Source organism: Puma concolor, chromosome B2 (genome assembly GCF_028749965.1).
Source record: "Puma concolor isolate L17-30 chromosome B2, mPumCon1.1.hap2, whole genome shotgun sequence".
Taxonomy (NCBI): Eukaryota; Metazoa; Chordata; class Mammalia; order Carnivora; family Felidae; genus Puma; species Puma concolor.
In genome coordinates, this window is record NC_141671.1 from 129,639,875 (window position 1) to 129,711,963 (window position 72,089).

Here is a 72,089-nt window from a genome sequence, read left to right on the forward strand (position 1 = left end):
TGTATGGGTTATATGTTGTATATTTGGGAGATAACATCTTTAGAAATGCGATATATGTAAGGACCAAAATGGATGGGTACTTTGTATATGTGGATATAATAAATATTAGTGGTAAAAATGAGCTATGGCAAGAAGGACTGAGATAGTCTTTGTGGACTGGAGTTATAGTAATGTGTCCTCTCCTCATTGTAAAACATTATTAATTTAGTGTCAATCAACCATCTCCTCATACATGGGGTTTCAATAATGTTAACAAAACAGGCCAATATAGGATAATAACATGACAATGTGCTATGTTTAACTCTCACCAAAAAAACTGAAAGAACCAGCCTGTAAGAAATTAGATCAAGGTGAAGGATTTCATATTAACATAATACATGAAAAAAGATGCCAATTTAATAATTGTTGTCTTTGATTTGAATCACATAGAAGATATAATCAAGTCTTATATCCTGAGACAAAATCTGCAAAGTCTACCACTCTAAAACATTTTCTTTTTTCTTCTGGGTTTCGTAACATCACTTTAATCCTAGGAAAAGTATTAGAAACAGCATAGAGGTAACAAAAAAAAAAATGAGAATTAAGCTCATGATGTTTATATTTTAAAAATGATATATGTAAATAATACTATTTATCAATACACTGATTTTGAGATCTTTTTTACATTTTTTACATATTCAAAATATTTTAATGTTAAAAATATGGTTTGACATTAAAATGTATGAATTTACCAATGCTTACTAAAATTTATTAATTTGTGATCCATGTTTCACTTGAGATAAGTCATTTACAGAAAGTAAATCTTTTACTTTTCTACCTATGTGATGAGTATACATTTTAGAAATGTATAGAATTTCTAGAATTAAATTAATAGAATAGCATCTAGTAAAGGAATGTTAAATAAATTAACAAGAAAATGTGTTGAATATTATTTTCCACATGAATAAAATTTCCCTGGTATACTTTAAAACATTAAAAACAATATGTAACATTGAAGAGATCAAAAATAAACCATTATGTACACATACACATATTGGTACTGAGCAAACATCTGATTCAAGGATAAGTAAATATTTTTATAAAAATAATGAAAATGTTGCCTTGATGATGTTAGGAACAATGTGGTTTCAGAAAGAATTATGACATACATATTTAAGAAGCGTTTGTTCTAAATCCACAATTCAAGAAAGCAAGAAATTTATAAAACCAAAGGTAAAACACAAGAACACAATAATAAAGCCACTCAAACAAATATAAAAAGAGAACTGGTAAGTAAGGATATGTCATGACTCAAGTAATGAAAATAAAGAAAGAAAAACAATGAGATATTTCAAGTCATATTAGATTCAAACTGTATAATCATCATTTTTAAAATACCATTATTATGTACAAAGGCAAAAATCAGGAAAGCCTTCAGATTACAATGAAATCATCAAAAGATAAAATGAAAGGAAATTATTCAAATGTAGGAAAGGTAATATAAATTCAAATTATGGATTATTGGTATTTTGGAATAAATTCATAGAAGTAATAATAATATTTAATGAAAGCAATCATCTCCTGCATTAAATAAATTCCTAAATTTACTTATTTGCAAGTGTCAAAACAGGGAAGATTAGTGGTTACTCACAAATCTGTTGGCCTTCAATTTATTTATAATAACAAATGACAGAAAAAAAAGTACATATCTCTGAGAGATAGTTTCAGCAGTTCAAGATTTTATGCTATTTTTATTTATGACAAAAATCAAATATGGTATGCAAGAGTCAGAATCCTTTTTAAAAGATCTCAAAGGGCACCTGGGTGGCTCAGTCGGGTGAGCATCCAGTATCCAACTCTTGATTTCAGCTCAGGTCATGACCTCAAGGTTCACAGGATTGAGCCCTGCTTCGGGCTCTGCACTGTCAGAGTTTAGGATTTTCTCTCTCTCTCTCTCTCTCTCTCTCTCTCTCTCTCTCTCCTCCTGCCCACTCATGTGCCCCGTTGTGCACCCTCTCTCACAAAGTAAAATTAAAAAAAAAAAAAAAAAAAAACTAGGGTGCCTAGATGGCTCAGTCAGTTAAGCGTCTGACTTCGGCTCATGTCATGATCTCACGGTTCATGAGTTTGAGCTCCACATTGGGCTCTCTGCTGACAGCTCAGAGCCTGGAGCCTGCTTCGGGTTCTGAGTCTTCCTGTCTCTGTCCCTCCCCCACTCATGCTCTGTCTCTGTCTCTCTCTCAAAAATAAACATTAATATTTTTTAAATAATAAAAAAATATTTAAAAGATAACAAAAATAAAAGACATAACAAAAAATTAACTCTGATTTTAAAAAATCATGGTTGAGGAAACATTAAGTTGCAGGTGATCTAGAGTTTAACACTTTCCAGCAAAAAGAAAAAGGCCTCAAAAGTCTGACTACCTTCAAGCATCTATCAAGCTCAGAATAAGTATAAAAGAGTATATATGAAATAAACACCACCTATGTTATATGGTAAACGAGGGCATATTAGCCAATTAACCATATTGATTCAAAAACACTCTTTGCCTATAAAAATTTTGTAGGATAACAGAGGTGTTGAATTCCTCCAATGGGTGGCCAGGTAAAAATGTATTGTGTCTGTAAAGGTGAAGATAAAATGAGTCTCAGAGGCTGTTGAAATAGATAATGAACAGATTAGGTAAATCCATAATAGAAAATATTGACTGGATGGTAACTAGATGGAGTCAGTAACTTCAATAATTTTGGGTATGGGGGTCATAATGGGTAGGACCACAGCAGAATGGTCATGGTAATTCACTATGAGGCAACAGTCATTGTTTCTAGGTTTAAGACCTGGGCAAATTGGGCTGTTAGGAATAAAAGCAGTGAATTAATGGGGACATTAACCGCTTCAATAATGCTTATATAATATCTCTCAATCCCTAAAGGCCTTATTTTACTTTACATTGGACTGTATTAACTATTTTAATAGAGGGCAGCATGTGGGGAAGGTGAAGGTAGAGAAGCTTCATGGGGTCCCATTTTGTCAAGGCAATTGGTAGGTATCACAGGACTTAATTTCACTTTGTCACTTAATAAATATGTCAGAGTATCCATGACAACTTTGAGGTTGTCTTAAACTTAGGTGCTAAGATTATCAACAAGGCAATACTCTAGATGGTTACGATAAGGCATATATATTTATTTGTCTTTTTTTAAATAATAAGTAACTCCCCTAAGATATAGTGAACACATATAAATTTAATGCAATCCTAGGGTATAATTCTAATTTGAGTTCCAGAAGTGGTTAAGGCCATGAAAATTTGACGGTTGGTACATTTCAACAGATGTTAAAGTTAATCCAGAACCTATAGGGATCCAAAAACCAACCAATACCTTTTTTATCTATTTGTTATATAAATAATTTTAGTAAATTTTAGATTTCCATTTGGGTTAAATTGTGAAGCCTTTTTCAATTTATTGTTTGTTTTGTCTTCTTGTATCCAGATTTCTCTCTTACTTTTATTCATTTTTTTTTCTTCTTTTTGCCCACTGGATAATCTTAGATGAGAGGGATTGTATTCTACTAATATTTATAACTACTTGCTTCAAAGAGCCTCAACTAAGTATCCTAAGGGTTGGGAAACTCCCCAGCTTAATGGTTGTTATATGGTGTTTGAAGACCCCAAAGTTAACTCAGGCTTGAATTAACCCACTGACTGTGCCACAGTGGTGCCATAGTTTCTTGTTTGTTTCTGATAAACCTAAGGATTAGGTTCTTTATTTCAACAGAGGCAAAGACAGGAGACTGGTCCATTAGAAGAGTTCTGGGCCCACAACCCTGAGGTTGGCAGACTGCTGATGGAGGAGTTTTGAAGTCTCCAACTATGAATGTTTCTGTTTCTCCTTTCAGTTACATCAGGTTTTGATCCTTGTGTTTTATTAGGTGTATAGACAATTACAATTGTTATATCTTTTTAAAAAATCAACTCCATCAACATTAGATAATGTCCCCCACTTTCCCTGTTTCTAGTTCTTATTCTGAACTCTACTTGGTATAATATAAATACCACACTAGATTTCTTTTGTCGATGGTTTGTATGCATTTCTTTTTCCATCCTTTAGCTTTTGTCCTCTCAATGTCTTTATATTATGAGAGACTTTTCTATTAATCACATATACCTAAGAATGAATTTCATATTAAATTGCCATTTTTGCCTTTTAATTGATGTTCTTAGACCATTTATATTTAAAATAATCTTATATAGCTAATTTAAAACATACCATCTTGTTAACTGTTCACTTTTAAATTTTTTAATCATTTTTGTTTTCTTCCTACATTTGTACTCATTTGTATTTTTCATGAATCCATGTCATCTCTAAAATTGGCTCTTACTCATAACTATTTTAAAACTTGTAGCAGCTGCCTTAAGATTTATAATGCACAGTTTTCCTTCATCAGTCTACCAATAATAGCATTCAACAACAGTATTCCAATAAGAATATCCCACTTCACACATAGCACAAAAAATAAAAGCAAATAACTAGAAATTTCAAAATATTATTAAAAAGAGGAATATAGTCAAGAGACACACCATATGATTTCAAGTCATTTAAAGCAAAGTCATAGTAATTGAAGGAGTATAACATTGACAAAAAGGTGTATAAAGAAATCAATGAAACAGAACTGAGTCAAAAAATATATATATACAGATGACTCCAAATAATTGTGGATTTGTCTACATGCCTATTAATAAATATGAAATAAAAAACTGTAATAATCATGAATCCATTAAATGAATTGAAATTAAAATTATGTGAACAGGGGCATCTGGGTGGCTCAGTCGGTTGGGCGTCTGACTTCGGCTCAGGTCATGATCTCACCATCCGTAGGTTTGAGCCCCACATCAGGCTCTGTGTAACAGCTCAGAGCCTGGAGCCTGCTTTGGATTCTGTGTCTCCCTCCCTCTCTGCCCCTTCCCCACTCAAGCTCTGTCTCTGTTTCTCTCAAAAATAAATAAACATTAAAAAAGTTGAAAAAATATATATGTCAATAAAAATTTTAGTTTTTTATGTTTCACAGGTAATTGCTGACAAGTACTCAAAGAAGAAAAAATGACAATAAATATTTTCAAAATGTGGAAATGCAGAAATGCTTCATAGATATGTCCGTATACAGTATAACCAAAATCTCACCCCAGTATAAGAAGCATAAGAATCCTACAAAAATAAATGTAAAATCCAGTAACAGGTAACATTATCATTCAGTATAGGTCTCAAAGGAATCTAGCCCTAGTAGAAAGTGAAAAGCAGCTAAAATCTACCCTGGTGTAGCATAAAACATGAATCAGAGGTATCAGATTGACCCACACATGCTTGTCAACACAAAACTGAACACTTTTTAAAGGACATAAAAGTCCAGACATTTTTATTTCAGTATCTACTATCTCCAACATCAAATACAAATCACTAGATATACAAACAAGCAGGAAATTCAATCCAAAAAATGTCAACAGAAAAAGTCACTGAACACATAGATAATGGAACTACAAAAATGTTAAAATAGCTATTATAAATGCATATACTTATTTGAAAGGAAACAGAAATGTAATGCCAAGAAAAAGTAGGAAAAAAAAGAACGAAGTGGAACTTCCATATGAAAAATATAATATCTGAAGTTATTAGATTATTGTAAAATAAAATATCCATAAAACATTACAGAGAATAAACCTGAAAAAAAGTGGTGTAACATACACATCATTAAGGGACAAGAGAAAGTTAAAAGAGAAAGTTAAAAGTTAAAAGGTTTGTTTTGTTTTTCTAAATAGTGGACAAAATTTTCCCAAATTTGAAGAAAATATACATCAACAGAGTCAAAAAAACAAGTAAGTCCTAAACAAGATAAATGTCCACACAAAAATTAGCCTCCTTCTCTGCTGCAACAAAAGCACATCATAACTAAATTGCTGAAAACATGTGAGAAGAAAAATCTTAAAAATAGCTAAAGGAAAAGAAAATATCACCTACAAAGGGACATAAATAAAACTCATTGCAAGCTTTCCATCAGAAACTGTGCAAACCAAAAATACAATGGAATGGCATCTTGAAAGACAATATTATTCAAAGATGAAGATAAAGTAAAAATTGATTTTCAGACAAACAAAAGCATGATAATTCATTGGTGATGTCCATGCACCAAAAGCGCTATTGACAGGCCTTCACCAGAAGGAAACAATAACAGATGGGAACTTGTACTAACAGTAAGGAGTAAAGAGGGTCAGAAAAGATAAATATGGGGTAGATACATGAAATTTTGTTTTCTCGCTTATATTTTCTATAGAAGATAACTGATTTTTAAGCAAAAGTAACAGCATTATATGTTGATGTTTATAAACATGTAGAAGAAAAAGGTAAGACAGCAATAGCATGAAGGAGAGTAGAAAGGAAATGAAACTATACTATTGTAAGGATCTTGTGTTATATAGGTGAGATACTAATAATAATTTGAAGATAAACTTTGAAAAGCTGCAAAATGTATATGGAGATTAACCAATAATAAAAAAAAGTAAATCTAGTTAGATAATGGAGGAAATGAAAATGGAACACAAACAAATGTTCAATTGATATAAATGGAGCATCAAAAAGAACAAAGAGTAAAGAATACAATGGACATTTAGAATATACAAAGCAGTATAATGTATTTAAATCCAACCAATTTAGAAGAGACTATTGTCTCTTCTAATAGATAAGATTGTCAGACTAGTCTAAAACATCCAATTATATACTGTTTACAAGAAATGCACTTTAAATACACCACTGGCTACAATTAAGCCAAATTAAAAAGCTATATGAGCCCTAAGATTTAAAATCCTGAAAAATAAATAAAAATCCAAGAGTGGCTATATTAATAAGAGACATAATAATTTTCAGAACAAGCAACATCATTGGTGATAAAGAGAAATACTTCCTAATAAAAAGGCACCAATTCATCAAGAAGTCACAACAGACCTAGGTATGCCTTAACAGAACCTCATTTATATGAGACAAAGACTGATGGAATATAAAGGAGAAATGCATAAATCCCAACTACAGTGAAATTTTTTGACATTTCAATAGAACTGATAGAACAAGTGGATAGAAAAGGCAATAAAATGAAACTCTGAAAACAAAAATTGCATTATTGGGCCAACTGGTATTTATAAACTACCCCACCCAACAAGAGCAGCACCCAGATTATTTTCAAGTACTTGTGGAACACTAAACAATTTAGACCATGTTCTGTCTAAATCAATACATTGGAAGGGATAAAAGTAATACAAAGTATGTGCTCTGAATATAATAGAACGGTTTGCAGAGAATCAGAAATCCAAAACAGAATTCTATCTGAACTACAAACATATCTCTAAATAACATTTGGATCAAAGAACAAATCACTAGGCAAATTATAAAATATTTTGAATTGAGTAAAAATAAAAACACAACATATCAAAATGGGTAAGATGATGCAAAAGTTATTAAAAAGGAATTTATAGCTTTGAGTTATACAAATTACATTAAGGATGATCTAAAATCAATGATCTAAGCTTCACCATAAAATAAAAACGCCAAAATAGAAAATTAAAACCAAAGTAAAAAAATATAAAAAATAATAAAGACAAAAGTACAAATCAACAACAAAAAAGGAAACAACAGAGAAATCAATGAAAACAAAGTTTTTCTTCTGAAAAATCCATAAAAAGTTGATAACACAAAAAAGAAAAGTTAATAATATCAGTAATTAAAGATGGGTTATAACTACAGATCCCATAGGCAACAAAATATTAACAAGAGAATATTATGAAAATATTTATAACAATATATTTGACTTTATTGAAATGAATAAGAAATAAATTTATAATTGTATTAAATTTATTAAAACAATTCATTAAATGTATAAATCTACTGAAATAAATTCCCAAACAACAATGAAGAAACATCGTCTAAATGGCCCATTTCTATTAGATAACTTGAATTCTTAATTACAAATCTTCCCATAAAAATATCTTCCAGGCCACAATGGCTTATTTGAAAAATTATATCAAACATTTAAGATAGAAATAACGTCAGTCACAGAAAAAAGAATATTCCTATTTCACTGCATATGAAAATACTATAGCATTAAAATTTCAGCATCTGTAATTTAAGTGAAGCTCAGCCACATTTTTTTGCTTATTAATGTATTATCTATGATGATTTTCACACCACAGTGGGAGAATTGAGTAGCTGCAAAGAGACCATACATATGTAGTGCTTACCATTGCTTATCACTGTTGCTAGGTACATACCACCAATCATAGTGATGCAGTAATAACACGATCCCTTTCAAAAAAGTTTTCTATGCTTTGATTTATAAAAAAAATTGAAACTTGACTTCTCTCGCATATAATGGATAAAAACAAATTACAATTGAATATATGTGAAAATTCATACACATACAAACAAAAGCACACACACACAAAGTACTGGCAATTTTTACTATATGAAATTTGAGATATTCTAGTCATCAAAACCCAGTTAACAATATGAAAAAGTAAATGAAAGAATAACACTTGCAACTTGTATCCAGTAAATACATAAAGAACTCTTCAAATAAGACATATTATCCCAAAGAAATAGATATACAAAAATTGAGAATGCAGTTCACAAAAAATATTAAGCAGATAGCCAACAAATTATGAAAGGTATTCAACTTCATTAAAAATGAAAATATCATTAAATAAAATTGAGGGGCACCTGCGTGGCTCAGTTGGTTAAGCATCAGACTTCAGCTCAGGTCATGATCTCACGGTTCGTGGGTTTGAGCCCCATGTCGGGCTCTGTGCTGACAGCTCAGAGCCTGGAGCCTGTTTCAGATTCTGTGTCTCCCTCTCTCTCTGCCCTTTCCCCACTCACACTCTGTCTCTGCCCCTCCCTCAAAAATAAATACACATTTAAAAAAATTTTTAATAAAATAAAATAAAATTGAAACATAAGCTAACACTAGCCTCCTACTAGAACATCTAATATTAAATAGACTGAAAAATGCAAATGGTGATTAGAATGGAAAGAAATACTTTCATATTTTTCTAGTTGCAATGTGTTTTAGTTAAATCACTTTAAAAAAAATTAGTGTTCTCTACCAAATTTGTTGAACAAGCATTTCCACTCCTGAGCCAACAGAAACATGTATGCATGTGCACCAAAAGATGTGTACAAGCATATTCATAGTAACATTATCCATAATACCTCTATATTGGAAGCAACCTACATGTCTACTAGAAAAGATAAACTGGTATATTTTTACTAGGTAACTCTATCTAACAATGAAAATAAATGAACAATTGTAGCATGCCACAGCATGGGAAAGTCTCACAAAAATAATGATTAAGAAATGAATCCAGGCACACAAAAGTACCTTGTAGGATTGCATTAAAATAAGGTTTAATGATAGGCCAAAAATAGTTTGTTAGAATAACTGGAAAACAGACATGCAAGATTAGGGACTGGGAAGCAATGTGAAATGAGCTTCTCAAGTATTCATAAAATTCTGGTTCATGCCTATGTGGAAGTCGCACAAATTACATTGCGATTATTAACCAGCTGTATTGATATTTGTGTACTTTTCTGTATGTGTGTTATATTTCTAAAATATTTTTAATTACAAAAAAGTATAGTGATTTGAAATAATAGGACTCTTGGAGGTATGGTAGATAGCTGTGGGTTGTAAATAATATTAACTATATCACTATTTATACAATTTTACTTCTACCCTTATATTCATAAGTTAGGTCCACATAAATGGTTTCCTCAAAGCATAATGCAGCTAATCATATTTGCTATATTTGATATGGAATACTCTTATTGAACCATATGATAAAGAAATAATTTACATTCCATAGAAGGACAACTACTTAAGAGCAGTAAGCTTTGTAATTTCCTTTCTCTAGAATGAGTAGTTTCCCTCTTCCACCCTCTCAAGAAGAAAATTTGTGTGCCTAATTCACCAGTAAATTTTCTGCTTGTTATACTGGCCAAGTATTTCCTTCCACATCAATACACATCTATGATCCTAAATATGTGAGCACAGAGCCGGCATGGCATTATTATAGACAAGATATCTGGAAATCGCTTTCAGGACTCATAGCTTGTGCAATCCAAAAACACCCATTGACTTTGTTACATAATAGTATACAAACCTACCAATGATAGAAATCCAAACATACTAGAATACTCTCAGGTGTATCCTTTCAAAAACCAGAAAATTCATGCATGTAATGATATTAATATCAAATCATGTAATATATATGTATTCTTTCTTAAATGATACCACATTTACCCTTACCTCAATAAAGCTTACTTTTTGTTTTTAAATGGTCATTATACATTAATCTTTTGGGTTGAAATATTAAAAGTGTTCCTTTTGTAAGTAAAAATATATAAAGCAACTTATTAGCTAAGGGCAAGCATTTATTTTGGTGTTTTTGCAAAGTGAAAATAACAACAACATATTTGTTGTGTTATCCAATAAAGAACCATATGTTAAGTATATGGCAGACTATATATATGAACTTCCTTGTATGAAATGGATTACTGCTGAAAGGCACATGAACTGCTACAATGTAGTTATTGTAAACTAATCCTGATTTCACACTATTCCAATCAGGATCTTTAGCCATCATATTATCACGCCTGAGTCCAAATATGCAATAATAAGCTCTCTAAAATAACTAAAAGACTTAATTTAGTCACAGTAAATCTATATCTACATAATAAGAGAAAATCTAAATCTCAATAGTTAGAGAAAGTCTATTTCCACTAATAACTCAATTATTCAGTAGAAATAGAAAACATATAATTCACATGGACAATATCATAAAAATAGTCATAATTACACCTCTCTCAGAGATTCAATGACATTGCTTCACAGGTAAAGCTGCACCAAAGTTTGCTTGTGAAGACCAAGAGGAACTCTGGTAAGGACCTATATTTTGGGGTTCTCAGTTATAAGCAATCCATCAATAAACTAAGAAACAGCCATCATACTTTGTATAACATGATACTCCTCGTGATAAAATATTTCTTCTCACCAAGACAATCAGATTGACTTTAAGCAAATTGAATTTTTTATAATATTCAGTTTGTTTGGCTTCTATACATATTAATGGAAAGATTTAAAATGATCCAAATTCCATTTTTCATAATATCTCAAAAAGATAGCCCTTAGGTGGTTTGCTCTCTCGTGTATTTTCAATTTTCCCTTCCTTACTCAATTACACATGCCAGTACACTAACATGCTTGTCCTGAAAAAAACTAAATAAATAAAACCGAAAAACAAAACATATCTCCCAAATTCTTTTTTTTTATTTATTTTTTTTACATTTTATTTATTTTTGATAGAGAGAGCCAGAGCACAAGTGGAGGAGGGGCAGAGAAAGACAGAGACACAGAATCTAAAGCGGGCTCCAGGCTCCAAGCTGTCAGCACAGAGCCCTACATAGGGCTCAAACTCACAAACCACGAGATCATGACCTGGGCTGAAGTCAGACACTTAACCAACTGAGCCACCCAGGCGCCCCTCCCCAAATTCTCTTACTTTCACCCTCTTTAATCCTACATCTCTCTCTTGCTTCACTATTAAAACTCTCAAAAATATGGTTAACATACTCATTTTCCACTTCCACCTTGCTTTTCTGGTCTACTTTTACGAAGAAAATGATAGCATCTTCCCCTTTCTTTCCACTTCTCCACACTTTTTCATTTTCAAATTTCTTTTAGTTATTACTTTATATTTTGTGAGATTAATAACATTTACATTTTGTGATCATAATCAATTCTCCTGTACTCTATTGATGGCTTCGATCTAAAAGTTGAAAATAAATAAGTTATATTTACATTATTAGTAAAAAAAATATTGTTCAACACAGAGCTAACTGATTTCATTTGCTAATTTTCCAATCATGTAACATATAGTCTCTCAAAGAAAATGTTCTAGGGACGCTTGGGTGGCTCAGTCCGTTAAGCGTCCAACTTCAGCTCAGGTCATGATCTCGCAGTTCAGGAGTTGGAGCCCCACATCGGGCTCGGTACCTAAAGCCTGCTTCAGATTCTGTGTCTCCCTCTCTTTCTGCCCCTCTCTCATACTCTTTCTCTCTCTCACACACAAATAAGAATTTTTAAAAATGTTCTCTTAGATCTGCCTTTTCTCAAAATTTGTATTTTTGCTTTACATTTGCACCTTGGCTTTTTTCAAGTCCCTGTGCCAAGCTCCAAAGATTGTCTGCTACCTTCCATTTTAATGCTGAAAAAATATTATATACAATGAAACCTTGGTTTGTGAGCATAATTCCTTCTGGAAACATGCTTGTAATCCAAAGCACTTATATATCAAAGCAAATTTCCCCATAAAAAATAATGGAGACTCAGATGATTCATTCTACAACCCAAAAATATTCATAAAAATTATTATAATACTGTAATATAATACAAAATAATAAAGAAAATACAAAATATAAAGAAAAATATTTAAATTAACCTGCACTTGCCTTTGAAACCTTTATGGCTGGTTTGAGGGAGACAAGAGAGAGGAAGGTTATTGTGCAGGATGACTTTCACTATTACTAACAGATATTGACTATACTATAGTACACTATTAGTAAACTCTTGTCATATACTGTATTTAATGTAACCGGCAATAAAGCAGCAGAGGAAAGGGTCTGTATCTTCAGGCAACCTAACCTAGAATGAAGCAAAGCACTCCTAAGCTCACCTGGTATGGAAAAGCAAAGGACTGTCCATAGGTGCTTTGAAGTGACAAAAAATACACTGAGCCAGTTGGGGGCACTTTCTACTGTTCTGAAAAATAACTGATTTCTGCCAAACACCGTGGCCTGAGACCAAGCATCCATGCATGGGAGACAATCACCCACAATCCCTCCTCAGTCAGAGAGAGAAGAACAACTGATTCAGGTGTGATCATGTGACATTCAGTGTAACGTACTGTTAGTATTGAAAGACACTGCTCATTTATCAAGTTAAAATTTATTAGAAATGTTTGCTTATCTTGCAGAACAAGTTTCTCACAGTCCAAGGTTTTACTGTACTTCCTTTCCTATGTCACCAACAATTTCTAGTACTTACTTATTTTCTTTGTGGATTGAAATCCATGTTTTTAAATACATCATTTTTGAAAACTCATAGATTTTGTGCTCCAAAGTGTACCTCTTGTTTTCTAGGTCTACTGCCTAATATCATCTTGACATTTTTTTTCTATTAAACTTTTTTTTTTCATTTTCAACTTTGTTCTGTTCCCAGGCTTGCCGAAGAAACTTCCCAAGGAAGATGAATGTCCAAAACTTTGAGTCTCTAGAAGTCTGAGAAAAACTGATTAGAAGCCTGTTCGCATAATTTTAATCTTAAAGATTTTAATCATTTTTCCTGAGTATACCTAAGGATACTGCAGCATCCACTGTATTCCAGCATCAATACTGCTGATAAGCAGTCAGATTCCAGTATAATTCTTATAATTACCCAGTTTTTTTACATTACCCAGTTCCCCCCCTCCCCGGGAAACTTTTGCTTGTCTTGACTATTTATCTGAAAATCCTACCTTTCCATTAGCCAAATCTAAAGTACATAATTTATTCTATTATTTAATCTTTCAGAAGTATTTGCCAGAATTTAGCATGCCCTTCTTCTTGAAACATTCTAATCTGTTGGCTTTTAAATTGACATATGCCACTGAAATAATGAACTAACAACTTCACAAATCCTTACACATCTATGCTTCTTCCTTTTTTTTCAAATATAATGCATTTTATTTTTTTGTTCAATATATGAAATTTATTGTCAACTGGTTTCCATACAACACCCAGTGCTCATCCCAAAAGATGTCCTCCTCAATACCCATCACCCACCCTCTCCTCCCTCCCACCCACGCCCTCCCTCCCACCCCCCATCAACCCTGTTTGTTCTCAGTTTTGAAGAGTCTCTTATGCTTTGGTTCTCTTCCACTCTAACCTCTTTTTTTTTTTCCTTCCCCTCCCCCATGGGTTTCTGTTAAGTTTCTCAGGATCTACATAAGAGTGAAAACATGTGGTATCTGTCTTTCTCTGTATGGCTTATTTCACTTAGCATCACACTCTCCAGTTCCATCCACGTTGCTACAAAGGGCCATATTTCGTTCTTTCTCATTGCCACGTAGTACTCCATTGTGTATATAAACCACAATTTCTTTATCCATTCATCAGTTGATGGACATTTAGGCTCTTTCCATAATTTGGCTATTGTTGAGAGTGCTGCTATAAACATTGGGGTACAAGTGCCCCTATGCATCAGTACTCCTCTATCCCTTGGGTAAATTCCTAGCAGTGCTATTGCTGGGTCATAGGATAGGTCTATTTTTAATTTTGTGAGGAACCTCCACACTGTTTTCCAGAGTGGCTGCACCAATTTGCATTCCCACCAACAGTGCAAGAGGGTTCCCGTTTCTCCACATCCTCTCCAGCATCTATAGTCTCCTAGATTTGTTCATTTTGGCCACTCTGACTGGCGTGAGGTGATACCTGAGTGTGGTTTTGATTTGTATTTCCCTGATGAGGAGCGACATTGAGCATCTTTTCATGTGCCTGTTGGCCATCTGGATGTCTTCTTTAGAGAAGCGTCTATTCATGTTTTCTGCCCATTTCTTCACTGGGTTATTTGTTTTTCGGGTGTGGAGTTTGGTGGGCTCTTTATAGATTTTGGATACTAGGCCTTTGTCCGATATGTCATTTGCAAATATCTTTTCCCATTCTGTTGGTTGCCTTTTAGTTTTGTTGGTTGTTTCCTTTGCTGTGCAGAAGCTTTTTATCTTCGTAAGGTCCCAGTAGTTCATTTTTGCTTTTAATTCCCTTGCCTTTGGGGATGTGTCAAGTAAGAAATTGCTACGACTGACGTCAGAGAGGTCTTTTCCTGCTTTCTCCTCTAGGGTTTTGATGGTTTCCTGTCTCGCATTCAGGTCCTTTATCCATTTTGAGTTTATTTTTGTGAATGGTATGAGAAAGTGGTCTAGTTTCAACCTTCTGCATATTGCTGTCCAGTTCTCCCAGCACCATTTGTTAAAGAGACTGTCTTTTTTCCATTGGATGTCCTTTCCTGCTTTGTCAAAGATGAGTTGGCCATACGTTTGTGGGTCTAATTCTGGGGTTTCTATTCTATTCCATTGGTCTATGTGTCTGTTTTTGTGCCAATACCATGCTGTCTTGATGATGACAGCTTTGTAGTAGAGGCTAAAGTCTGGGATTGTGATGCCTCCCACTTTGGTCTTCTTCAAAATTACTGTGGCTATTCGGGGCCTTTTGTGGTTCCATATGAATTTTAGGATCGCTTGTTCTAGCTTCGAGAAGAATGCTGGTGCAATTTTGACTGGGATTGCATTGAATGTGTAGATACCTTTGGGTAGTATTGACATTTTGACAATATTTATTCTTCCAATCCATGAGCATGGAATGTTGTTCCATTTCTTTATATCTTCTTCAATTTCCTTCATAAGCTTTCTATAGTTGCCAGCATACAGATCTTTTACATCTTTGGTTAGATTTATCCCTAGGTATTTTATGCTTCTTGGTGCTATTGTGAATGGGAACGGTTTCTTTATTTGTCTTTCTGTTGCTTCATTCTTAGTGTATAAGAATGCAACTGATTTCTGTACATTGATTTTGTATCCTGTGACTTTGCTTCATTCATGTATCAGTTCTAGCAGACTTTTGATGGAGTCTATCGGATTTTCCATGTATAAAATCATGTCATCTACAAAAAGTGAAAGCTTAACTTCATCTTTGCCAACTGGATGCCTTTGATTTCCTTTTGTTGTCTGATTGCTGATGCTAGAACTTCCAACACTATGTTAAACAGCAGCGGTGAGAGTGGGCATCCCTGTCGTGTTCCTGATCTCAGGGATAAAGCTCTCAGTTTTTCCCCATTGAGGATGATGTTACCTGTGGGCTTTTCATAAATGGCTTTTATGATGTTTAAGTATGTTCCTTCTATCCAAACTTTCTTCAGAGTTTTTATTAAGAAATGTTGCTGAATTTTGTCAAATGCCTTTTCTGCATCGATTGACAGGATCATATGGTTCTTATCTTTTCTTTTATTAATGTGTGATGTATCACGTTGATTGATTTGCAAATGTTGAACCAGCCCTGCATCCCAGGAATTAATACCACTTGATCGTGGTGAATAATTCTTTCTATATGCTGTTGAATTCAATTTGCTAGTATCTAATTGAGAATTTTTGCATCCATATTCATCAGGGATATTGGCCTGTAGTTCTCTTTTTTTACTGGTTCTCGGTCTGGTTTAGGAATCAAAGTAATACTGGCTTCATAGATGAGTCTGGAAGTTTTCCTTCCCTTTCTATTTTTTGGAATAGCTTGAGAAGGATAGGTATTATCTCTGCTTTAAACGTCTGGTAGAACTCCCCTGGGAAGCCATCTGGTCCTGACCTCTTATTTGTTGGGAGAGTTTTGATGACTGATTCAATTTCTTCGCTGGTTATGGGTCTGTTCAAGCTTTCTATTTCCTCCTGTTTGAGTTTTGGAAGTGTGTGGTGTTTAGGAATTTGTTCATTTCTTCCAGGTTGTCCAGTTTGTTGGCATATAATTTTTCATAGTATTCCCTGATAATTGCTTGTATCTCTGAGGGATTGGTTGTAATAATTCCATTTTCATTCATGATTTTATCTATTTGGGTCATCTCCCTTTTCTTTTTGACAAGCCTGGCTAGAGGCTTATCAATTTTGTTCATTTTTTCAGAAAACCAACTCTTGGTTTCATTGATCTGCTCTACAGATTTTTTAGATTCTATATTGTTTATTTCTGCTCTGATCTTCATTATTTCTCTTCTTCTGCTGGGTTTAGGCTGTCTTTGATGCTCTGCTTCTATTTCCTTTAGGTGTGCTGTTAGATTTTGTATTTGGGATTTTTCTTGTTTCTTGAGATAGGCCTGGATTGCAATGTATTTTCCTCTCAGGACTGCATCCACTGCATCCCAAAGCATTTGGATTGTTGTATTTTCATTTTCGTTTGTTTCCATATATTCTTTTAATTTCTTCTCTAATTGCCTGGTTGACCCATTCATTCTTTAGTAGGGTGTTCTTTAACCTCCATGCTTTTGGAGGTTTTCCAGACTTTTTCCTGTGGTTGATTTCAAGCTTCATAGCATTGTGGTCTGAAAGTATGCATGGTATGATCTCAATTCTTGTATACTTATGAAGAGCTCTTTCGTGATCTATCTTGGAGAGTGTTCCATGTGCACTTGAGAAGAAAGTATATTCTGTTGCTTTGGGATGCAGAGTTCTAAATATATCTGTCAAGTCCATCTGATCCAATGGATCATTCAGGGCCCTTGTTTCTTTATTGACCGCGTGTCTAGATGATCTATCTGCTGTTAGTGGGGTGTTAAAGTCCCCTGCAATTACCACATTCTTATCAATAAGGTTGCTTATGTTTGTGAGTAATTGTTTTATATATTTGGGGGCTCTCATATTCGGCTCATCGACATTTATAATTGTTAGCTCTTCCTGATGGATAGACCCTGTAATTATTATATAATGCCCTTCATCTCTTGGTACAGCCTTTAATTTAAAGTCTAGTTTTCTGATATAAGTATGGCTACTCCAGCTTTCTTTTGACTTCCAGTAGCATGATAAATAGTTCTTCATCCCCTCACTTTCAATCTGAACGTGTTCTCAGGTCTAAAATGGGTCTCTTGTAGACAACAAATAGATGGGTCTTGTTTTTTTTTTTTTTTCCATTCTGATACCCTATGTCTTTTGGTTGGTGCATTTAGTCCATTTACATTCAGTGTTATTATAGAAAGATATGGGTTTAGAGTCATTGTGATGTCTGTAGGTTTCATGCTTGTAGCGATGTCTCTGGTACTTTGTCTCACAGGATCCCCCTTAGGATCTCTTGGAGGGCTGGTTTAGTGGTGACGAATTCCTTCAGTTTTTGTTTGGGAAGACCTTTATCTCTCCTTCTATTCTAAATGACAGACTTGCTGGATAAAGGATTCTCAGCTGCATATTTTTTCTGTTCAACACATTGAAGATCTCCTGCCATTCCTTTCTGGCCTGCCAAGTTTCAGTAAAGAGATCCGTCACGAGTCTTATCAGTCTCCCTCTATATGTTAGAGCACGTTTATCCCTTGCTGCTTTCAGAATTTTCTCTTTATCCTTGTATTTTGCCATTTTCACTATGATATGTTGTGCAGAAGATCGATTCAAGTTACGTCTAAAGGGAGTTCTCTGTGCCTCTTGGATTTCAATGCCTTTTTCCTTCCCCAGATCAGAGAAGTTCTCAGCTATTATTTCTCAAGTACACCTTCAGCACCTTTCCCTCTCTCTTCCTCCTCTGGAATACCAATTATGCGTAGATTATTTCTCTTTAGTGCATCACTTAGTTCTCTTTTTCCCCTCATACTCCTGGATTTTTTTATCCTTTTCTCAGCTTCTTCTTTTTCCATAATTTTATCTTCTAGTTCACCTATTCTCTCCTCTGCCTCTTCAATCTGAGCCGTGGTCATCTCCATTTTATTCTGCAATTCATTTATAGCATTTTTTAGCTCCTCCTGACTGTTCCTTTGTCCCTTGATCTCTGTAGCAATAGATTCTCTGCTGTCCTCTATACTGTTTTCAAGCCCAGCAATTAATTTTTATGACTATTCTTCTAAATTCACTTTCTGTTATATTGTTTCAATCCTTTTTGATCAGTTCGTTAGCTGTTGTTATATCCTGGAGATTCTTTTGAGGGGAATTCTTCCCTTTCATCATTTTGGATAGTCTCTGTGGTGGGGAACTGCAGGGCACTTCCCCTGTGCTGTCTTGAATAACTTGCATTGGTGGGTAGGGCCGCAGTCAGACCTGATGTCTGCCCCCAGCCCACTGCTGGGGCCACAGTCAGACTGGTGTGGACCTTCTCTTCCCCTCTCCTAGGGGCGGGATTCACTGTGAGGGTGGTGTGGCCCGTCTGGGCTACTTGCACACTGCCAGGCTTGTGGTGCTGGGGATCTGCATATTAGCTGGGGTGGATCGGCAAGGTGCACAGGGGCGGGAGGGGCAGGCTCAGCTCACTTATCCTTTGGTGATCCGCTTCGGGAGGGGCCTTGTGGCACCGGGATGGAGTCAGACCCGCTGCCAGAGGGATGGATCCACAAAAGCACAGCATTGGGTGTTTGCACAGTGCAAGCAAGTTCCCTGGCAGGAACTGGTTCCCTTTGGGATTTTGGCTGGGGGATAGATGAGGGAGATGGCACTGGCAAGCTTTGTTCCCCGCCAACTAAGCTCTGTCGTCCGAGGCTCAACAACTCTCCCTCCCATTGTCCTCCAGCCTTCCCGCTCTCCGAGCAGAGATGTTAACTTATAACCTTCCAGATGTTAAGTCCTGCTTGCTGTCAGAACATACTCCGTCTGGCCCCTCTGCTTTTGCAAGCTAGACTCGGGGCCTCTGCTCTGCCAGCAGGCTGCCCCTCTGCCCCAGCTCCCACCCGCCAGTCCGTGTAGCACGCACCGCCTCTCCACCCTTTCTACCCTCTCCCGTGGGCCTCTCGTCTGTGCTTGGCTCCAGACAATCCATTATGCTAGTCTTCTGGCAGTTTTCTGGGTTATTTAGGCAGGTGTAGGTAGAATCTGAGTAATCTGCAGGACGTGGTGAGTCCAGCGTCCTCCTACACCGCCATCTTCCTACCTTCTCCTATGCTTCTCCCTTTTAGTGGAGACTTATTAAACAATCTTAAAAATGGCATTTAGTATTGAGATACTATGGCTCATTGCCAAGTCTTGAGAAAAGGGTCAGAACTCATTTGTATGAAAATATTTAGAAAGCTTTCCCAAAGCCTGCCAATATCAAATCAATGCTTAACCTGTACCTAGACTGTACTTTTCAATGTTTACCACCTTGGCTTTGCCAGTTACCCTTGGTAGTTCTACCATAGATGGATTACTTAATTCTTGGGGGAGTATCCTAAAAGTTTTACTGTTTGTTTTGTATGTTTTTTTTTTTTAATTTTGTATTCAGTTTTTTTAAATTTAAATTCCAGGATAGTTAACATACAGGGTTATATTAGCTTCAAGTATACAATGTATTGATTCAACAATTCTATACATTACTCAGTGTTCATCATGGTAAGTGTACTCTCTAATCCCCACCATTTATTTTACCCATCCCCCTACCCACCTCCCATCTGGTAACCATCAGCTTGTTCTCTATATTCAAGAGTCTGTTTCTTGGTTTTCCTGTGTTCATTTCTTTCTTAAATACCACAAATGAGTGAAATTGTTTTATCTTTATTTTTGCATATTTATTAGTGGTTTTTATTTTGTAGTTACCATTAGATTTATATAGAATATCTTTTGCAAATAGCAGTCTATATTAAGTTGATGGTCACTTAAGTTTGAATCCATACTTTACTCCTCTCCTCCCAACTTTTATGTATATGGTATCATACTTTACATCTTTTTGTGAGTCCCTTGAATGACTTGTACACACATACTTATTTTTACTACTTTTGTGCCTCTTACTTTTCTTTATTCTTGCTTATGGTCTTTCCTTTCCACTCAAATAGTCCCCCTTTAATATTTCTTGTAGGGCTGGTTTAGTGGTCATGAATTCCTGTAACTTTTGTTTGTCTGAGGAACTCTTTATCCTTTTCGGAATGATAGTCTTGCTGGATAGATTATTCTTGGCTGCAAGTCTTTATTTTTGTGTTTGTTTTTCCTTTCAGCACTTTTAATATATCATGCCACTTCCTTGTAGTCTGCAAAGTTTCTACTAAAAAATCAGCTGATAGCCTTATGGGGCTTCCCTTGTAAGTAACTGCTTTCTTTTATCTTGCTTTTAAAATTCTTTCTTCATCACTACTTTCTGCCATGTTAAACACTGTTGTCTTGGTGTGGACCTCTTTGGACTGATTTTGTTAGGGGCTGACTATGCCTCCTGGATTTCTTTACCCTCCTCAGATTCAGGAAGTTTTCAGCTATTATTTCTTTGAATAAATTTTCTGTGCTCTTTTTTTGTCTTCTTTTTCTAGAATCCCTATAATGCAAATGTTATTACATTTGATGGTGCTGCTGATTTGCCTAAGTGTATTCTCATTTTTCATATTTTTTTTCTCTTGCCTGCTTAGCTTGATTACTTTCCATTACTTTGTCCTCCACATCACTGATTTGTTCTTCTGCTTCATCTACTCTCCCATTTATTCCATCTAGTGTATTTTTAATTTCACTTATTATGTTCTCGTCATTAATTGGTTCTTTTTCATCTCACTGTTAAGGGTATCACTGATAACCACCACTCTTTTCTCCCAAGTCCAATGAGTATCTTTATGATCATTACTTTAATTTTTCTATCAGGCACATTGCTTATCTCTGCCTTTCTTAGGTCTCTTACTGTGATTTTGTCCTTTTTCTTCTGGAACATAGTCCTCTGTCCTCAGTTTGTCTAACTCTGTGTTAGGAAAGATAGCTAGATCTCCACTTGAAAGTAATGGCCTTATGAAAAAGAGGTCCTGTAGTGCCCTGCTGTGCACTGTCCCCTGTTCACAAGGTGAAACCTGGAGCTTCACGGGTGTCTCCTATGTGAGATGAACGCATGCTGTTATATGGCTGAGCCACTTCTTCCTTCAATCCAATGGCTCTCTTTGCCTGTTTTGGGCAGTGGTTAGTCCCTATGGTGTTAGTGGGTCAGTCTGGGGACACCTTGGGCTTGAGCCGAGTCACACCAGGTGCTTGCCAGAGATGTAGCACCACCAAACTGCAGGATGCTTTCTGTGACTTGTCCTCTAAGAAGCTTTTGTTGGTGGGCAGGCATACAGTCATACCAGTTGTCTGTCTCCAGCCCACTTCTAGGGCCTTCATCTGACTGGTGTGTGTGGTTATCTTTCGCTCTTTCTGAGGTAAGAGTCACTCTGGAGTGGTGGTGGCTACTATAGAGGCTGCTTGTATACTGCCAGACCTGCAGGTCTACCCTATATGGGCTCTAGCCAAGTGCATATTAAAGAGGGAAAAGCCATCCAAAGCACAGTGTGGGGGAGTGGTACAGTGGGGCAGTGGTGCTAGCAAGCTTTGCACACCCTGGTCCTCTGTGGGAGGTTTCCTGCAGCACTGGGACTGACATGGCTGTCTGAAGAGGTGGACGGGTGAAAGCACAGCATGGGGGGCTGGAGGATTAGGGAGAGGATGGCAGTGCTAGCAAGTCCCTCAGGTGGGTGTGTGTACACTGGGGACACAGGAGGGACATGGCAACTGCCAGTTCCTTTGTTCCTGGAGGGGTTACCCAGAGATTTCTGTCCCTTCAGGACATATTCTTGGATTAGTAAAAAAAACTCCCTTCTGTAAGCCCCAGGCACCTTTCAAACTGCTGCCTCTAGCTGTATCTCTGTGGGCTGCTTATTGTGCAGTGTTTTTAAGGGTAGGAACTCAGTTCCTTCTAGCCCTCCTAGCTCTGCTAGGGCCCAGCGTGTTGATTTTTTTTTAATTTCAAGGTTTTAAGTTCCACTGGTTTTAAGAACTCACAAAATTTGGCCCCCCTGGTTTTCAAAGCCAAATGTTATGGGGATTCATCTTCCCTGTGCAGACTTCCTATTGTGGGGGTATGTTTGTCTCCCCTCCTTGTCTGCAGCGTCCCTCCCTCCCATGGACAGTTCTGCAAGTGCGTTTAGTTCCTGAGTTTCCACCCTTCTTACCCTACCTTCTTTGATGTGTCCTCCTCTCTTCATTTAGTTGTGGAATTTATTCTGCCAGTCTTTAGGTCATTTTCTAAGTTATTTATACTGATGAGAATGTTCTCTAGTTGTATCCATGACATGAGGTAAGCCCAGGGTCCTCCTACATCACCATCTTTCCAATCCTGAGTTATTTTTTGAGAGTTGTCCAAGTGCAGAGCATGGTGGATTTTGCAAAGAAGCACAAAGCACATCCCTGGTCCTCCTGGAGCTCTGTCTAGTCAGGCAGGCGCAGATGTATCTGTTTTGTTTATTTAAATACTTTAATTTTTTAGAGAAGTTTTAGGTTCAAAGCATTTACTTCCTTAATTATTCCCCAGTCTGCTCTGGATTTCTAAATAGCTTAGCCACCGCTACGTTTATTACAACCTTTCTAATCTCTGCCTTGATTTCTTAGTTTCTTAATTAATATTTTGTCTTTTTCTGCAGGACTATCAAAAATTAACTCAAATTTGATCATGTTACTTCTTTGAATATCTCCCTATGATTTCTAATTATATTTAAGTGCCATGCTAAATCCCTACATTTGGCTTATAAAGCCATTAATGGTCCAGTCCAATCTCATGTTAAACCACCCTGTACAAGCTGTGCTGCTACAAACACAATAGGCATTTTTTAATTTGCTGAGAGGCACACACACTATACTGACTTTAAGCCTTTGCAAATGCAATGTCACATTCTTAGTGAGTCTATCTCCGATGAATTACACTAAATTAGGTTTTCTACTACAAATCTCTTAAGTGTTGTCTTCATTTTCCATCATTGCCTGATTTGTAATTACTGATATAATGTCTTTATTCCCCTCTAGAATCTAAAGTCCAGAGGCCCATGAAATGTATGTAGTTTGCTTTATCATTGATTGATCAATGTATCTAAATAAATATATGAGGAATAGACAAATAAATATTATAGAGGATGCTATAAAGTCAAACTGCCCCTCCTGATATTTTTCTGTATTAAAATAACGCTTCCCTTTTTTTTTCAGAGCCATGTTAGCAACCTGTCCAGCAGAGTTCCTGCAAACTCTGTCCAAAAGATTTCACTGGTGTTCAGAATAAGAAATAAAAATATCAATGTTCTAATTTAGACTACGCTTAATACAAGAGGAAAAATATTTTCAAATGAGGCAAAGAAGAAAATTAGTATATTATTAATATAAATTTAATAAAGACCCAGATGTGAATGAGGAGTTATAGTGAAAGATGTCACATAGATGATCATAACCAGATGTGGAGAGAAGGAATTGGGACACCAAATTAGGGTATATTCTGATACCCTAATTTTGCTTTGTTACTTAAGGTTGTTAAATTAGGTCTTAACTTTCCAAATAGACTGTGAGTTCCTTTAAAACAAAGATTTTTATCCATGTAATAAACTCATTAAGTTATACAACTCACAACATGTTGAGATGTTTATATTTTAACTATTATGCATAATTAATGAGTGCTCATTTTAAAAAATCAGTTATTTCAAATAATTCATTAATTATTACCATGTATGAGAAATTTATAAATAATTGATACCAGGTAGTAGGTAAATATAAAAGGATTAGAGGAGTCTTGTGGAAATTAATATCCATAGAGATATGCTTATGAAGTTATCAGAAGGTCCTCAGGAGCTACCAGTAGACGACCACTTACAAGGTGAGATCTGCTGTTAGGGTGTTATTGCCGCCACCTCTGTTGCCCCACAATCTGACTCTCATGCCCATGAAGCAAGTGAATGAACGCTTGTATGCAGAGCCCAACTACTGTCATTGTATGTAAACACTGACAAATCCTGATCTCACTACTAACTTCAACAGTGACAAAAGATGCCTCTGACTGACTTCTGCCCTGAAATCTCATATGAAAGTATTTTCTTGATGGATCAATTTTGCACAAAGAATCCTAGCTGAAATGGAATCTGAAAAATGCTGTTTTTAACTTTCCAACATCTTAAATTGGAATAGAAGGGAACTAAACTTGGGCAAATCAGTCCACAATCTCGTCTCTCTCTCTCTCTCTCCCTCCCTCCCTCCCTCCCTCCCTCTCTCTCTCTCTCTCTTTTTCTGTGTGCTCTACTTCCCCAATACTGGTCATCTTTTTTCACTCAATAGATACTAGTCTCCTTGATAAAAAACTGGAGTCAACAGAATTAGAAGACAAGCCGCAGTTGGAAGGAAATATTTGCAAAGGATATATCTGATAAAGAACTGTTATCTCAAATGCACAAAGAACTCTTAACATTCAACAAGAAGAAAATGAAAAACTAGACATAAAAATAACAAAAAGCTCTGGACACTTCACCAAAGACAATACACAGATGTCAAATAGGTATATTAAGCATGTAAAATTACATATGCTCAAAACCATATGTCATCAGGAAATTAAAAATTAAAACAATGAAATACTACTATTCACTCAACACAAAGGCCAAAGTCCAGAACATTGACAACACCAAACACTGGTAAGGATTAATGTGGGAAACAAAGGCAGAAGGAAATGGCAGATAAAATTAAATTTCCTTATAATCTGCAGCCCATTGGCAAATACTTGAGGCTGGCAGAGTAAAACATTTCTCCAGGAACTCCCTACCGCCTTAATGCTAATGCTTTGCTACAGGGAAAAACCTTAGCTTGACAATAGCTAGGCCTCCAGGATCCAGTGAGTCCTTTTCAGCATATGAAAATCACATTGGAAACCTGTCCTAGACTTTACCTCCCCCAACTCCCAAGTATCTCTTCATGGTCCCAGGGAAGCTCTTTCTGCCCAGGGATCCTGTCCCCATGCCTTTGCACCAAAGACGTATCCAAGAATTCTATCTGGGCTGTTGGCTCTGGACCCCATGAACCCCACTATCACCCCAAAACCTCATCATTTATCTGGTGCCCAATATGTGGGGCTACTGGGAGTCTTTTTATCTGGACTCTGAGCTTCAGTGCAAGTTCAGTGAGTATTTCTCTTTTCTTCACTTACTCTCATTTCAGGAGCTTTTTGAGAAGTATGGTCTTATTGGAACACTTTCATGTCTATTGCTCAGGCTGCAATTCTCTACACTACTTTACAGGGCTACTCTACAGGGAGGAGAAAGACTGCCTTTTGGCCGGAAGTTAGTACCCTGGCTGGAATGGTAATAACACCCAGAAACTTGATGCCCTCTCTTTATTCTTGTCCTTATATAAAGCTGTCTGTCGGGAATGGGACAGCCACCTAAGTGACTAGCATGGCTGCTAATCTTAAGAGTCCCGTGTGAGGTTTCCTCCTCATTGGTCTAACGTGATCACCTCCACATCTCTTGTCTAGCTGCTTCTGGCCACAGGACCTCCACTGGGAGCCTGCCGTCAGCTCCAGACCCCACAAACCCCACTATAATCCCCCAAAACTTCATCAAGGATGCAGAGTGAAAGGAACTTTCATCCACTGCTAGTGGGAGTACAAAATGGCACAGCCACTTTAGAAGACAATTTGGTACTTCCTTACAAAATTAAACACTATATAATTGTACTTGGGTATAGCAAAAGGAGTTGAAAACTTATGTCCACAAAAAAAAAAAAAAAAAAAAAAATCTGCACACAGATGTTTACTGAAGCTTTATTCATAATTTCCCAAACTTGGAACCAACAAGATATTTTTCAGTATGTGGATGGATAAACTATGATATATACAGACAAAGGAATATTATTTAGTGCTGAAAAGAAATGATCTTGCAATGAAAAGACATGGAAGAACCCTACATGTACATTGCTAAGGCAAAGAACAGAATCTGATAAGGCTACCTATTCTATGATTCCAACTACATGATCTTCTGGAAAAGGCAAAACTATGGAGACAGTAAAATGATCAGTGTTTGCTAGGAGGTGTAAAGAAGGAATGAATAGGGGAAACACAGGATTTTGGGGGGCGTGTAAATATTCTGTACAATACTATAATGATGGATACATGTCAATATACTTTTGTCAAACCCATACAATGCACAACACTAAGAGTGAAATCTAATGTAAACAATGGACTTTGAGTGATAAAGACATGTCAACATAGTTTCAGCAATTTCAAGGTGGCTTCAGCAATTTTAACAAATGTAACATTCTGGTCTGGGATGCTGTTTGGTGAGGGAGGCTTTGTGTGTGTTGGGGCAGGGAGTAAATGGAAACTATTTTCTACTCAATTTTGCTGTGGATTTCAAAACTAAAAGTATATATAATCTAAAAATTACAATATTTTAATAAAAAATGGGAGGGCAGTGAAAAGAACACCAAACATGAGTCTGATGATTAAATAACTATAGGAATTTACTTTTAGGATGGCAATTAAGATGATGAATTCAGGAAATTCTCACTGAATGTAAGTGCATTGAAAAAGAAGATATTTAATTGACCTCTAAACACAGATTGGAAAGAGTATTAAATCACATGTCATCTACCCTGTAATTTCCTTAAGGATTTTATTGATGTTCCTCAGTACCATCTTCTCTGAGTATCCATCTTACCATTAGTGGTTTTGTTGAATTAATGATTGTGAGGTTAGGAATATTATTATTTAAAAAAAATTTTTAATGTTTATTTTTGAGAGACAGAGCGACAGTGCAAGTGGGAGAGAGAGAGAAGGAGACAGAATGTGAAGCTGGCTCCAGACTCTGAGCTGTCAGCACAGAGCCCGATGTGGGGCTCAAGCCCACACACTGTGAGATCATGAACTGAATTGAAGTCAGACGCTTAAACCAACTGACCCACCCAGGTGCCTCAGGAATGTTATTTTCTAAGATATATACAAATAAGTTAATATAATTGTGGGCAAATTATACATCAATGTTACTTTCTAGAAAATGGAATAATACATAATTAAACATAGATATGCCATTATGTTTTCATGACTTGTAATTTGGTGACTTTGATATTAACATGAAAAGGTATACAATTCTGTTGAAAAATTATATAAAACGGCTTTGGTAGGACACAGTGATATAGGATTTTGGTTTTGTTTTTTTTGTTTGTTTGTTTGTGAGTTTTTTTTGGCATATGGTTTAGGTTTTATCTGCACTGCTCATCTGCCTTGCAACAAAGAGGTTTTAAGTGGGACTTTCTTTTCTTTGCACTTAAAGTAGCCTGGTTACTGGAAAATATTCTTTATATGAGCCAACTGGTTTTTTTAAAAGCCAAAGAACATTTACACTTGGTTTGTATATGGACTGAAATGATTAAGGTAAAGAAAGAGTGAAAATATTTTGCTATAAAGGAGTTAAATTTAATGCCCATAGACAGACTGAAGAATCTGGTGTTTCCTTTAATCTGTCAATGTGATCCTCAATTCAGGATCAACATACTTGTTTGTATTTGACAACGTACTAAACATGATATTGACATTACGTGTAGATATCTGTATTGTTTTAAAGTCGAGTAGCAGACATTCACAACCAAACACCATTTGTGATGAGTAATATCAATTGACTAAATTCTTCATTTAGGGAAAGTGCCATTTGAGATCACCTCTTCTATTGTATAAATGTTTTCTTCTATTTTGTTTGAATCTCAATGTTTCATCGTTATCTGAATTAGCTGCACCAGATCGATTCCTTTTATCCTATTTTATCTAACTTGAGGGCCAGATACTCATTCAAAGACCATAATTGAGATTCTAGAAAACATCTTCAATATTGTTGTCTCCCTGGCTTCCAACTCTGTTTTCAGCATATAGTTTCCTTGTTACAAAAATACATCATGAATTGAAAACAATAAAAAGGAATTGATAAAGCATCTAAATAGATCACAAAGTTGATGGTTCTTCATTGATTGCCTCATGCCTTTATTGTTAGCTGTGGTTATGACAGACCGTGTCATGGGTAGAAGCCTGAAATACCCAATGGTAATTCTTTTTTTTTTTTACAAATACTTCATGAGAAATTAGACAATCAAGATTCAGTAATTTTTTTTAAAGTAGTTCAGCTGAATTCAGAGAAATCACCAAACTGCCAGTGAGTTATTAAGGGATACCATAGAAACATATTTTAGAAAATATTAGAACATTATTGTTCAGAGAGCTATAAAGCGCTGCTCTGGAATTTTCAAAAAGACAGGCATCATTCAAGTGATGAATTTATAGCTAGAAATAAAGTGTCCTTTACCATAAGTTCTTAACTCCTATGTGCACAGTGCCACCAACAGGAAAGACATGAACTATCAAATAATAATGCACTTAATTTTCAAAAGGAAACCAGAGACTTTCAATAATCTTCAGAGCATAAAAAGAATTATTCTCTACTATGGCATATATTGAAACCATTCTAATTCTGAATGCTAACATTAGAGTTTAAATAACTTTATTCTGCTTTATCTCTAATCTAGAACAACATTCTTCATCAGCATATCTTGTGGTGATATTCAAATGTTTTCAACATGGACCACAGTAAGACTGTTTTGTTTTTTTTTTAATTATGACCTAGGACATATATATATATATATATATATATATATATATATATATATATATATATATGCACCTACAAACAAGCAAAAATAAAACTCCAGAAAACAATATTTACACTTACTATATGTAATATACTTGATATTTCATATTTCTCTGCCTTCTGATGGAATAACCTCCATGACTACTGCATTCTCATAGAGTAAGCTCCATGAGTGCCTTGCTTAATAAAGGTACCCATATAAACATCCGGGGCTTTAGTCAGTGCCAAGTCCATACTTAATTATATGCACTGAATAAATGTGAGAATCTTCCCAGCAGCTCAAGATGAGCATAAAAATTCTGCCCGTTGAAATTATTTCTTTAAATTTTGAAATACTTTGGGGAAAAAAAGTTAAAATCTTAAGCAATAAGTGATAAAATTAGGTATTGGCATTTGAAAGCAAGTTTCTTTGGGAATACAACCCAGGTGGAGAGCCAGAAGGAGAAGTGGGAAAAGGAGTCAGAAACTCTGATAGACATTTGATTTATTAAAAAATAACACACTAACATACTTACCAGTCTGTTTTTTTTTTCCTTTTGTGTGGTGGTTCTCTTAATTCTTACATTTGCTAAGAGGTAGATTTCCCCAGGCCGTTCTACAGATATCATATAGGTAGCTTTGATGCTTCTGATGTCTATTAACCAAAAGATATATTGATAACAGTTCACAGAATATGACCATGAGGAAAATAGTTTTCCTTTTGTAACTGAATCAAGTCTCGCCGAAACATACCTTATTTAAAATTATATTTTAGCTAATCATTTTATGATCTTAGCATTTTTAATAGTATCTTTAATTAATATATATTCAATACTAAACTCCATTGTATGTATATATGTACATAGATGGATATAGGCATATTTCAACAAGAGAAACATCATATATATTGAAATACCATAAATACACACATATTTATTTTTTAACAAGTAAAAATACTTTTTAAAAATTGTATAAATCATTTTTTTCTGTCACAGTGAACTGCATTTACAAATTATAAAATTTTAAAATGCAACATGATTCGTGCAGGAAATAAGTACTGTGTATTAAATGTTAGGCCTTTAAAAAGCTGTCCCAAAGGACAAGTTACAGATACCTACCACAAGGGGGCTCAGTAAGGAGGAAAAGGAAAGAAAATAGAGCATGATATTTTGAAAAGAAGAAATATGAAAATGCCATGTCATAGTTTAAAGGTCCTCTCCTCTCTCTAGAAAATAAGAATTAAAAAGTGAAAGTTTCCGAGAGGAATTGCTGAGAGTTCTGATTTATCATGCACCCCACCTACACTGTTACAGGAAAACTGAATTGACATTACTCAGGAATCACAGCAGGGTAATTTTTAGACAATGCAAATGATTAGTACACTTAAAAATGATTTTACAGATTCATTCACATCTTTATAAATTCAAAGTTAAAGATCTTTCTTAAAAGGGAAGAGTATAATCAGTGTGGATAATGAGGCTTCTTTTACTTCCTCTTCCTCTTTTTTTCCTCTTTGGCCTTTTCCTGATTCTTCTCTTTCTGTTATTCTCCTCCTCCTTCTCTTTCTCCTTTCCCCTCCACTTCCACATTTTCACCTTTCGTTTCATATAAAAATACTTTTTGTTCATGGTATAATGCAAAGTTCAGAGGGGCTGGCATCAGGCATAGTTGTTGAATTTTAGTGTTTTGTAGGACTTTGGATGTATTATTTAATATTTATAAGCACTGGTTTCTGAACCAGTAAGTTTTACAAACACATCCTTCAGGACTGGGAGAATGGTAGATAATACATGTGTAACACCCATCACAGTAACTAGAAATTATTGATTCCTGAATAATAGATGTTTTTATTATGATGATGAGTTTTAATGATTTTACGAATATGAAATTATACAAATGAAGTTATTTAGTTTTTGTTGTCTTAATTTTCTTAATATTCAGAAGTGTATTATCGTTTTAGCTTTTCAGTGTAAAATCCTATAAAACCTTTCTGCATTAAGAATGAAAAATTACAGGTATACACTGCTGATATGCAACCACAGTCAAGTATACGGGAGCTTTAGTACACAGAATTCATACACATTTGAAGATTTCAGAAATAAAAAAAAAGATTTCTTGGTAGAAAGCAAGAAAAGAAATGACTCAAATGATTTCATAAAAAAGGCACTCAGTATTGAATTAAAATATACAAGACTGGGAGAATGTCTGTAAGACAGTGTAATGATATATGATATTATGAATTTGCCAAAACTCCAAAAAATATACTATACAAAGTGCAATGCATAATGTAAAGTATAAACTTTAGTTAATATTAACCACTGATATTGGTCCATTAATTGTAACACATGTACCACCAACGAGAGAAGTTAAAACTAGGGGAAATTGTGAGTAGGGATGAGAAGAAGGGAGTATATGAGAACTCTCTGTATCTTCTGTTCAATATTTCTATAAACCTAAAAATGTCCTGAAAATAAAGCCTATTATTCTTTTAAAAATCTATACATATTGTTCCAACAAAGGCGGTCTAACACATTTATTTGTTGAAGACAGGCCATTTATTTCTTCATGCAAAGCATTAAGGTGAAATTTAGACTGTGAGATTTAAATTACTATTATATTTGGTACTTAACATCTACCCATGTTTTTTCCTACTATGGTTATACAGATATGCCTAAACTTGAATTGAGAAAATTTAAGATTTTGTTTCAGACAGACTAGTCTTTAAATTATTACTTATAATAAAATAGCAATCCTAGTATTGACTTACTTATTCAGCACTGTCTCTGTTCCAAATACTATGCTAGGTACTTTTACAAGCATCATAAAAAGCTTTTTATAATTTCTAAGGGAAAAATCATGATCAAGAAAGACTTCTACTCTGAGTGATATTTATGTACTATTATAACCTGAAGAATTACATAAATGAGATGCAAAGAATTATTTTAGCTTCATTTAAAATCAATGATTTAATAATAGTATTCATTCTGGGCTCTGTGTCACTCTGTGTTTGTAAGATTATGATTAAGATAAAGCTGTGTTAAATATCCATTCCATTAGAAATATTTATATAAATTAGATGTATTTTATTACACACTGGTAAATCAGAGTTTCAACCCAAAAATTCACAAGAGACTATTGGTACTGTGATTATTTCTGAAACTAGAATAAAAATATAGAGTGAAAAGTATTCAATATGTTCATTTTTCATTTTATATCTGTCACAGAGCATACTTATTGTGGGAATATTAAATTACAAACACTTAGTGAAACTACACCTTAGTATATCAGCCTAGAAAAGAGTGTTTTTAGAAATCAGTGATATCTATATAAAAAAATACTTTATTTGGAAGAACACAAATATGTCACTCTAAGTTTATATCTTTATGGGTGCCTGGGTTGTTAAGTGTCCAACTTGGGCTTGGGTCATGATCTCATAGTAAGTGAGTTTGAGCCTGCGTCGGGCTCTATGCTGACAGCTCAGAGTCTGGACGCTGCTTAGGATTCTGTCTCCCTCTCTCTCTGCTCCTTCCTTGCTCACACATACTCTATCTCTCAAAAATAAACATTAAAAATATTTTTAAGCTTAGATATTTAAAACATTCAGAAAAATCACTAAGTTACACATATAAAGAACAATCAATGGCATAATACAAACCTATAATTGGGCATATAAAGAAAATATGAACTAGAGAAGCCAAGTGTTGTGCCAAAGATTTATCTGGCCTGGCCGTAAATGGTCTATTGTAACATGATCAAATGGCCCTGCTCCTACGGGGAAAAAGAAACAGTATACGATCATTGGTTCTGATGTTTTTAAAAATAACAACAACAAAACAAACCAAAAAAAAAAAAAAAAAAGTCTTGTCTATTGTTTTGTTTTGCTTTTTTGCAGACATCTTGTAACTCATCAAATTTCCATTTTAGAAATTTAGTCATACTTCAAATAAGTAATAGTACCACAGTTGACAGATGCTAGCCTTCCATCATTATTCAGTTTATCTACCCCAAATCACTTTATAGGGTATTTAAAATATATATTAACTCAATTCTTTTTGCGGTCCCTCCTTCTGGCACAAAGTTATTGTCCCACATGACTTTATGTGATCTTATATGGCCTTATATCTTTCACTCCAATGTCCCAATTAGAAAAGTGAAATAAAGAGCCTCCCTTTCTAAAGTAATGGCTTGTCTAAGAGAATCTAACTACTGAATAGCCCAAAATACCAATTCACCAAAACAAGTACTTTTTTAGTTTAAAAATGACCTTGAATCAAAGAGCTCTCAAAATAATTTGAAATAGCATATTAGAAACCTTGACAATACAAAGTATTGCTGTTTTTATTCAGTAAGAGATTATTTATAATTAATTTTCTCATCTTGAAAAGGTCAATGTAGATGAAAATACCACATCATCTTTGGTACTCGTAAAACTCTATTGCCAAACTTTTAGCCCAATGATGCACACAACACTGGTTCACTAATTTAATCATAATCAGAGAATCTTGGGGGGAAAAGACTTGCTGAAGCCTGCTTTCTTACTGTCTAATGGAGGAAATCAAGGGCCATATGATCATTTCTTAAAATCCATGAAACAGGAGAAGAGTGAGGGAGGAGGAGAAGGAGAGAAAAACAAGAGAGGGACCCTATAGGCTATGTTGTGTCCATTTCGTATTGTTTAATACAATTATGTATTCCCTACTTTGTGTAGCTCACTAAATATTGGCATCTACTCAATTCAGCAATCAGTTAAATTATTCTTCTCCACAACGGAGGGATCAAAAGGGAATGGAAAAGTGGACATGAAGGGTAACTCTCAAACTCTTCTTCCAGGGCCATAAAGAGCTATGATACATAGAGGATAAAGTCTTCCATTAAATATATTTGATATATTTTCAGCAACAGTTACAGTTATTCACCAGCTATTTATAAAAAAGCAAAAAATAAACTTTAATTAAATCATTCCATTTAGGTGAAAAAAGTTTCTAAATGGGAACATTCCTAATCTCTTTTCAGATTCATCATTCTCAAGAAAAACTTCAGAAATGTATTAATCAAGAATATTGTTTGCCACAAAAAAGATTTTGTGAATACTGTCTAAAAATAATTGATTGACTTCTGATCAATTGACACCACAAAACTCATAGCAATCTTACTGGATGCAACACATCTTACAATAGGGTCTGCAACATTATTCACAATGCCTCTGTCTATAATCAATTCTTGAGATCTTCACACAATTTTAAACCAAATAAGGTATTTTCTTTTAAGGAATCACAGAATTGATCTAATTGTTCCTGACATTTGTTCTAATCTAAATGTTTCCGACATTTTTTTTTTTCTGAAATGTTGGCACCTATAGCAGGTGAAATAGCTATTCCAGTGGACTTTACAAACTTACATATGGCAAACTGGAAAAATATTCTATAGGCTTAGATAATACAGGGTTATTAGTTAAAAAGCAAACCAAAGAAGCAAACTGGAGTAAAAAAAAAAAAAGCATAAAATAGGGTTGTTGTTTTTTTTTGTAATTTTTTTATTTTTTCTTAGTCTTATTTGAGAGAGAGGGAAAGAAAATCCTAAGCAGGCTCCACAATGTCAGCACAGAGCCTGATGTAGGGGTCAAACTCCTGAAACATGAGATCATGATCTCAAAAGAAATCAAGTCTGATGCTTCAACGACTGAGCCCCCCAGGTGCCCCAAAATAGATTTTTTTTATATTTCAAAAACATTTTATCAATAGACTCTAAGCCAAGAAATAAAAGCAGAGATAAAAAGCTGAACAAATTAAAGTTTATCTTGATGAAATAAAAAACTACACTTTATGATTAATTTCATTAGAAAATATGCATGGTCTAAGGGGAGAGAAGAAAGTCATGTTCATAAATCTTTCTTCTAGTTTAATTAAATAGTATATATGTTCTGCTGCATTTAGTTCTTTCTGGATTGAAAAGGTAAACACTGTAATCCTCCAGTGTTTCATGGAACCAAGATGTTGTACAAAAACAAAAATAATTGTTACATGATAGATTATAAGACCTTTGCTTTATTCAAACTTATTTGAATTCAAGACTATTTTAGAAGGAAGGAGAAGTGCACTGAGAGATGAAAGTGTATACGTTCACATTTTCAAAAGGCTTAATATATCTCCTGCTCATGGACCCTATTTAAGAGTTTCACTCTAGTGGTCATTTTTAATATAGTCTACATACTCTATTTGCACATTCCTGCTATCTTTATGGCTAATTATAAGGAATTTCAAATTCCATTACCTTCACTTAATAATTAAAAATTAAAATTATATGGTTTAATATAAGAGTGGTGAGATATTTATTGTATTCTTGAGTTAAAATTAAAATTCCTTTTAGTATTTTTTATACAACCAGTAAATATGTTGATGAGTAACTCAGATTATAAGGAAGAATACATACATATATATAAATATATAGTTAAATTTCTAATAAGAAATATGTTATATATATATATATACATATATAATATAAATAACATATACAGTTTTAAAATACTTTCACACACTTGTTAATCACTAAGAATGCTCTGTGTTTATAAATAACTAAAAGTAAAGATGTCACATGAGATGAATGTGAAATGAATATATTCTGGTCCCAGGTGTCCATTCTACCATTCCTCCTTATCACTTCCATCCAGTAAGAGATTTCTTTCCCCTTGGAGATATCCTTTTGCTATATAGGGTTACTACTAATTTCTTAGCACTGGTCAATGCATAAAACTCTTGCCTCCTACTCTTCACCAAAACAGAGCTTCCTATATCGCATGTTACATAAAAATGGGGTTATTATATCAGTCTTTAAACAGATTAATCCAGATTAACAGGCCAGATAGCTCATATTGATGTTTCCCTGGTATTAGTGCAACATTTAAAATGATAGAAATTTTCTTATTTATATACTTTAGGATATGCAGTGTGTTTTATGTTTGATAAGCAAATGAATAAATAAATGTCCCACTAGCCAAGTAGATAAAATTCATGAGTGACAGCAGGTCAGATGGAAGAGAAGTGAGGAAGGAAGAAAGGAAGGTTAATTTTAAACAGGTTGCCTTTTCTACAACATATATTAATCATATTACGTCAGCAGGCCCCTACCTAATTCATCTACAAAGAGATATTTTTCTCAGCATAATGTTTTCATGTCAATGGGTTTTGGATAATTTGGTAGGCAGAATACCCTACTGTCACACTTATGATCATGCTGTATGATATACCAAAAGAGAAATTATTAAGGTAGTCTAATAACATGACTTCTTAAAAGCAAAAAAAGAAAAAGGAAAGAGAAAAGAAAAACCCCCACCAAAAACATTTTCTAGCTAGTGGTCAAAGAAGTTAAAATTCCAGGAAAGACTCAAATGTGCCACTAATGCACATGTGGGAAGGGGCCATGTGGAAAACATAAAATGAAAATGAACTTGGAAGAGGATCATAGTCCCCAGATTTGGCCTTGTGAGTCCAGAAGCCACTCATGTCATGCGAGGCTTCAGACCTACCAAAACTGGAAGGGAATAGATTTGTGCTGCTTAAAGCCGCTGCATTTGCAGTAACATGTTATGCAGCCATTGGAAACTAATACAATAGGATTGACTCATTCTTCCTCAAGGTAAAAACAGAAATGCATCTTTTGTAACTGCAGCTTTGAACAGTGCTGGTAGGAAAAGTATCTTTTTGTTTAGGGTTTTGTGGTGTTTTTTGTTTGTTGCTTGTTTTTTGAGAGAGTATGAGAGTGGGTGCACACACGAGTGAGTGGGAGAGGAGCAGAGGGGGAGAGAGAGAGAGAATGTTAAGCAGCCTCCATACCCAGCACTGACCCCAATGTGGGGCTTGAACTCACGACCATGAAACGATGTCTTGAGCTGAAATCAAGGGTCCAGACATTTACCCACTAAGCCACCTAGGCACCTCCACCACTATGTTTAGGGGTTTTAAGACAGATGGACATGGCCAGAAAAGTGACCCCCCATATCTTTAATGAAATTTTCAAGAATAGGACAGAAGATATTTGATATCTGAGCCTTTATGAAGCCTTTATACAATATGTTCTAGTCTGCAATTACATTATTCAAAATCATCAAATCAATGTAGCATTTGTTTTGCTGGTAATTATCTGAGGTAGTGTCTAAAATTAAATTAATCAGTGACAAAAACACCATATTTATTTGTCAGAGAACCACATTATCAATCAATGTACAAATCAATGAATGTTAACTCCTAGGTATTCATGAAATGCAAAGTTAAATCATAATACTTCTCACCCACAAGACTGGCCCAAATTTGGATTTGAAAATACATAACATTGTTAAGATATGGAGAAATAGTAATACTCATACTCTCTTGAGGTATGTGAGACTTTAGAAAGAATTTGAGATTACCTAATAATATTGAGCATGGGCATACTCTAAGACACATAAATTCCACTTCTGGGTTTAAATTACAGAGAAACTTTTGGATGCCTTTACAAGAAGACCAAAAAAAAATGTTGATTAGAAACCTGAGCTCCTATTTGAAATAACAAAACAAAACAAGGCAAAAAAACCCTAAATTCCCGTTGACAATAGAATTGATAAATAATGTAGTATTCATATACTCAGCATTCTCTAGATGAATGAAAATGAAGTAAAACAAACACTAACTTGAATAAATGAAAATTCACTGCGAATGTATACCATATAATTCTAAAAGTTCAGAAACAGGCAAGAGTAAATATATATAAAAAAAATAAGGAAATGATAAGAAAACACAGGCTAATAGATACCTTAAGTTGTGGGAATGCTATGCTTCTTCAGTGTGTGATATTTAAAGATTCCATTTTTTATATAAACTATATCTCTTCATTTTATTCTTAGTGCTGTGTTTATAAGCATCATTAATTATCATACTCTGATTTGAAAAAATATAATGCCACTAAATGTGGCATCTCTATATAAAGATATAGACATCCAAATTTCCATCTGGTACCATTTTCCTTCTTCCTGAAGTACTTCCTTTAACATTCACTGGAGTTGAAGGTTTTTTAGCAAAAGTTTTTCTCATTTTTTAGTTCCCTTAACACATCTTCATATTTTTCTTTCTTTTTTAATTGAGGTGTAATTGACACATAACATATTAGTTTCAAATGTACAGCATAATGATTTGATATTTATATACACTGTGAAATGATCACCACAATAAGTCTCAACATCCGTCACCACAGTTACAATTATTTTTCTTACAATAACTTTTAAGCCACTCTCTTAGCAACTTTAAAACATGCAATATCGTATTATTACGTTACATTAATTATTACATATTAAAACACATAACTATAGTTACCTTGTATATTATATCCCCATGGCTTATTTTATATACCTGGAAGTTGGTACCCTTTGACTCCTTTCATCCATTTCACTTACCTCTCCTTCTCCCCAGCCCATCTCTCCCAACTACCAATCTGATCATTGTATCTAAAGCTTAGGGTTTTATCATTTTATTCTTTTCTTTCTTACATTCCACATGTAAGTGAGATCATGCAATAGCTTTCTCTGTATTATTTCACTTAGCAGAATGCTTTTGAGGTCCACCCACATTGCACAAATGGCAAGATAACTTTCTTTTTCATGGCTAAATAACATTCCAATGTGTGTATATGTATGTGTATTATAATTTCTTTATATTTGTCTATCAGTGGGCACTTGGGTTTTTTCCATATCTTGACTATTATAAGTAATGTAATGAACAGGGTGGTGCAGATATTTCTTTAGGATAGTGACTTTGTTTTCTTGGGATTAATACCCAGAGGCAGAATTGCTGGATCATATAGTAGTTCTATTTTTAACTTTTTTTGTCATCTCCATACTGTTTTTCAGAGTGGCTGCACCAATGTACATTCCTAACAATACTACACAAGGATTCCTTTTTCTCCACATTCTCATCAACACTAGGGTGATGCTGAACATCTTTTCATGTACCAGCTGGTCATTTGTATGTCTTGGAAAAATGTCTCTTTGGATCTTCTGCCCATTTTTAATAGGATTGTTTTTTCTATTGAGTTCTTTATACGTTTTGAATATTAACCCCTGATATGGCATATGATTTGCATCATCTTCATTTCTGAAAGAGATTTTTGCTGGAAATATATTCCAGTTATTTTTTCTTCTTTTTTATTCCCCTAGCAGCCTTTTGAAACATTCATATTGTGTTTTGGTTTGCATAGTTTCTGATGAGAAGTCTACAGTCACCCATTACTTAAAACTTGGGAGAGCGCATGCGTGTCTCAGTTGGTTAAGTGTCCAACTCTTGGTTTCAGCTCAGGTCATAATCTCACGGTTTCATGAGTTCAAGCCCCACATTGGGCCCTAGTAGCATGGAACCTGCTTGTGATTCTCTTTCTCAGACCTCTCTCTGCCCCTCCCCTGCTCATTCAGTCTCTGTCTTTCTCAAAAATAAATAAATAAACTTAAAACAAATTTTTTTTTAAAATTTTAAACTTGGAAAAGTCCAGGAACATATGGCTTACCTACTAAATTCTTCCAAATGTCAAGACTTCTTACGCAAACACTTCTAAGGAACAGTAAAAGATGGAAATGTCCCCTATCCTTTATGAGTTAACGTATTTTTTTAATAAAAATTATTGTCAAATTGGCTAACATACAGTGTGTACAGTGTGCTCTTGGTTTTGGGGGTAGATTCCCATGGTTCATCGCTTACATACAACACCCAGTGCTCATCCCAGCAAGTGCCCTCCTCAATGCCCATCACCCATTTTTCCCTCTCCCCTCACCCCCCCATCAACCCTTAGTTTGTTCTCTGTATTTAAAAGTCTCTTATGGTTTACCCCCCTCCCTCTTGTTACTATTTTTTCCCCTTCCTTTCCCCCATGGTCTTCTGTTAAAGTTTCTCAAGATCCATATATGAGTGAAAACATATGATATCTGTCTTTCTCTTTTTTTTCAAGTTTATTTTGAGAGCAAGTGAGTAAGGGAGGGACAGAAAGAGAGGGAGAGAGAGCCAAGCAGGCTCCGTGATGACACAGCAGAGTCCCCATATGGGGCTTGAACCCATGAACAGTGAGATCATGACCTGAGTCGAAATCAAGAGTCAGACACTTAAGTGACCAAGTTACCCAGGACCAAGTCCTGAGTTAACAATCTTAATAGCAAAACATGAAATAACATTCTGAGGAAGAAAAATTCCAGACAAACTCATGTGCATAGATGCAAATTTAGTAAACTGTCCAATAATATAAAATAGGATAATATATCATCTAGTTTTATTCCAAAAATAAATGGTTGTCCAACATTTGAAGATCAATCAGTGTGATTCACCACAATATCAGAATAAAAGGAGAAAAATAATCTTAAGAAATTCAGAAAAAGTATCTGACAGTATTTAACACCTACAATTTAAAAAACTAGTGGGACACCTGGGTGGCTGAGTCAGTTAAGCATCCAAACTTTGGCTCAGGTCATGATCTCGCAGTCCATGAGTTCGAGCCCTGCGTCGGGCTCTGTGCGGACAGCTCAGAGCCTGGAGCCTGCTTCGGATTCTGGGCCTCCCTTCCTCTCTGCCTCTCCCCCACTCATGCTGTGTCTCGCTCAGAAATAAACATTAAAAAAAATTCAAAAATTATCAATGTAGGAATTAAATGAAATTTCCATATTTGTTCTTAAACTGATTAACTTTCAACAACTCCTATACCAAACATTATTTTTAGTTGTCAACTATTAACTGTTAACTTTGGTTCATCATCAAAATAAAGATCTTAGCAGCAAAGCAAGGGAAAAGCAAAAAGTATAAAGTTAACTTTGGTTCATCATCATAATAAAGATCTCAGCAGCAAAGCAAGGGAAAAGCAAAAAGTATAAAATTAGAAATGAAAAACAGGATCTCATTTTTCACAAGTAACAGAATCATGTAAAACACAAAAATACATGAGCATATAAGCCATTTAGAATAAATAAATTTAGCAAGTCTGAGGACTAACATATAAAAAAAAACAATGCTATCTCTATAAAACATTGACACATTATAGATATTAAATTTTGTAAATGGTATATTATTTAACATCAAAAATAACAAGCACCTAGAAATAAGACTGAAATGTATGCAATGCTACTTATAGAAATGAGAAACCTTGTTCCTAAAAGAAAAAATAAATATTGTATAGATGACAATTTTCCACAAATTTTCTGTGAAACTGATAAGCTATGTCTAAAATTTATACTGGACTACACTTGATCAAATTACCCAAGGCACACTTGAAAAAATGAAGGCAGTTACAACACCAGATATCATTACTTACTGAAAGTAACTGTAATTAAGTGTAGTGTTGATGTAAGCAGGGGTAAATACTCCAGTGAATAATTACAGAAGTGTGACAACAGATCCACACAGAGACAGATGGTCATGTGACCTATGAGTGTATCAGTGCACAATAGGGAAATAATTATCTTTTTAAATTGGTGTCAGATCAATCGAGTATTAGCATAAAAAAGTAATCTTAAAACTTTATCTTTTATTTAAAAAAATTAATTATAAGGGCACCTGGTGGCTCAGTCGGTTGAGCAGCTGACTTTGGCTCAGGTCATGATCGCATGGTTCATGAGTTTGAGCCCCACATCAGGCTCACGGCTGTCAGCACAGAGCCCACTTTGGATCCTCTGTCCCCCTCTCTCTCTACCTCTCCCACACTCACATTCTGTCTCTCAAAAATAAAAATAAAATAAAAAACATTTTTAAGAAGTTAATTACATGGCTATATTTATGTGATTTCTAAGGTAGATTATATATCTAAATTTGAAATGTAAAACAATGTTTTTAGAATAAAATATAGGAGATAATTTTTATGATATTTTGACATGTATAGCTTTTAAAAAAAAAAGACAAACTTGCTAAACAAGATTGCATTAAGACTGAAGTTCATTAAAAGACAGTATGATGGTTAACATCACTATTGATGTAATGTGGACATTTTGTACCTCTTGATGTGATGTGATTAGAAAGGTACTTTACCTTTGCGGTCTTCTTTCCAAAACAAAACATATCATAATAATAATAATGAGAAAAACATCAGACAAACCCAGTCTGACTGACCAGTATTCAAAATTTCCAAGGTATGAAAAACACGGAAAGACTGAACTTGTCACAGAACTGAGGAAACTAAAAGGGTATGACAACTAAATGCAATATGGTGCTCCAGATTGGATTCTAGAATAGAAAAAGGACATTAATGAAGAAAAAGAAAAAAAAAAACTGGTGAAGCCCAAATAAAGTCTGAAACTTAGTTAATGATAATGTGTCAATGCTGGTTTCTTAGTTTTGACAAATATACTACATTTGTATGGTAACTAGGGGGAATTCAAATCTGATAAGTAGTATATGACAACTATCTGTATTATCTTTACCACTTTCCTGTACTATCTTTACAACTTTACATGCAAACTACATTTTTCCCCCAAATAAAGGCTATTGCACAGACACCTGGGTGGTTCAATCAGTGGACTGTCCAACTCTTGATTTCAACTCCAGTCATGATCCCAGAGTCATTGGATCGAGCCCTTCATCATGCTCCACACATGGGCCCTGTATGAGATTCTCTATCTCCCTCTGATCCTCCCCCGCTTGTGTGCTTGCTCACTCTCTCTCTCTCTCTCAAAACAAAAACAAAACAAAACAAAAACTTTATTATGGAAAATAAGAAAATTCTATTAGATTTAAAATGATGTCAGAGGTGAAGATAATCTCAACAGACATAATGGAGGATCTGTATGCTGAATATATAAAAATTATCAAATCAGAAAGAAATAGGTAGAAACCTAGTGGAGATCAGGCAAAAGAATGAACATTCACCCCACTATAAAGTGCACTCAAATCTAAAATAAATATATGAAAATATATTGATATTAATGAGTAAATACATTAGGTAACTGCAAGTTAAAATCATCAATGATCCTTTGCATATACTCCAGTATGGCTAAATAGTAATGTGTTAGCAGGAAACGGCAAAGCATTTGACACTCTCCTACATGGCTGTAGGAATTTAAATTGGTGAAACCATTTCAGAAAATTCAGTATCTAATATTTAATTGTAGTTAGGAATGTAAATTGGCACAGCCACTACAGAAAACAGTATAAAAGTTCCTGAAAAACTTAAAAATAGAAATACCATATGATCCTATTCCACTTCTGGATATTTACCCCCAAAAAATGAAAAAATAATTCAAAAAGACATGTGCACCCCTATGTTCACTGCAGCATTATTTACAAATGCCAAGTTATAGAAGCAATCTAGGTGTCCAATGATAAAATGAATGGATAAAGACAAGGTGGTATGTATACATGTGATGAAATATTACTCAGTCATAAAAAAGAATGAGGGGCACTTGGGTGGCTCAGTTGGTTGAGTATCTGACTCGATCTCAGCTCAGGTCATGATCCCAGTGTCATGGGATCAAGCCCTGCATCAGGCTCTGTGCTGAGCTTGGAACCTGCTTCAGGCTCTATCTCTCTCTCCCTCTGCCCCACATCCCTGTTCGTGCTTTCTAAAATAAATAATAATCATTTTTTTTAGAGAAGAATCTTGAAAAAAAGATCTTGCTATTTGCAACAATATGGATGGACTTAGAGGGTATTATGCTAAGTGAAGTAAGTCAGAGAAAGACAAATACCATTCTATTTCACATATACATAGAATCTTAAAAAACAAAACATATGAACAAACAAAACAGAAAAAAAGACCCACATATACAGAGAACAAACTAGTGGTTGTCAGGGGTAGGGGGTGAAGGGATGGGCAAAATAGGCGAAGGTCATTAAGAGATACAAACTTCCAGTTATAAAATAAATAAGTCACGGGGATATAAAGTATAGCAATAAGAAATAGAGTCAATAATACTGTAATAAATCTGTATGGTGACAGATGGTAAGCATTTCACAATGTATATACCTGAAGCTAAAGTATTATGCATCAACTATACTTTAATTAAAAAAATAAATAAGCAACTAAAAAATCAATATCTACAGAGGCTGAATAAATGCATAAGCCACAACTCAGGAATTCCCCTCATATACATAAGACCAACAGAAACAAGTACATTTTGCACCAAAATACATGTACGAGAAGCACTACCTGTAGTAAGCAAAGCCTGGACACACTAGAAAGAATAAATTGTGTTATATCCATACAATGTGTTCCCACGATGAACTGAAAAGGAATGACCTATTACTACATGCAACAATTTAGATGGAGCTCACAAATATAAAGTTAAATAAATGAAGTTTAAAGTTAAATTAATGAAACCAGACACAAAAAATATGTCTATTTCATTTATACAATGCTCATAATTAGGCCACAGTAATTTATGGTGTTAGAAGGCAGGATGGTGATTACCTTTGGGGAAAAGAATACAGTAATGTTAAAGTTTTATATGCTGGCTTTACAAGTATGCTCACTTAGTGAAATTTTACCTAGCTATCCATTCGTAGTTTTGTACCATTTTCTTTATGTATGCTATACTCAATAAAATGTTTATGGGGCGCCTGGGTGGCGCAGTCGGTTAAGCGTCCGACTTCAGCCAGGTCACGATCTCGCGGTCCGTGAGTTCGAGCCCCAAGTCGGGCTCTGGGCTGATGGCTCAGAGCCTGGAGCCTGTTTCCGATTCTGTGTCTCCCTCTCTCTCTGCCCCTCCCCCGTTCATGCTCTGTCTCTCTCTCTCCCAAAAATAAATAAACGTTGAAAAAAAAAAATTAAAAAAAAAAAAATGTTTAATAAAAATTGTCATTTTTCTTTTAAGTGAGCTTTTTCTTTCCTTACCTAACAAGTAAATCAATGAATTATTATTGGGCATATTTAAAGTCCATATAGAAATACTGCTTACAGAATATTCAATATTATTCACAGCTGAATGTATTTAAATTGAACATTCAGTAACTGCTTCTTTCAGGTTAAACAGCCCATCTTCCACTTTTTAAGAATGGTATTTTCACCAACTAGCATCAATTAGAGCAAAAAGCTCTCAGTGAAAATTTCTCCATAATTTTAGAACCCATACTCAACACAGATATTCAAAAAATTCTAATACAATCCCTGCCATTGTTAACATTGTTCAATGTGGACTGCGTTTTTCAAATTTAGTAGAAATCAGAATATTTAAAGAAACCGACAGCATGTGAAATTTGACCTTCCAAGAAAGCTGTCATCAAGAATCATGTAGCTATTTCATGAATATTTACAAATAGTATCATAAATTCTACTAAGAAAGCTAATTATAATATATAAACTATATATTTTAAATTTAAGAAATTATGATTTTAAATTAAAATGGTATGAACGTATATAATAAAATGTCCAGGTATGCTAGAAATGGTCAGAGGTGAAATGTGGTTGAAATCTGCTCTCGTATAAAATGCCAGACTGCGGTTTGAAATCTGCTACAATACAAAGTGCCGGACTTTGAAGTCAAAGTAGAGATAGAGATCAGACTCCTTTATTTATGAGCTATGAGACCTTAAACATTTCCCTAATCTCTCATAGATCTTCACTCTTCCTCATCCATAAAATTAGTATAATAATGACTATCTATTAGGTTCTCTAACTAATGAACATATTGTAAAATGAACTAATAATAAGCACAAATAGAAATCACAGCGTTTGACATACTGAAACACTCAAGGAACATTCGTTTACTTCCTTTCAAACTTTATTATAATTTATTATAATAAATAATTTATTCCTAGACTTTTTAGAAAATAACTCCCAGCCGTGGGTTCAATTATTATCACAATCTAGCTGACACCCCACTCCCCCGGATTTTCAACCTCAACCAAATGCCTTCTAGCACTCTGTTTATAAGAAAGCTACTGATTCTCACAAATGTATTTTGTTTCCTCCCTCTTCCCATTTCTCCTGCTTTTAACCTACAAATAACGATGGATTAAAAAAAAGTGAACACAAAACTAAAAACTCTGGGTCATTTTTAGCTTATAGTTTTGTTTTCTTTTCACTTTGTTTTATGAATTCTGCCACCTTTTCCTCCCACAGGAAATCTAAATCTACTCATTTCTTTCACTTTAACTCCTATCTTTGTCCAGATTCTAAGCATATTTTAAAATTTTTCGGAAGAAGACCAAAGCATAAGAGACTCTTAAAAACTGAGAACAAACTGAGGGTTGATGGGGGGTGGGAGGGAGGAGAGGGTGGGTGATGGGTATTGAGGAGGGCATCTTTTGGGATGAGCACTGGGTGTTATATGGAAACCAATTTGACAATAAATTTCATATATTAAAAAATAATAAAAATTAAAAAAATAAAATAAAATTTTTCATAGCATTAAACCTTCACTTTACCCCTTGATTTTCAAAATAAAATACCAGATCAACAACAGCCCCTTACATAAATTCATTCAAATTCTGACAATTATGCCCTACCTTTGTGAAGGACACCCTGAACTCTCAATAAAGTTCAGAATCAGTGCACTTATAAATATTGTATTCATCATAATAACTATAATCTTAAAAATATAGACTCAAATAAATAGGTAGTTTTTCTGGTGATTATATCAGAAGCTGCAGAAATAGTATGCAAGGTTAGCATAATTGAACTGCTCCAAAGTTTGATCACAGTAAACAGTAACTTAAATAAATCCATATTTATTTTTAAATATCTGTTAAGTTTCCATATATGCCTAACAACAGCTCTTGTATGCAATTCTAATATGTGGGCCATAACACTTTTGAGGGGACTAAGGTTGTTAAGAAATGGTAGTAGGCTGGACAGTTATAATTGTATATTCACTTAGATTGTAAAGTATCACAGAGCTCCGAAAAAACACAATCTCTGATCATCTATAAAACCAGAGTTGATAACAATGCTGAACAAATGCTGTTGGCATAAGTCCCTGACAGGGAAGCTTTGATTACTGCTGTAGCTTTCATAAGGTGTCACAGAAGAAGATACAGTTCAATAAATTAGAAGCACAAGGAAACAGTGTGAATGCCTGCCAGCAACTGAATGTTTACATGATTTACTTGCCACAGAAAAGCTTACTAGAGGAATTACAAAAAAAGCTAACCATGAAATAACATTCTCTGATACTCTGTCCCCCTAGAATTCAGGAATGAAATTTAGATGAAATGAAATTAACCAAATATTGCCCATTCTTTTGAAGACAGAACAGGCCTACTACAAAGAAATAGCGGAGGAAATGGACTGCAATAGCTATTGGTTTGAATATTCTTTCAGCCGTCTGGACCCTTATTGAGAAAAAAATAGAGTGATGATAGAAAGGTATAGGAAAGTAAGGAGAAAGGTGTGGAGGGAGGGAGAGTGAGGAAAGAGGTGGATAGACACTTAGGTACATATGTAGGCAGACATAGGACTATACCTTTTCCAATTAAGATAGAAGCTTTGATCATTATTTGTAAGTATTATTTTTCAAATAAACATTTAATACTATAGATATCTAATGCATTTTTACTTCATTCCACAAATTTTGATATGCTTTGTGTTCACATATCTTTATGTGAAAATATTTTCTAATGCCTTTTGAGATTTTTTTTGATCTAAGGTTAATTATGAAGTCTGCTGGTTTAGAATCTTTTTTAATGTTTATTTATTTTTGAGAGAGAGAGAGAGAGAGAGAGAGACAGAATACAAGCAGGGTGGAGGCAGGGCGGGCAGTGGCGGTGCAGAGACAGAGGGAGACACAGAATCTGAAGCAGGGTCCAGATGAGTTGTCAGCACAAAGCCTAATACAGGGCTTGAATCCGCAGTGAGATCATGACCTGAGGTGAAGTGGGACGCTTAACCAACTGTGCCACCCAGGTGCCCCTTAATTTTTTTAATAGAATGTTTTAAATCTGGATGTTTTCTAGATATGTTTCTGTTACTTGTTTATTACTTGTATTTGGTTCAAAATATATATTTAAAATTTACATAAAGAGGATAGATTGATTCTAGATGGACAATCTAGAAAAGTAGGTCAACATATTTCTTTCATTATATATATATATGTGTGTGTGTGTGTGTATACACACACACACACACACACACACACACACATATACCATTACACAAAGTTAGCAGCTTAAAACAACACAGGGTTATTTCCTGTCTCTGAAGGTCTGGAGTCTTGGAGCAGCTTAAGGTATATCCTCTGCAAAGCTGTAATTACGGTGTCAGCCTCACCTTGGGGGTCTCATCTAAACACTTGACTGGGGAAGGATCCACTTCCCAGCTCATTCAGGTTGTGGCTGACTTCATTTCACTGTGGCTTTATGACTAAAGGTTTTATTTTTCTGCTGCCTGACAGCTGAAGGCCACCTTGAGCTCCTAAAAGCTGCCTATACTTCTTCCCACATGGGATTTTTTAACATGTCCTATTGCTTCCTGAAGACTAGAAAGAGAATGAGGGATTCCAGCAAGAGGACAATACAATCTTATGTAATATAATCACATAATCACATGCATCCTATCACCACTGCTGTATTTTAGTGGTGTATTTAGTATTTCGCTAAGGACACAGAGTAACAGAAGAAGGGAATGAACACCAGAAAGAGGCTACCTTAAGCCACTCACATACACATATGCATACACACACACACACACACACACACACACACACACACACACACCACACCCTGCTAGGTACCTTCCAAGTGATCTCTTTTCAGTTTTTCTTTGACTCTGTGTGCCATTTTAGAGAGTGCCTATTGATGTCTTCAAGTTTAATGATTGTTTCTTTTGAGGTACCAAAACTTCTGAGAGGGAGAGAGAGTGAATACAGAGAGAGATTGTATTTAGCCAAAGACCCAATCTGGGAGTCACCTCTACTGATCTATGTGGTGTCCAGAGGATCATAGGGCCTAACTGTTGCCACCTGCCAACAAGGGGGACTCGATATATGAAAATGTATGCGTGCTCCAATGGCACCTGGTGCCACGCACCAACTTACTACGTAAAAAGGAAATACAGTGTCGGCTTTACTTCTGCCTTCCAAGTCTCAGCTAAAATGTTTCCTGTAGCCCATGCTAGCTAATGTTAGAACTGTGCAGAAAAGACAACTGTGGAAATGAGTTCTAGCTTAGCTAAACCAACACAATACACAGGCACATTTACTTTTTAGTAGAAGCTTTACAGTCTTATCATTTTACATGTAAGTCACTAATGTACCTCAAATTAATTTGTGTATGGCATGAGTCATGAGGCATACGGTTAGGTTGAAATTCATTCTTTTGTCATCTGGACATTCATTTCCAGGATCACTGGGAGAGGGGATTTTCATTTCATTATTGGATTGTATTGGTGATTTTGTCAAGGATCACTTGATTATATGTGTCTTTATTTCTAAATTCTTTATTCTGTTTCATTAATCAGTGTGTCTATTCCTAGGCCAATAACACGGTCATAATTTTGTAAGCATTATAAATCTTGCAGTGAGTCAGAGTAAGATCTCCAACTGTTTTTCCTTTTGCAAGACAGTTCCGGCTGCTCTAGGTCTATTTTTATCCATATACATTTTAAGAATAAATGTGTTGGTTTCTATTTTAAGAATCCTGCTAGAATTTTAATTTAGGTTGCTTTGGATCTGAAGATCAATTTAGGAGGAATTTCAATCTTAATCTTTAATCATCAAACCCATGAGTATAATGTATCATTTCACTCAGACTTCCTGAATTTCTCTCAAAATGAGTTGCTGGTGTAAAATATAGACACTAAGTCTATATTTATCACCATTATTTGTCTTTGTTTCCTAACTTCAATAACTGGTTTTTGTCTGTCTGCTGTAACATTTTTTCTACCTCTCAGTAAGTCACATTTTTCTGTCTTTTTACATGTCACAAATTGTTACTGTTTTAGATATTGTGTATCAAACAAATAAAGTGGCTAAACTCCACCTTTTCCATATGTAAGGGAGACACTGTATCTAAATAAAATGTTTTGCACATGGACAGAACTATGTTCCAGTACAGGTAAGAAACCCCAGTATTAATATTATTTAATTATATAATTGTATGATATTATATATAAATACATATATTATGTGATACACACAGACACACACACACACACACACACACACACAAACCCCTTTATCACCTTCTAGACAATAAAAAGGACTTTGAAATACTTTCGGTTCACTTACTCTACATCACATACGTGCAATTATTGTGCTTAACTTTAATCCTCCACATTAAATTCCACTAGGTATTAATATTTGGGGTTTACATTATAGGTTTTTGTGTTTTTATTCATATTTTTACCCTTTATACTGTACTGCATCACGTTCTGAATTTCCAGACTTCCATGTGAATTTTTCTTTTGCCTAAAAAACTCCTTTTTAGTATTTCTTTTATTACATGTGTATTGCTAAAGACTTCTTAAAGTTTTTTCTTTGAAAACTTGTTTTAATTATTGAAGAACCCTTTTGTATGGTAAAGATTTTATATTGGCATTTATTCCTTTCATTAATTTAAGTAATCTCATATTTTTCTAGCTTCCAGGTGACAGTTGCATTGTATTAATATTAGAGCTGCTCACTTAATGATAATCTTTTTTTTTTTCCTTGTCTTTGTTTTATTATGTTGTCCTTAGACATGGTTTTCTTTTTATTTAACCTTATTGGCTTGGAAAATTCTGTCATTATTTCATCCAATATCGGTTTCTCTCAGGCACTCTTTCTGAGACTAGTTAAAAATGTTAAAACTCTTTCCTATATCCTATATGTCTCTTTCCTTCTTTTCTTTTATTCCTTTTTAAGTCCTTCAGGTGAGATATTACCCTCTGATCTCACTTCTAGTCCCCTAATTCTCTCATCTGTGCAATCTGCTATAAAATTCATGTATTGATTCCTAATTTCACCTACCATATTTTTCTTATTTTAGTGATGTAATTGTCATTCAATTGTTTCCAAAAATTTACAGCTTGTTACTTAATTTCTTGAACATGTTAGCAACAGTGGTTTTAAAAGCTATGTCTAACAACTTCTCCATGGGTCAGTTTCTAAAATCATTTTCCTTTTGTTTTTCCAATAATATTTTGTCTTTTTGCAAGCTCATTAATTTTATTAATTACAGACAGCTCCACAGGAAAACGCTGTAGAGAGCGTTGTTGATGTTACCTTCCTCTAGAAAGGTTTCCCCTCACCCCCTGCTTTTAGCAGCTACTATATTAGGGGAGGATGACTCCAATCTAATAGGGATTAAATTGATTTGAAATTGGCCTTTAGTATCTGTGGGGGATGAGCATTTAGCTCTTTGAATTTTCCCCCTGAAACTCTGGGGTATACACACAGGAGTCTCTTACTTGTAGACCATAAACTCCATTTATCCTCTGAGTCTCACGAAACATTCAGCTGTTCAGTCTCACAGACTGAGTTTTAAATTAAGCAAAGTGCCTTAATGGGTAAATCAAAAAACAATGTTAGGGTCCTATATTTGGATTGCCTTTTTTTTTTTGGTCCCCTCCAGGATTGGACCTAACATCATCCCTGTCTTGGTAACTGAAAAGAGATTTCAAAAAAATAAAAGTCTTAGTCCTACACTGCTGTAGCTATAAATATCTAATTCACATTATTTTCAACTTCAGATATACGGCATTGCTGTTTTCCTAGCATTTGATATTTTTTATCCAATTCTCGTTTCTTCTGTCCTAAAACCAGCCTCCTCTTTCCCTCGTTCTCATTCTCGCTCTTGCTCCTGCTTTCTCTCATCACAGACTGTTGTCTCATTAACTCATTTTGCATATTTCATGAATACAATATTTTACTGGGTTTTTTTGGAAAACATAAAAGAGGTGACTTCAAATTTACTTACCTTTACCATAGGAAAAAAAATGTTTTTTTCAGAATATGCATCTAGCATGTTGTTATCTAGACATACTTTTATAGGTCTCAGGCTAATTTTTGTTCTCTTTCCTTCTCAGCTTCTCATCCTTTTAGAATGAACTTTATTATAATGGGAGTTTTACTCAAAGTAGTGTGTAAAATCTCTGAATTATCACTGGATCCCCTTTTCATATTACTTCATCTATACACATTGATGATACCTAAGTAAAATGCATCAATATTTTTGAATAGGTGACACCATTTCCTCTTTTACAGCACTAGATACAACTTTCCCCAGTTTTTCTATGAGCAATTTTACTCATGACCTTGCAGAGAAGAGAAAACCTTGTGTTCAATTAAAAAATTTCATACAGATGAATGCATTAGATTTCCAAGGAAAAAACAGAAGTAATTCCAGAAAATCCTATCTGATGGCCTGATTTCTTCCTTTTTTTTTTTTTTTTCTTTTATGTCTCAACAAGCCTATTCAGGACACCATACTGAAAAGACACTTTTAGAGGAGGAATTTAGACCTTTTTGTAGAAAAACGAGCTGACAAATATTTTGCTTTTCATCCTAGAAATCTGTATTTCTTATTTTTCTCACAAACATTTCCAGTTGTTTTCAGATTCGATTGGTGAGAAGTTTAAAAACAAAATGTCCTTGTAATGGTTAGCTGTATATGTCAATTTAGCTAGGCCACAATGTACAGTTATTTGGTCAAACACCAATCTAGATGATGCCGTAAATCTATTTTTCTTGATGTAATTAACATTTAAATTAGAAGACTTCAAGTCAAGGAGATTACCGTTCCCCAAATATGAATGGACCTCATTCAATCAGCTGAAGGTCTTAAGAGCAAAGACTGAGGTTCCTTAAGACAGAATTATCCTCAAAACTGCAACATAGAAACCATACCTGAGTTTCTAACCTGCTTCCCCATGAAACTTGGAGTCAAGACTGCAACATCGACCCTTACCAGAATTTCCATTCTGCCGGCCTGTTCTATAATTTTGCCAGCCCTCACAATCTTAAGAGCCAAATAAATTTAAAATAAATATCTATCTCCATCTTTAACTGGTTCTGTTCCAATAACAAACACTGACTAATGTAGTTCTGGTGTGAAGAAGAGGTGAACTAGTTTAGTTTAGTTCCTTCTTCAGGAAAGAGAAATATTGGTATCTCTGAGACTTTAGTACAGACCAGACTTCAATTATGTATCAAGAGATACATAATTAAAATTAAACAGGCTTCTTTTTTTAAAGTATATTTATCCTTGAGAGAGAGAGAGAGAGCACAGTGACAGAAGGGCAGAAAGAGAGAAGGAGAGAGAGAATCCCAAGAAGTCTGTGCACTGTCAGCAGAGAGCCCAACACAGGGGTCAAACGCATGAATCATGAGATCATGACCTGAGCTAAAATCAAGAGTCAGATGCTTAACCCACTGAGCCACACAGGTGCCCAGGAAACAGGCACCTTTTTTTTTTAAATTTTTTTAATGTTTTATTTTTGAGAGAGAGAAAGAGAGAGAGAGAGAGAGAGAGGAGCAGAGCGAGAGGGAGACACAGAATCCAAAGCAGGGTCCAGGCTCTGAACTGTCAGCACAGAGCCCAACGCGGGGCTCAAACCTATGAACCGTGAGATCATGACCTGAGCCGAAGTCAGACGCTTAACCAACTGAGCCACCCAGGCGCCCCGGAAACAGGCATCTTAAACAGAGAAAGAAATTGCCCTCCCAGTTCCAATTCTGGCAAACAATCAGTTTACAGCTTAGAGAAAAGTAATAGACCCCGCCAGGTGAATCTTCTGGCTGCTAAGACAAACAAGGGCATTCTACAAATTGGCCAATGGATTCCTTGGACAGGAATATTGGTTCTAAGTACTCAAATATGTCAGAATTAAGTAACATTGCCAAATTTTATTGACAGTTCATGGCTAAAAAGACTATCGGAAAAAGAACCTGAGACTCACTGAAGGATTCTCCATATTCTCTGGTAAGAATGCTGGAACTGTATAATCTCAAAATCATTGATCCAAGCCATGCAAAGAGTGCTTTTCTGCTATTTAGAGAATCTGAATAGTTCAGACTAACATAGCCTAGAACAAAATACCTACCCCCCATAAGGTGTTGTAACACACAATTGTTATTATTCATGGCAAAAGCTTTAATGCTGAAATGCATTTTGAATAGAGAGCTTTCACATATGGCAGCAGAGAAGAATATATGTTTCTTTGCATAATCTAAGACTATCAGAATATACTAAATAAAATAAAAAAGATATAGACACTTCCTTGAGGAACTGAAATACTAACACATCATATACATTTCAGGTGGTATTTCATAATGTGTCTAGTAAAAGGTACTTGTTTGAAAATCATCAAAATCTTCTTCTGACTCAATTCTCTACTTCTCAACCTTCAAAATACTATTAATCAGTATTACTTAAAAGAAAAAAAAATCTGCTTTCTCAATGCAGGAGGTATTATAATTAAAACCAGTTAAGACATAGAAAAAGCTGTCTGCACAGTAGTACACTCGGGCTGAATATTAAATATATATATATGAAAGACTCCCTAGGGCAGATGAGCTTTTTAATCATAGTGTTTGACTTTCCACATCTGATTTGTTGCTCCGTCTATGGCAGGAGGATGGACTTGGTAGCACATTTTTCTCTAATTTCTTGATAAGCACTACTATCAACCTGACAGGCTGGACTGATTAAATATCCCTATTCACATGCAGACATAACCGCTGCCTTTAAGGACCTCTGAGGCTAAAATTAAATGGAAATTAACAAGGGCCCAAACCCCTCTTCAGCTTCTTTCCTCTCAGGCAATTAATACATTCTACTTTGTGGGGAAGACAGGGTTCTAACAAATCACACTTATTGTTTCTATTTTACTGGTCCAGTAGAGGTCAAATGAAATCCAACCAGGGGAAGAACAATAAAAGAACATACTTAGAGCAAGCCAAAATTGAATTTAGAAAAAGGAACAAATGGATAGAGAATCTGAGAGATACGTAAGTTGGAACAGGGAAGTTCAGAGTTTAGGAAAGTAGGAAAAAGTGAGCATATCTTTCTCATTCTGTGAAAAACTAGCACTAGTTTAGCAAATATTAAAATGATTAGGGAAGAGAGAATGAAAGACTGAAAATCCAGGTTAGAGTCCTAGGCACAAAAATGTCAGGCAGCTATTCTGGACAGTGTAGGGCTAAGATAAAGATAAGGAGTAGACACAATAAAAATATGTAACTTTGACCTGGACTTGTGATTATCAATAGAGATAATGGGGATCTATAGGTTCTGTAAGCAAACTGAAGTTTCTAGGAGTGAGGATTCTCCTTGTCATTGACTTAGGGTCAAAGCTGATCTGAGTCCCTCAATATGCCTAAATTCAGTGGGAGAGGAGAACTAGTACAGGTGGATCAAACTGGAGGAAAAGGTTATCCAGAAAGATGAGGGAATGCAGGATAAGACCACCGCCAATATCGTTTCATATAACCTTTCTTCTGCTGTTAAATTACTGATACACTCTTGAGTGTTCATGCATCTAGATGAGACTATGATTCCATATTAACATTGCCTGACAATTCTGCTACATTTTCACCATCAATTTGCTTTCCCAAGCACTGAGAGGTATTCTTTTTCCATGCTTCTCAAACCCCCACATTTATCTCCCTACCTTTCCCATATCTGCTTAACACAGCAATAGTAATTATCCTACCTACATCCTCCCAATCACAAACCTACAAACTTCTCTTTTCTTCCCCCTCAAAAAACAGGTGGTTTGTTCCAGCATCCTCTGAAGTCATCTATCCATACCCATAATTACAGAATATTCGTGGTTATTTTTCTTCTGCACACTTCTGTGTCTCCAATTGCACTGTTTATTCTGTCATTGCCATCAGCAGGTAAATGTGCTCAAAAGTTCATACCCTGAAAAATGTCTTCATTTGACCGATTCACCCCATACCTTATCAACTGCATTTTTCATCTTTGATGGGCAGATGTCATTATCTCACCCCCTTTACTTATTTCAATCCCATGAATGAGGGATAAGATATGAGTTTTGTGGTATCACATAGTTTCTGGCAGGAAAAGGAAAGAGTCTCTGAATTATTTTCTATCAAACACACCAATACTCATGAATATCACGAAAAATTCATAGAAGCAACAAAAATCAAATAAAATATAATAACGAAAATCAAAAGAGAAATGACAGAGCATTTCATCATTAGCTAAGTCAGTAACAAAAGGTGGAAAGCAAGTAAAAAATGGGTAGGAACATGTAGTTTAAACAAGCCTAAATGTTGCTTTCTACCTCCTTCCTAATCCAAAATCCAGTGATTTCAAGAAGTACTTCTAAATTAAATCTCCAGAAAGACTTGTCTTCTGAATTCCAAACTAGTATATCAAGCTGTTTCTCAGCATCTTGGATGTTTCACTGGAACCTCTAAGTAACATGTTGAAAACTGAAATTATGACTCCCTCACTATAGAAAACAAAAGACATGCTCCTCTTCCTCTTCATAGTTGTAGTAAATGGCATTGCTCTGATCCTGACTGTCCTGATCCTAACTCCTCATTTCCATCACTCCCCACATCAAATCAAATGCCAAATCTTGTTAGTCTAACTTCATTAGTTTGTAATTTCTGCATTCGAGTCCCTTCTCTCTTATCACCCTATTTCAAACCACCATCATCTCTCTGTAACCAGATTCAAACTAGTCCTGTTGTTTTTATCAATGCCTTCCTTTCAACTGTTCTGGCAGCTATTAGAATACAAATTTTAATAAGAATTTAATTATGATCACTCTCTGTTGCCATTATTTTATGCATAGACAAAATCCTTAACATGTTCTACATACCACTGTGTGATCTGGACATTCCTTGTCTCTCCAGCCACATCATCATGGATGAGCTAGACCAATGTTCTCTCATTCTGTGAATATGTGAAGCTTCTTCATCCATAGACTACATTTTACTCAGAACAGGGTTCCTCAAAAAATTTTGTTGGTATAGAAAGCCTAAGCGTAATGATTTTAGGCTTTGTGGGCCCTAAAGTCTCTACTAAAATGACTCAACTTACCCAATATAGTGCAAAAACAACCATAGACAATACTTAATGAATAGGTCTGTACTCCAGTCGAATTTCATCTACAAAAAAGGGCAGCAGGTGGGATTTGGCCTTAGTTTAGGCCTTAGTTTGCCAACTCATGGCCTAAAATACCTTCACTGTCTTTGTTATTCATAATGTTCATTCATACCCATCCTTAAGTGTCATTATAAATTCATTTCCATCAAAAAATGTTTAACCTTCCCACATACTGTTAAGCTTTTCAATACTGGACTTTCATTGTCCCTTTTAATGTTGTTCTCTGTTCCTAACATAATCCTATTTAGTTAATAGCTTTGTAATTATGTATGAAATATCTTTATTCCTGACAATGTAATCTCCATGAGGGCAGATGCTATCTGTAATTCAGTTAAATGCTAAATTTCCAGGCATACTTGGCATACATTATACACTCAGAAATATGTGTTGAATGCATGCATCTTCTCTTAAACTCTGTATTCATATCAATGAAACTTTCTCTAATTCTGATGCGGTGGCCTGTATTATTTTTTTAATGTTCACTGAACCTCACTGACTCTGAGACTTGGTTTGGCACATGAAATGAAATGGAAATATTATGTATGAGTTAACAGCATGGGGTCAAAGAAACAATACTTGGTTGAACATGGCCTCCATTTCCCATTCTTGCAACCATGAAACTGACAACAATGAACAGTGCTTTCCTGATGAACTATGGGGTGCTAGATCCAACAAATAAAAATACAGCACATCCATTAAATTTGAATTTCACATAAACAGTAAATAACATTTTAGGACGAGTATATCCCAAATATTGCATGAGACTTGTTTATATTAGAAATTGTTTTTTATCTGATATTCAAAATTGGACACTTAGTATTTTATCTGGCAACTCTACCTACAATGGACATGTAGACTGAATAAAAACTAAACTTTGCTTTTGTAAGCCACTGAAATTTGAGGGTTGCTTGTTTCTACAATATAACCTAACTTATCCTGACTAATACAACCAGAGTTCATCCATCAGAAAGAAAAGAAATCATGGGATTAGACACTACTGCCTCATTTTTAGGGTTCAGAGATATTTCCTCCCTAAATGAAGACGAATATTTTAAACTGCAAAAACATTCTCTTAGACAAGGGACATCCTTCTTTCCAATCCATACACTATGGGCATAAAAAAAAAATCCATACACTATGGCCATGACGTAAACTTTTAGCATTCCCCTCCAAAAAAATGTTTTAAACTAAGTACTATAAGATACAGGTAATTCCTTTGATATTTTCAATTCATGGGAACGCCAGAAATCATATACAGATCTGACTAACATAAAGCTACACATAATTACAGGGAAAAATGATGATTTCTTATGATTGAAAAATGATGGCTCTGAAAAAGAAAAGTTAAGATAGAGGGCTTTGTCTTAACACTTCTTTCTCCCTCACTTTGCCCTGGACCATGTCAGGCTAGGAGTTTTAGCCTGGGGAGCCAACCCTATTGTATTCACCTGCTTAAGCAGCACTCCCTGGTAAAGTACAAAAGGGAGGAAAACCAACAAAATTAGGCAAAGCAAACTGCATAAGAACACAACCATGCTGTGAAACTCAAATTCTGGTTGATACGCTCCACAATTGATCTACTTTAGCAGAATAAGCAGCTGAGATCGGGGCAATATACTACAAAGCATAGTGATCTAGAAAGACAAAGTAATCAAGTCTTGACCCGAGATTACATTAAGCATATTGGTGATTAATCTTTGCAACGTGTGAAATAGAAGAAAAAGGTCTGAGAGAAAAATAGTAAGGAAAAGGGGTGGGATGCAGAGGTAGGAGACAAACTAACCAGAAAAAGAAATTACCATTTATCCACACAATGGAATCTTACTTGGCCATAAAAAGAAGTACTGATTCTATCCACAACATGAATGAACTTTGAAAACCTCGTGCCAAATGAAAGAATCCAGATACAGAAGCCAAATACTGTATAATTCCATTTATATGAAATGTCCTGAATAGGTAAATCTATAGAGACAGAAAGCAGATTAGTATTTGCCAGGGATAGGGGGAAGGAGAAATGGGGAGTGACTGCTAAAAGCTATAAGGGAGTGGATGATGTAATATTTTGGAATTAGACTGTTGTGACTGATGTACAACTTTGTGAATCTACTAAAAACCACTGAATTGCACACTGTAGAAGGTGAACTTTATGGTATATAAGTTATATCTTGATAAAACTCATTGAAAATATTTGTACTTTGAACTTTTCCTGTAATGTCTCCTGAATAAAAAATAATACTGTTTTAAAAAGAGAATCCGGGGAATTTTTCAGGCACTTCAAGGGAGAATACAAAGAAATGACAGAAATTAAGATACTCTTCTCCCTTGCTTTTCTTCATTTTCCAGATTTCACTATCATAGTAAAAAGTGAAAGAAAATTCTCACATTGATGGATCTTAAAACAAAGGAAATTTGAGTAACATTTTTCTTAAACTGTTGGACATCGATTTTACCATCTACTATGAAATATGGATTCTTATACCAATTTTCTTTCATACGTTTTCATTGTTTATAACATGTATAATTCATTCTCAGTTTATAAATCCTGGAGGAGGAAATGAGGGCCTGTTATTTTAGAGAGTGATTAGAAATTGATCCTTAGAACACTCTTCACTTTATCTAGTTAGATATAAACAATTATCTAAAAATTCCCCAAAACAGCCTTTTCTCAGGTATATGTTTTATGGCTCTAAACTCAGGCTATTGATCTGATTCTCAGTTGCTGTTTTTCATAATGTAATTAGAGTGAGTTCAGTTGCTTCACCAGATGCTTTTGGGTATAATTTAAAGAATTTGATTGACATTTTAATAACTATTGTACTCACATCAATAAATGTTACTTAGTACATTTTCTAGGGAGATATTGAAGTTAAAAATGCATTCAGTTGGCTCAGTTATTAAATCTGAAAATGGAGAGAAGCCAGAATATTTATCCTAACAAATTCAGTGTCCTTTAATGAAAAAAAAATGCCCAGTAATGAAATTTAGTCTAACAAATTATACTCTTCAGAGAAAATCATGTACAAACAAGCATAACCTAACCTTTACACATAGACACATACATCTTTTATCTTTACCATCTTTTATCTTAACCATCAGCATTTCTCCTTCATTTCATTGAATTTCATAAAGAGAATATAAATAATTCTTCTCAGAAAATATGTCATAAATATAACACACCTTTACATACAATCTTATTATTTGGAACAACTAATAAAAGGGAAATACAACAGTTGTTGCTATTAATTTTAGGTCGAGTGTCTTAGTTGTTCAGTCAGTACATAGTGGACTCATAATCATCTTTAAAACTCCTCTACCTGTGATAGTCAGAATTTTTTATAATATATATATGGAAAGAAGATAGGATGTGGATGCTCCTCAGACAAGTGGTGGCATAGACATTATGGATATCTGTTAGGGTTTGTCTACCAAGAATCTCTGTTCAACCCTTTGTTCATGCATGTATGGTTGGCCAAGAAAGAATATCCTTCTGTAGGCATTGTAATCAGAAAGGAATTTAAGTGCTTACTGGTTTCACCCTTGCTAATGAAGGGTTTTGTTGTTTACTTACTGAATTTTCTAAACAAGTGGGTCCTAGGCTGGACCTCCCTCCTTGAAGGACTCACAGAGCAATACATAATACACCCCTAGAGCAGTTATTCTCTCCAAGTCTACCACTGTATGCTACAAGAAAGATCATACAGCAACCACCTCTGGGGAAGCCAGAGAGTGGATATCAGAAAGATATGCTTCAGAGAGAAAGAAAAAAGACAAAAACAAACAAAAAAACCTTCACATTTTCACAATATTGTCAGTAGGAACACTCCAAAATTACAGGAACATGTCTTCCTTCCCGTTCCCTCTAAATTTTGCTTCAGTGAATCTAATGTGAAAACCTAATTCATGATCAATACCCACACTGCAAACAACTCTTAGAGATATAATTTTAGCTCTTCATTTTCTACAAATGGGAGACTGGAATAAAGTTGGAGGGAACCAATCCAGAATATCTATTTTACTCCCATTTGGGAAAGAGAATCTCTCCTTCCTGAGCAATCTATTCCACTGCTTTAGTGTGTTTATATCTTTTCCTTAACCATCACCCCGGTGACTATATAACCAGGCAATCAAGGGATCTGGTCACTCTTTCATGCTTGCACAGTTCCAGAGAGCCAGAGCACTCTCAAGGAGTTTTCTCACAAAGTGATGGAGGGGAAGGTATATGCTGTTATATGACTAATGGGCTGTTGGTGATCACGGTGTATCCATATGGAAATACTCTCTCCAAGAGACAGAGATATGGAGACCAGCTTACCTCGTTTGAGTCTCTAAACCCAGCATTCTTAATTCTAGGAGTTATCAGATACATAAATTAACACATTTTCCTTTTCTCTTGAGCTACCTTGAGTTGGGCTTCTGTCTCTTCCAAGTAAAAGAAGTCTGGTTAATACACTCTCCTTTGCGATATAATCTGAATATACATGCCTAGCACCATTCCTGGCACATGTTTGTTCATGTGTTCAGCAAGTGGGAGGATGTATGGATGGATGCACGAATGGATGGATGGTTGGACAGTTTGTAGTGCTATGTAGGGGTCCTTAATAAAGGCATAGTTTTCAGAAAGGTATGAGAGTACTTGTTTTATGGCATTCCTGCCAGCTGTGGTGTTACCACCTCAAAAACATTAACCAAATCAGTGGTATAAAATGATACACCATAGTTATTAATTTTGAGTTTCCCTTATTAACAGGAAATATGAGTATTTTCATCGGATGAAATATGTTCATCGGCCGCTTGGTTTTGTGCACCTATATATTACCTATTATATTTAACAAACATTAGGGTGTTGTCTTTGTGTTGTTGGTAATTAAGTATACTTTGTGTGTTGAAAAAAAGTATCTATCTGTCTCTCATGCACAGAAAATATTTTTGCACTCAAACTGATTTTTAAGAATTTTTATGCCACTGGGGGACCTGACAGGCTCAGTTGGCTAAGCATCTGACTCTTGATTTTGGCTCAGGTTATGATCTCATACTTTGTGAGATCAAGTCCCGCATCAGGCTCTGGGCTGTCAGCATGGAGCCTGCTTGGGATTCTCTCCTTCTCTCTCCCTCAAAATAAATATTTTTTTTATGCCACAAAAAATATAATTAAAAATTAAGGTACACTGACTTGTCAATTTATAGGTACTGCATCTTGACTTGACCAAAATAAGCTCCTCTCATAACAGGATAAACATACATCCCCTCAACGGTCTTCTTTTTTTTAATGTTTTGTAGTTTATGGTCCATATTTATGATCCACGCTGAATATATTTAAGCATTTTCAGATAAGGACACCCTTTATACTTCTACATTACCATCCTTTTCTCAGTGAATTGAAATATAATATTTATAAAATGTTAAATTGTTTCATTTACTTGTATCTATTTTCAAAGGCTCTAGTCAGCTCCAATGATACATGTCTAGTTCTCTACAAATATGCAATTTTTATTATAATATGTTTCAGTACCTGAAATGACAATCAATCCATCACTATTCTCCTTTCCTATGAATTATTTGGTAAGTCTCAGACTTTTAGTCTTCATATGTAAATTAACACTTGAAATTTGAAAGTTCTGGAATTTTTATTAGAATTGCAGAAAATGAATATACTATTCTTTGGAAAACTGACATTTTTATCTTATTCGCAATTCCTCCTCAGGCATATAACTAACTGCCTTTCCATTTGTTCAGCAACTGCTTCAGTTTTTCAACGGATTTTTTGTTTGTTTTCTTCATTTAGGTCCTAAACATTGCTGCTAAATCAATTCTTAAGAGTGGCAAATTTATTTCTATTCTAGATATTTTCCTCATTTACTATTTCTAGTTGTAGATAAATAACATAAAACTATTTTAAAAATGGTATTTGCTTTGTTTTTTGCCACTTTAGCAACTTCCCTTATAATTCAATTTTGTTTCATTTTACCTGAAAGTCTTTAATTCTGTAGACACATTATCAGAAAAATGAATAGATTAATCACCTCTTTTCCAATATTTATACATCTAGATAGGTTGAACAATATTAATCCTACTGGCGTTCCTATGCTATCGCTGAATATTACACTTGGTGTTTAAACCAGAATTTTTCATTGGTACTGCTATTGCAATGGAGGTAGACATGCTATATTAAAAAATATAATTTATTTAAGGTATTTTTTTTGGTCATTGTTCTATTTCTCTATGTACTACTTTTAGTATTTTCATTTTCCTAGAAAATCACTGATTTTATTGAAATTTTTGATTTACTGAACTAAATGTATTCATAGCATTCTCTGTTTTTTTAAAAATATGATTTCCTTTATGTGCAGCTTTGTCTTCTCCTTCATTCCTAACATCATTTATATGTTTTTTTCTTTCGCTGCTAATAATTTTGCAGAGTTGGGACTACTTCTTCAGTCCTTTGAAGAAACTAAGTTTTTTGTTACTGTTGATCATCTCTACTGTTAATTTGTGTCAAAGTCTCTTCTAATTTTCTAATTTTCTTTTATTATTTCCTTCTTCATATTTTATTTTAGTTTACTCCATGGTTACTTACTTTTGTGACTACCCAACTCATTAATTTTATATTCTTTATAATTACATCACCAAAAATACACATCTCTGTAATTGACATTTTAGTCATGTCCCCAATTTTACACGTACTGATTTAATATGTAAATTCAAATTATTTTAAATCTCCATTGTTTCCACTTAACATGAATTATTTAGCACTTACACATTTCTAAATGATTAATTCATTGGTTATTTTGCTATTGATTTCTAATTTTATGAACTAATAGGGAGTGCGTGTGACTTATAATATAGAAATTCTTTAGAATTTGTTGTGATTTCTTTTTTTTGCCTGGGACATGTTCAACTACAATTGGATCCTTTAAGTACAAGATTTATATATGTCAATTGTATCATGTATGTTCATTTTGTTGTTCAAATATTCTGTCATATCATTTCTTGATTGATGTATTTCTGAGAGAAATACAATAAAATGCCAACTACATAGCTTTTCTATCTCTCTTTATATTTCTTACATTTCTTTAAGTCCTAAAATGTGAGGCTCTATCATTAAATGGATACAGATTCATGATTTCTTGGTTTTACATTTTTCCTTAAGAAATGATCTTACAAATAATACCTATTGCTTTTCTTCAGTTCAATAAATTTTTGTCTGGTACCAAGATTCATATAACTGATTTATTTTGCATAAGGTTTTCCTGGTAATATATTTTTTCACTACACTTGCATTCAACTTTTCTGTCATAATATTTAAATTAAATTCAACCTTCAAAACAGCATGACAAGAATAAAGTTTGATTTTTTAATACAGTCAAGTAATTTTAACCTTTGTAATTAATTAAGAGACTTCTGAGCATTTAAGTTTACAGTTTTGTGATGTTCTTGTGCCATTCTGCTGAAGCCTCTCCATTCTCCTTCAATCTGCAGACTTATCACCTTCAATTCTGAAAATCTGTTAGCCACAATTTTCATAACTTGCTTCTGTCCCACTTGCATTAATCGTTTTTCCTCTGGACATATTATTAGAAATAAGTCATTCTATGTTTCTCCTTCTGTGTCCTTTTCATTCTATCTGACATGTACTTTATTTATTTTTTTTTCAACATTTATTTATTTTTTGGGACAGAGAGAGACAGAGCATGAACGGGGGAGGGGCAGAGAGACAGGGAGACACAGAATCGGAAACAGGCTCCAGGCTCTGAGCCATCAGCCCAGAGCCCGACGCGGGGCTCGAACTCACGGACCGCGAGATCGTGACCTGGCTGAAGTCGGACGCTTAACCGACTGCACCACCCAGGCGCCCCTTGACATGTACTTTAATATGATTCTCTCATATTTATTTCCTCTTCCTATGTATTCATCATGCATGTTTGTCTATTTCAATACTTTTTAGTACTTTCTTCCTTTCCGGAATTTTTATTTGGTTTTCATTCAATGCTCTTCTAAATAAATAAATAAATAAATAAATAAATAAATAAATAAATAAATAAATAAAGGTGGGGGGGGTTGATTGCCTTGGTTTCTGTCTTCATTTGCATCCATGAACATTTTAAACCAGTTGCCATAGTTGTTTGCTGCATCTACTGTCTCAAATAATTTATTTACTCACCTCTTTTAAATTTTTGTCCTTAATTAACTCATCTTCAGTAGGACATATTTTTCCTTGGGAATCATATGTGCCCTGAGTTGTAAAAGCATTCTAAATGCGTTTTGTGTTTGCTACTTTGGTAAGCCATAGGTGTTTCACCAGTTTGAGGCAAGATGATTTTCTGAGTTGTACCAAAGTGGGTATTTTGGATATAAACTGAAACTGCCTCTGGAGTAAAATTGTGAGTTTTCATTTCTTGCAAGTTACTCTACATTATGGACTGAATTACATCCCTGTCATGTTCATATATGAAAGCCCTAAACCCCCACTGAGAGTATTTGGAGATAAAGCCTTTAAAAAGGTAATTAACATTAAATCTGGTCATAAAGGTTGGTTCCTAATCCAATATGACTGATGTTCTTACAGGAATAGGAAGAGACACCAGATTTCTCTCTCTGTGCACACACACACAGTGAATAGGCCATGTGAGGACACAGAGAGAAAGTAACCATCTACGAGCCAGGGAGAGAGGCCTCAGGAGAAACTGACTTTGCCAACACCTTGATCTTGAACTTCCAGCCTCCAGAATATTTTTTTTTTCCTACTTAATTTTAAAGAATGGCATATCGGGCGCCTGGGTGGCTCAGTCGGTTGAACGGTCGACTTCGGCTCAGGTCACGATCTCACAGTCCGTGAGTTCGAGCCCCGCGTCGGGCTCTGTGCTGACAGCTCGGAGCCTGGAGCCTGTTTCGGATTTTGTGTCTCCCTCTCTCTGACCCTCCCCCATTCATGCTCTGTCTCTCTCTGTCTCAAAATAAATAAACATTAAAAAAATTTAAAAAAATAAAAAATAAAAAAAATAAAGAATGGCATATTTTTTCCACTCTAACTTATCCCTGAATCAGACAATCTGACTCAGGCCTAGGCTTTCTTTGAACATAATGTTTTTAAGGCAGTTGATGACTACTGCTTTACTAAAGCCAACAGATACTTCATTATCCTTATATTCCTTGACATCATGCCAGCAGTTGATTCTGTCGACAGTAATCTGAAGTTTTCTCAGTTTAGTTGTTTTTGGCTTTTTTTGTTTTGTTTGTTATTTTTTTTGGTTATTTCACTTATTTTGAGAGAGAGAGCAAGCGAGCATGGGAGGGGCAGAGAGAGGATCCCAAACAGGCTCAGCACTGTCAGCATGGATCCTAAGGCAGGGATGGAACTCGCCCACCATGAAATCATGACCTGAGCTGAAATCAAGAGTTGGTCGCTTAACCAACTAAGCCCCCCAGGTGCCCTTATTTTTTGTTTTTTGTTTTTTAAAGTAGGCTTCACACCCAGAGCGGAGTCCAATGCAAGGCTTGAACTTACAACCCTGAGATCAAGACCTGTGCTGAGATCAACAGACAGACACTTAACCAGCTGAGCCACCCAGGCACCCTTTCTCACAGTCTTTTAACTCAAGTTCAGAGAATTAAAAGTTAAATCTCAGAACAAAGACACACTATTAACATTAATACAGGAAAACACACTTATTTTTTCTTTTTTCAAATTCATAATTTCCCTTTTCTTCTCTCTATAGATAGCCAAAGTAATGGATTTAATATCCAACTGGATGTGCATACATCATTTAAAAATACATAATGTGTGTGCACATGAGTGTGCACATTACTTGTGTATAAATAATCACACAGTGGCAATGTTCTATATATATTATTTTATAGTCTTGTCACTTAGTGCAATATTTTAAAATCAACCCATTTTTGTATTTTTAGTTCATTATTTTAAAAAAAGCATAGTAATACATGGTACACTTCTATCACATTTATCCATTTTTCTAGTGATGGATATTTAGATTGATTCCTCACCCCTGCTACCATGAACGACACTGTGATAAGCATTCTCAAAATTTACATTTTGCCATCCATCCTCAGGGTGTTGCAGACTTCTGTTGCTCTAGCCATATCTAAAATTCTGTTATCATGAAGGCATTCATTCTCCTAGGTAATCTTTTATTCTCACTTTGAAAGATCTCACCAGTCAAATTTCTTCCAACAGCTTTAACTAGTAGTAATAGTTTCAATGTGCTAAGAAATGACAAATCTCTTGCCCAAAAGATATTTCTCCAGAGCATCACATAGATATGTCCTCTGTGCAAAATGGAACATATGATTAACCTCCTAAAACGTGATTCTCCTATTTTCTATTTTCCCTGTGGTTAAATGGCAGCAGGATCAGTCACTCAAACCAGAATGTAGAAAACCCTCTGTTCTATGCCTCCCCCTCCCTCATCTCCAGTATCAATCAACATGTGAGTCTAACAGATTCCACTCCTGAATGTGCAGTTTTCTTCATTTTCACTGCAGCAACCCTAGTTTAAAACACTGCCATCTCTTGCTGAGATTACTCTACTGCTGGGTAGCATCTCATATTGCCTACTTCTCTCTTACTTGCTATTAATCTATTCTTTGCACTGCATTCAGATATTGAAAATGTAAATCTAATCATGTTTGTTAACTGTTGAAGACGTGAAGACTTTGCTTCCCAATATCTTAAAATAAAGTCCAAACACCTTAACATGAACTCTAAGGTCCTTTACAATAGAACTCCTAGATAGCTTCATAGTCTCCTTTCTACAGGTCTTCCTTTCTACCTATAACTTCCAATTGTATTGGAATTATATTTTTTTATATTTGTTAATGTTTGTTTATTTTTGAGACACAGAGAGAGAAAGCAGGGGAGGGGCAGAGAGAGAGAGAGAGACACAGAATCTGAAGTAGGCTCCAGGCTCTGAGCTGTCAGCACAGAGCCCAATATGGGGTTTGAACCCATGAACCGTGAGATCATGACCTGAGCTGAAGTTGGACGCTTAACCGACTGAGCCACCCAGGTGCCCCAATTGTACTGGAATTTTAACTACTCAGTTCAGATGCAGTCTCACCTGTTACACTTAACACATCTAGTTTCCTAGGTCAGGGAAAGTCACTTCCCCCAATTTATCTGGATAAATTCTAGTCAACCCTTCAGGTCTAGAGTAGACTTCAAAGATTTATTTACAACAAGATGTTTTAACCTAATCCAGTCAAAATTATGTGGCCATGTTAAACTGTTTCCCTATATAATTTTTGTCAATATTTGAAACTAGGTACTTATTTTTGAGGTTATTCATTTAATATCTATTTCATGTTCTCTCCCGACCTAAGAAAAGCTATAATTTTTTGTACTACATTACCTGGCCCACAATTGTGGATCAGACATTAACTGAGCATCTGATAGATTCCAGACACTGTTTCTGGCACCTTAAGTATAACTACAAATTAAACAGACAAAATTTCTGCTCTTAAGGGAGAGACAAATAATAAATAAGTGAAACATAATAAATAAGTGAAGAGCATAAGCATAGGGTTTTAGAGTATGGACTGTGGAGCTATACTACCTAGATTGAAATCATAGTTTAGCCACTTTCTAGCTCTCTAATATTTGCAGGTTAGTAACCCTCTGTGCTTGTTTCCTTAGTTATTAAACAAAGGTACTTCAAAAGGTTATTATTAAAATTAAATAGTATTTATAAGTAACTGAGGATAGTGTCCAGCATAGAGAAAGGACCACATAAGTGATTGCTAAATAAAATGTATGTTAGGTTAAAATGAAGTGCATACTATAAAAAAAAAAAAATTAATACCAGGGTGAAGGGAGCTGGGAATACAGGACAGGGCAGGCATGTGACAATACGATGGTCAGGTAGGTCTGGTAAAAGGTGACATTTGAGCAATAAATTGAAGGAGGTTCAAATACATATTGTTAAAATGAATTAAAGAATGATGGATAGCATTTTGAGAGTTTGGGGTAGCATAATGAAAACACCAAATAACAAAAAATTAATAAATACATGGGAATTGGTAGCTGGTGAATGAAAACAAAAGGTAATATTAATGGAGAAAGAATGAGATTCTGCATGAATACAAATTATAATGCTTCCTTCCTCACCTCTCCACCAGCTGGCCAGGGGAACAAAAAGCATGAGAAGAAAAATTCCAGTACATCATGAAGGAACTATAATTCAGTATTCCCACAAGGAAGTATAATTTTAGTGAAGGGAAGGAGATGAGAGAGAAAGATGACCTGGTCAGGAAAGATGCTAAAACAAATAAAATTCCCTTTCTTAAAATTACTATTTCATACGGGGCACCTGGGTGGCTCAGTCAGTTAAGTGGTTAAGCGTCAGACTTTGGCTCAGGTCATGATCTCACGGTTTTAAGTTCGAGCCCTATGTCAGGCTCTATGCTGACAGCTCAGAGCCTGGAGCCTGCTTCACATTCTGTGTCTCCCTCTCTCTCTCTCTCTCAGGCCCTGCCCTGTTTGTGCTCACTCGCTCGCTCTCTCTCTCTCAAAAACGAATGAACATTAATTTTTTTTTAAAAAATTACTATTTTATATATGTAAATAAAAACATTTGCCTCCCTTTACATTCCTGTTATAAAAATTCTATTTAAATTTACATTTAGAGGAGCCTGGGTGGCCTAGTTGGTTAAACATCCAACTCTTGATCTCAGCTCAGGTCATGATCTCACAGTGGGTTTGAGCCCTGCATGGGGCTCTGCACTGACAGCACGGAGCCTACATAGGATTCTGTCTCTTGCTCTCTCTCTCTCTGCCCCTTCCCTGCTCACTCTCTCTCTCAAAATAAATAAAAGTTAAAAAAATAAATAAGTAACTTTACATTTAAAATTTACATTTTATATGTAAAAAAATAACAAAAATTTACATTTAAATATAGTACTTTTATTTAGTAAATCACATTAATTATCAATTACTATTTTTGCATTTTCCTATGTGGGTTATCGCATTAAAAATAACTGGTTCTAAAAAGAATGATGATGATGATAAAATGGAAAATCTGAAGGAAAAATGTATTATGTACTATAGAATCTAAAAGAAGTAGAAGTGAGTATGAGACTTCCAGATGCCACTGAAATTACTTTGCCAATATTTTGCTGTTTTTTTTCTTTTTGTCAAATGTTACACTAACGAATCCTCGAAAAGACATCAGTATAAATCACTCTATACTATATTGTCCTCAATGTGGAAGAATAGACAGTTTCTGTTCTATTTCCACCAGTTGCCTAAAAACGTGAGAGGTGTTGAAACTGGTATTGCCTTTCCTCTCATTGGGCAGAGACCTTGTCTTTCCTATTATCTATTCAGAACTGAGTCATAAATAATATTCATGCCATATATGAAGAACAGACTCTTCTCTGTTCAAATCATTTGCTCATTAAACAAACCTCTCTGGCACAAAGTTTTTCAATAAACATTTAATAAAATGTATCTGGCTTTATAAATTTGCTGATAAAAATTATTAGACACCCTCAGACAACAGACTCAAAGACTTTCCCTAACATTTTACTTACTAAATGTAGAAGATTCGCAGGTGGAAAGCCAAAGACGAGACAATTTATTTTTATAGAGCATGTCAAGCAACAGATAAGTCAGAAAGGAGAAATTGAAATTTCGAATCTCACTGGCCATAGAAAAAAAAGAAAGCACCCATTACACACCTCCTGCACTTTCTGGAAATCATATTTTGAATGTGTCTCACAGTCTGGGCTGAAAGTAGAAGTGATTTTTTAAACACTATTTTTAACTCCCCAGAAATTACTTCACAGAAAGAATACTAAAGTGTTGCCAAGAATAAGTGAAATAAATATTTAACTTCCTTGGAATGGCATTATTGTGAAAATACAGAAAAATATGGTCTTATTCTATAAAGAAAAATATGCAGATACACTGAGAAAGCAAATAATAAGAGCTATTCTGAGGCTTAGGAGGATTGTGTACAAAGGACAACGGGGATTCTTATCTAGTAATTTTCCCTACTGCTTCAAAAGGCATCTTGAGGTTCACAGTTATAAATCTTATAAAACATATCTTTTGCATGTTATTAAATTTTAAATACAGTAAACATTTTTACTTTTCACTTTCTTAGCATAAGATACATGAGCTTAACTTTCCATGTCATATAATTTCTAAAAAAGCTCTTTATTTTTTACCCCAAAATATTTTGATATTATGATTATCAGTGGGAGAAAAAATCCCATTATGGAAATTATGTAGGAAATGAATAATTTTCCCAATTTAATCTGAGACCTGGATATCTGATGATAACACTATCAAGATGTTAAATAAGTCTGTCAAGGTGCGCCTGGGTGGCTCAGTCAGTCAAGCATCTGATTCTTGATTTTGGCTCAAGTTATGATCCCAGGGTCATGAGGCTCTGCTCTGAGCATACAGCCTGCTTAAGATTTTCTCTCTCTCTCTCTCTTCCTCTGCTCCACTCCCACTAGCGTATAAAATAGCATAACATAAAATAAGTAAAATTAAAACTGGCCAAAAGGATCTACAGATTCAATAGCATCCTTATCAAAACTCCAATGTAATTTTTCACAGAAAAAAAGAATCCTAAAATTGACATGGAACCATAAAAGTTTCCAAAAAGCTAAAGCAGTCTTGCACAAGAAATAGAGAAGCTGAAGGCATCATACTTCCTGACTCCAAATTATATTTCAAAGCTGTAGTTATCAAAATAATATGCTATTGGCATAACAGACATATAGGCTGATAAAGACATAATAGGAATCCAGAAATAAATCCATGTGTGGGCTAACTGAATCTCTAACAAAAGTATTGAGAGTACAAAATGGGAAAAGGATAGTTTCTTCAATAAATTGGGAAAAATGGATATCCACTTGCCAAAAAATGAAATTGGACTCTAATTTTATACCATATACAAAAAACAACTTGAAATGGAATAAAGACT